General features: G+C 37.1%; 1 protein-coding gene across 3 annotated transcripts; it reads left to right on the top strand.

Moving 5' to 3' along the window:
* The first annotated feature begins 22222 nt into the window (after positions 1 to 22222).
* LOC121314717 (TGF-beta receptor type-2-like) lies at positions 22223 to 60554 on the top strand. Of its 3 annotated transcripts, none has more exons than XM_041248287.1 (7): positions 22223 to 22498; positions 32332 to 32485; positions 33051 to 33244; positions 44928 to 45715; positions 51377 to 51518; positions 56838 to 56965; positions 59540 to 60554. In XM_041248287.1, the coding sequence occupies exons 1-7, from the start codon at positions 22423 to 22425 to the stop codon at positions 59717 to 59719; spliced, it is 1662 nt and encodes a 553-aa protein (XP_041104221.1). In that variant the 5' UTR covers positions 22223 to 22422; the 3' UTR covers positions 59720 to 60554. The 3 variants fall into 3 exon arrangements, with proteins under 3 accessions (XP_041104221.1, XP_041104220.1, XP_041104222.1); XM_041248286.1 differs by having other exon boundaries at positions 22225 to 22498; positions 44925 to 45715; XM_041248288.1 differs by lacking the exon at positions 22223 to 22498 and adding an exon at positions 26824 to 26911 and having other exon boundaries at positions 44925 to 45715.
* Positions 60555 to 72089: the final 11535 nt, after the last annotated feature.

Here is a 72089-nt window from a genome sequence, read left to right as displayed (position 1 = left end):
AGACCAAAAGATTTTTTTTTTTTTTTTTTTTTGGAGAATTTCACATAGATCATTGGGATATTTAAAATATGTGTTTTTTTTTTTTTTTTTTTTAAAGGCTGTTCACTACACAATAATTTGGTACAGAGTGTTCTTTTCGTTTTCCTATTTGAGAGTTATTACATAACACTGTACACAGACCTGGGCCTATTAAGTCTTAGGAATGTGAGATCAAAGTTAACTTAAAACTCAGATGTTGTGCTTTTTCTTCCTGTATCTTTCCCTGTACCTCATGGTCTGTATGTATGAGTGTTTCACTTGCTGGAGAGCATTCTTGGGGCCTCTTGCACTAACAGTGGTAACCAGTTTACCAAGCAGTAAGCCCTTTACTGCATGCTTTATATACCTGCTATATTCACTAGCCAGCGGCAAATGACTTTGTACGCGAAATGAATCGCGTGTAAAAAGATACCACGTGTGAGTCATTTACATACAATTAATAATGGTAATCCATGGAAATGTATTCAAATTCTCTTCCCTAATACCGCGAGGGAGGGACTTGATATAAAAACCATATTTACTTAAAGGTGCTAACTTTCCTAAGTGTCTCAGCGTGTGTTAAGTTTATCGCTTATTGAAACCAGGCAGTGTCTGTCTAAATTACAATATAAATAGAGCAGACCACAAGTAGTGCTGTGTGGGAAACATGATAAACTGCTTTCAGGTACTGTATCGTTTTTTTTTCCATGATAAACGGTTGCCCGTGTCCCACAAAACACTACAAATAAAATGTGAAATATAGGCTACACAGGACATATGCTCTTGGTTTTGTTGATTAAGGGCAATATTTTAACATAGTGTTATAATACTGTACATAATGATACGATTCTGAAAATGCAACTTACCTAAAGATGACTGTATGTGAACTGTATTACATAATAATTTCCTTTATTCTGATTCCAAACGTCTTGCTTTCTCGATGCACGATGCATTGTAGGAATAGACAGTGCTGTATAAAATCCCATGATACACTGTATTTTTTCCATTATGACGTTGTACTGCCAAAACGACCAAGAGACAGTTGTGCTCTTTTAACACATGAATTACTGAATTGCAAAAGAAACACATTTATATTTAGCCAACATTTAGGTACCTTCAAAATAAACCAGAGGGGGATAAAGGTGAACAAATAAATATTTGTTTTCAGTTAATTATTTTCTGTCTCTCCGCTTTGACCGTCTCAAAGCAAGACTTTCCTGGGCCGCCTCCCCTCATCCTACGGAGACCCACTGAAGATGTAGCTGGTGCCAGCTGGTGCCTCCTTGGCCACAATATTTTGTGTGCTATGATAACTGGCAAATGACTTATTTAGCTCACCTTACTCATGCATATTTGTATATTAGTGAATAGAGCGATCATGCTTTCCTTTTTGCGCGCGTTATTGGTTTCTCTTACCTCGCAGTATTTCAGGTAATTTACCACCGTTTAGTCCATGAGGCCCTTGGTCAGGTTAGCCTTATAAACTTGTTGTCAATGGTCAATTTTTTTGTTTCCTGTTTTTCCTTTGTTTCCAACCAGGTTACGAATTAGATTGATGACATATTACATGTTTAAATGACGAAAATGCACAAAAGCAACCACATTTACTGTAAGAGGTGTTGGTTTTTAATAAACTTTGATAAAGAAAGAGTTTACGTTATTTAATGTTATCTCTAGATGCTCCACCCAGATTTCTCTGGTACACATCTGTTATTCTTATCTAACTATAACCAAACATTTAAACTGAATTAAATCACACATGACCAGTAGAAAATGACTGAACATATGCAAAGTTGTTACATTTGTTGTAGAAGGTATAGGTATGAGTAAAAGTAAATCCATGTTATAATCTACACTTTTTCTGAATCGTTTCTAAGTTGCTCCGAAGATCAGCGGTTGCAGCTCCTCTTCGCTACTGGTCCAAGTAAATCCCATTTAGCATGTATCGCTGTACGACTGCATGTTGCAGGTGTCACTTGATACTCTACCAGTGGCTGCTTCTGACTTTTTTGACAGGCAAGGCACAAATCACTAAATAGCACCACCATTCAATGGCTAACACACTAAAAGTAAATCTACTTTGTTCAGCTGATTTCATTATGCCTCCGCTGAGAGCATTTTAATGCATTCAAATAATAGACAGCAGTCGCTGTGTAAAATATACCCCCATCAATTAAAAAAAAGCAACATTAGTACCGTAAACAACACACAGCTTACAGAATTGCAGATACAAGATCACAAATCAAAAACTTAAAACCATGTAGGGGCCTATTATTTAGTTCTACAAGTCATTATGTGACACCAGTGTGGAACATTCGCTATAAAGACACAAATACTCTATCACAAAATCATTCATTTAAAACAAACAAAGCAGCTTGTCATCTCATGGCAAGAAATTGACAGTTTTACTCCATTAAAAGAGATTAAACTTTGCCTTATTTAGTTGAAAGAAGGAAACATGGTCAACAATTGTTTGTTGACAGAGCTGCCTGCCACTTTATTAACTCCTTGCCATGTTCGATGGTAGCCTGTCACTCGCTTTCCTGTTCAAAGACCCTGTTTTTAGCCAGTGATCCATTGCTGATACTTCCCACAGGGCAGGTGAACCATGTGGGGTTGCTTCTAACGTGTGACGAGTTGCAGCGTGTGATGTGATTTAGCCTTGTGAAACTGGGCTTGCCGGTGTGAGGAGCACACCACAGGTTGTAAACCACTGTTCTAGACAGATCATTTGGTTAGAAGCGTACACAGTACTAGCGTACTAACAGTGATCAAGCAATTTTATGGGGACTTTGAAATCAAGAATGGGGTGTACCAAGCAAGTACGTGGAGATTTGGGACTAACAAAATACTGGTTTTGTTTCTGTTTTCACAAGATAATTATTACACTATAATTTAACAATTATGTTGTGAAAATAAAAATAATTATTATGCTTTAACATAATAATTATCGTGTGAAAATTTAAATAATTATTACGTTTCAATGTTATATGTGCTGATTTTTTGTGCTCTACATGGCAGCTATACACTTCTGTAAGTGTTAGCTTTAAAGAAAAGACATTCTGTTTTTGTTATGTGGTGTGATGAAATTAAATAAAAAATTGAATTGGAGAATGGGACATCGCTATAGCTGAGGTCCCAATTCCTGGAAAAGCAAAAACTGTGCCAAGTGAAAGGGATGTAACGAACACGGGTCTCTCAACTAAAAACAACTTAATAATAATTTGATGAAGACTGCCCAACCACCAAGAAAATGGCTGTTTGTTTTGTGTTAGCTCTTAGGTGAACATCACATCACTTTCTAAATCACTGTCTGTCTTAGCAAGGTGTGGAAGCAGGATGCAACCCCTTTAAGAGTGTTGATCCATTTCAGGCCTACTCTTTTGAATGCAGCCCGTGAGCAGGCTCAGAAAGAGAGAATGCTTCAATCATTAGGGGTGTAATATAAGAATGAGCTCCTCCTGCTGTTGCTGCAGTGGCTGTTGTAGCTTTCTTCTCCCACTCCTTCTCCTTACCTTCCTCTCCTGGGCCAGTTCCTCCTCCTCCTCATCATAGTGGTGAAAGGGACAGTTGGCGAATAGATGATCCTGGTCGCAGAGGGGACACCCCGGCGATGGCTTGTTATTCTACTTTCATCCCATTTTATTTATTTATTTTGAAATCCAAAAACAACTATTTTTTTCTCTTTCCCACACACAAAAAAAACCAGCAGTCTTTTTTTTCCCCCAAAAAAAACTGCAGTTCCTGCTCTGGTCTGCGTCTAGGAGGCGCTGGTAATTCCATGATGACGCCATATGTCACAAAGATGGCTGCAGTGGGTGACATCAGACCAGAAACCAGGAACCAAGAAATAATCAACAGAGGTGGAGTTTGGTGAAGCTGAGGTCTCGCTCAGCATTTAATAATAAACAGACAGACAGAAAACAAAAGGTTGTAAGACAAACAAGACACATGACACGGCCAACGTAGCCAAAACAAAAAGATAAAGAAAACGGACTATACAGACAAAACACGGTGAGCTTCTATTATTATTACAATTACCTCCGTTTCCAATCCTGTTCTCCACTCACCGAACACACAACCCCGAGTGAGTGAAAACATGCAGCTTTTATGCAGCTGTACCAAGACTCGATTGCGAATCAGTCATTCAATTGGAGTCGCGGTACAACTGCACCTGAATTAATAAAGTGCAATTCCCCGTGCTCACATATTATTACATTTTACTTGCACGTGAAGTGCTGTGTAATCCTCATGCCTAAATACAAATATACATTTTAAACATTCGTGTTACACAGACCCGTTTATATCCCGTGTACCCATGACTATACTCCAACAGTAACACACAACACGTAACATGCAACACAAAATACACACAGGGGCGGGCAACATTGCCACAGGGCGTTATTAATATAAAGACGTATCAAAAAATACCAGCATAAACTGCCGGTGGGCTTGGGGGTTTAACTAGGGAGACTTGTTAGTGGAACTTCACCAAAGTTCTAAGTAATGTATTTAAGCGATAGAACATATCGGTGCAGGCTGTACCGTGTACTAGATGACCGCGACTGGAGTTATGCGTCCTGAGTCGCAGGCTAGGGCGCTAACGAAAGTCAAGGTCATCTATCACACAGTAGAGCCTGCATCGAGAGGACTCTATTGCTATTAAAAAACGATTTATAAAAAAAATTGAAAACCTACAGTGGCTCTCAAAAGTATTCACCCCCCTTAAACTTTTCCACATTTTATTGTGTTGCAACATGGAATCAAAATGGATTTAATTAGGAGTTTTTGCCACTGATCAACACAAAAAAGTCCAGAATGTCAAGTGAAAAATAAAATCTACAAATTGTTTCCAGATGAATTACAAATATAAAATGGAAAATAATTGATTGCATAAGTGTTCACCACCTTTGCTATGACACACATACATAAGCTCTGGTGCAATCAATTGTCTTAGAAGTCACATAATTAGTTGAATGGAGTCCACCTGTGTGCAAATAAGGTGTTTCACATGATTTCAGGTTAAATACGTCTGTCTCTGGGAGGCCCCACAGTTGGTTAGTACATTTCCTAACAAAAACTACATCATGAAGACGAAGTAACATTCAAAGCAAATCCGGAATAAGGTTCTTCAAAAGCACCAATCAGGGGTAGGATAGAAGAACATTTCCAAGGCACTGAATATCCCCCGGAGCACAGTAAAGTAATTTATTAAGAAATGGAGAGAATATGGAACAACTGTGAATCTGTCTAGAACAGTCTGTCCTCAAAAACGGAGTATCTGGGCGAGAAGGGAACTAGTCAGGGAGGCCACCAAGAGGCCTATGACAACTCTAAAGGAGTTACAGTCTTCCACGGCTGAGCTGGGAGACACTGTGCATACGGCAAGCTTCAAGCTTCGGGAGCGTCACAAAACTGGCCTTTATGGGAGAGTGGCAAAAAGAAAGTCATTGTTTGAAAAAAACTCACATCAAATCTCAGCTAGAGTTTGCCAGAAGTCATGTGGGAGACTCGTAGACCAAGTGGAAGAAAATTCTATGCAAAATAGAGCTTTTTGGCCTCAATGCTAAGTGCTATGTTTGACACAAGCCCAACACCGCACATCATCCTGAGAACACCATCCCTACCATGAAGCATGGTGGTGGCAGCATCATGCTATGGGAATGCTTTTCTGCATCAAGGCCTGGAAAACTTGTGAAGATAGAGGGCAAAACGGATGCAGGAAAGTACAGAGAAATCCTGGAGGAAAACCTACTGAAGTCTGCAAGAGACCTGAGACTTGGGAGAAGATTTATCTTTCAGCAGGACAATGACCCCAAACATACAGTCAAAGCCACACTGATGGCTTAAAAACAAAAAGGTCAATGTCCTGGAGTGGCCCAGTCAAAGCCCGGACCTCAATCCAATTGAGAATATGTGGAAAGAGTTGAAAATTGCTGCTCACCAAAGGTCCCCATCCAACTTGACGGAGCTTGAGTAATTTTGCAAAGAAGAATGGGCAAAAATTGTAGTGCTGGTAGAGACTTCTCCAAATAGACTCATGACTGTAATTGCTGCCAAAGGTGCCGCTGCCAAATATTGACTCAAGGGGGTGAATACTTATGCAATCAATTATTTTCTGTTTTCTATTTATAATTAATTTGGAAAACAATTTGTAGATTTTATTTTTCACTTTGACATTATGGGCTTTTTTGTGTTGATCAGGGGCAAAAACTCCTAATTAAATCCATTCTGATTCCATGGTATAACACAATAAAATGTGGAAAAGTCAAAGGGGGTGAATACTTTTGAGAGCCACTGTATATTTACCTTGAACTTCTGTTATTTTGCTGGGTAACCTTCCACTGAGGAAAATATTCCCTAACAAAATTAGAATAGAAAAACGACATACACGTAGAGAAAACAGTTTTTATTATTATTACATTGCCAGATAAATTAACTGTAGGATTGTTGAATAGTCCGTGTAGTATAGAGTCGGACTCGAAACTTGTTGTTGGAGGCGGGGCGTCATTCAAGCTGGAGGGGAGTGGATTGGCTGGTTACGGAAAGAACTGAAACAGGGTTGACAGTTTGACTGGCTTTTTTTGAGGCAGGGTGTTCTTTGGACTGTACTTACAAATGTACCACCAAATGTTCCTGTCAGGACACTGCACTCTGATTGGTTATCATATTAAATAAAACAATGAATAATCCTATCCCAACACCAAAACCCTAAACCTAAGGTCAGTATCCTATACTGCAGCCATTACACATCTAAAGTAGTTCATGTTTGGCAGTGAATAAGCATTTTTGTTACTTTAAAAAAAAAAAGTGACTGGAGGCGCTGACTTCCTCGTTTGTCCTGACAGGAACATTTAGTGACACCTTTTACGGCACAGCTAATTACTTACTTTAGTGGAGATAATTTCACTTCTTATGAGAGGATTATAGTAGGTAAGTCTTTTGTTTAAGAGTGCTTGAAGATGAAAAAAGCAGCAAGGTCACTGTGTTAGAGGGGCCGGGGGTCTAAGGTAGTCAGGAGGCAGAAAGGAGACTCAGAACTTTAGAACTGCAGGTTTATTTTAATAAATCAGAAGAAGAAACATAAAGACAAGTCAACGAGCCAAAATAAAAAGGTGAAACAAAAAAACAAAAATGAAACAGAAAATCCCTCACCCAAGTCTGTCACTATCACAATGATGTTTGAAATAAAAATGCAGGATTGAGTTTGTTATATACATGATCTGATCTCAAAAATATCCTTTTTATGTGTGTTCTGTATGATTCCCACCCGTTTCAACTATTTGGTCAACTATTCCAGCATAAAATGCTTCTTAAAATACTTCTCAAGTCTGATGGTGGGAAGTGAGACAGGGAAGTGTTGCACAGGCTTACATAATTGTGGTCGTAAATAGGATAGCAGAATCCAAGCATGATATTTATTTAACTTATTCGTTATCATTCATTAATTATTTCGTATTTTGGTTATCTGCATTTAAATTGAAGAGCATGAGAAGATAAATGCCTGAGGGATGGGTCATTCCACCATTTCTTAGTCTGCAGGACCATTCAAGAATAAAAAAAGAGTAATTCCGGATTAAAAAAAAAAAAAAAAAATGCCATGAACTGATTAGAATTCCCACAGAGCTGGAGTGTAACTGTCAGTTTGCGTATTCTGCGGCACTGTTTCCAATGGAGTGTTGGGTTCAATCTTTATCTGATGTCTTTGCCTATTGTTGTAATACATTTAAAGGTTCTGGGATATTAATAAAACATCACAGGTCAGCTGAGAAGAGCTGGAAAGGTGTTTCCCACAGTGAATATTTTTAAACCTTACGGATGCCTCGGTTCCTGGCTTTTTCAGTAATACGTACTGTATGAAAATAGATTCTATTTGAGTGGTTGCAGTATACAGATCAGGTATTTTAAAATGATCTGTTACTAGAAAAAACAACTGCACAGTCTATGATTAAGAGAATATGATATTCTAGTAAAAAAAAGTAATATTTTAAGCTATATATACATTAACAGTAAAACAATTTAGCATAAAGTGCCCAGCCATATAAAGGCTCAGCCCTGTAAAGATGTAATTATGTAAAAGTAGCCACGTTAAACAAGACACCATTTAGGAAAACGTGGCCACACATTTTTGTAGAACCATGAATGAGAAAATGAACTGCTTTTTAAAAAAACACTGAGATTCAAACCCATACATCCAGATGTGTCACACTCTTCACCTCAGAGCTTTAGACCACTGTCTTTTATACATCTAAACTTAGCTTTAGGAAGTGGTTTCTCTAGATTTACTATTGGCCATTTGAGGCTGTTATGTATTTCAATTAAATGATTTATTTATTTATTTTTTTAATGCAAACTTACTTAGTTCCTATCATTTAAGTATGCCGACTTCATGAAGATCTATCTTCATTTACTTTTTGACTGCATCTCTGTTCTAGTATTCCACAAAATGTGTTTTGTATGTGATGTTGTAACGTTTAAAGCTGTCCAGAACAAATATTTAAATGGCGCTGAAACAACTGGAATAACTCTGGCAATACTCCAGTACGTACAACCATATGTTTTAAGCAGGTTTCCATGAGGCTCTATTTAAATGCTTTCTGTGCAAATGTACTGCTTGTACCACAACGTCAATTTTATGGCAGTCTTTTACACTCTGTAGTCCTACAAACATGGGTCTATATATTAAAATCTTCTGCAGATTAAAATAAAGATCATTGTTCTAAAAGCTTACATCCTTTTCTGCTGGCAACCTGCTGCAATAGCTTCAGCGAACCTGGTCTTTCAGGCCTCCAGGTCCAATAGAAAACTTACCAACTGAGAATATTCCACTGCAAACTTCACTGGAATAATATCTGGTGTGAGTTGGAATGTCATTTACATTCACTGTTTTCCAGCACTTCACTGTCCCTGCTCTGTTCAGGCAGCTCCAACACTCACTAATGAGTGGGTGTTGATAAGCTATTGCTAAATTTCCAAAAGAGGATGTCTGTAAAGTCCCTACTTCCTTCAGGATAAAAATGAAAACATTGTGCAACTGTTACTTACAGTAAGTTGATATAAATCAAAGTTAACATTAATGGTAAATAATACTTTAAAAGTTTCTAAAAAAATAAATAATCATGGAATGCAAGCATATTACATTTGAATAAAGTACAATTATAAAATTACTTGGACAGTACAAGCACACTATACACAAAACAACATACTTTATATTACAAAACATCCAAATAATATATACTGTAGTACAAAGTGCATGCACCCTTTCATGACCACAGGTCTGCTCCAACAAATTCCTCTCCAGAGTTTATTAATTGTAAAGTTTCACAGTACATTACCATGTTTTTATGAAGTCTCTTAGACTTACGAAGCTTTTCTGAGTTTCTCCATGCATTCAGTAAGCAATAACACAAGGAAATATGGGCACGCTTTCAAATGCTTTCTTTAATGTTTTACAAAGTGGTATGTTTCAGATCGCCATGATACTTCCAATGCAACACTAGTGCTATGTAGAACAACGGAGATCTGGGCCTATGTAATTATACTGTGACAAGTCAACAGCATGGTGTAATTGAGCAGTAATATAGAGATGTGTTTCACTGCTCTGCTAATGATGACTCTTGTAGTACTGCTGTCAATTTGTTTGTTTTTGAACCTGAAAACCAGAGTCTGGTCCTCAGTCATATGTAACACTAAAAACACTGGCATACTTTCCCTTGCAATGGGTTTTCCAAGCCATTTTGTCTAACTGTATTTTACTAAACTTCACTATACTTTCTCCATATTTCTTCATGATAATATTAGGTAATTCCAGGTTAGTATTTACTAGTGGTGTTCATTTTTTTATATATATTTTATTTTACTGGCATGTGTAAAATGTACCCTGTATTCTTTCTTGTTTCTATTGACCGATGTCCTACAATGATCTTTCAAATGGTACATCAACTGTGCTATTAAAGAAACATACTAGATCATTCCTTCAAAATATTTTTTCAAAATAAAATATTAACATTCAGAAAAAAGGCTAATAATAAAAAGATGTCTAAAGTTAACAAAATATAAAAATGCCCGTGATGAAATGTAATAATTCAATTGCGTACGTGCTCGACTGAAAGAGCCTAGCTCTTTTGTGTAGTTGTTACAGTGCTGGGCTGTTGATCCCCATGTCTGCACGTCAGCATGGTCTGCCAGACCATTTCAAGTGGGCATGTGAATTCTACTATTTGGCCAAAGTTGAATAAAATTGCATTTCTACAGGGGCTAACTGAAGAAAGAGAAGCTGGTACAGAAAAAAGAACAAAGCCACACAAACCAAAATGTTTCCCTGGTTACCAGTTTGACTGAGTAAGCCCAGTCAGACCTCCACCTAGATAATTATGCAATTTCTGAGTCTGTAAATACATTCATATCTATAGCACACCAACAAGAGGAGACATGTTGCTCTTTCCTGTTACTGAATAATGTGAAAAATGGAATGTCTTGTAGGCATACAATTAGCTGTCTATATGAAATGTTGTTATGGACTAGCTTTTTACAACTTTTTGTTTGTCCTTTTGCAATAAGTATGCTAAAGTATGCAAACAGGAAAAAGGGGATTAAAATGACGTTCATAAAATTGGTATAGATAAAGTCAATCACAGAAGGTTCTAAGGTTTTTTTTTTTTTTTACACAGAGTTATAAATAAATGGAATACCGAATCAAGTGAAGTAGCAACATCTAAAACACAAAGAACACTAGTTCCCAAACATTTCTTGTGGTCTTATTGTATGTTTAATTTGAAAGAATGAGTGTAAATAAGACATTTCTTTGGGCCACAGCTGGCATTGGATCTAAGGAAAAAAGGCATATAGTATATGTGTGTTATATCATGCTTCTGTCTTATAGTGCCCTGGAGCTTCCTGTTCTCACTATGCTGAAAAACCTCTATACCACTGTCACAAAGACGGCCGGAGTGGGGGACGTCCGACCAGAAACAGGAAAATAAACAGAGAGAGAGGTGGAGTTTCGTGGAGCTGATCGAATGGCTTCGCTCAGCATTTAATAAATAAACAGAACAGAAAATAAAAAGGTTGTAACAAAGAAAAATATAAAGGACACGGCACAGTCGCCAAAACAAAAGAGATAAACAAAACAGACTAACACTACACAAAATACGGTGAGCAGATATTTTAAATACGATTATTCCTATCACAATTATTACCTCCATCTCCAGTCCCGTTCTCCACTCACCAAACACACAACCCCGAGTATGTGAAAACATGATGCTTTTATGCAGCTGTACCAAGACTTGATTGCTAATCAATCATTCAATTGGAGTCGCGGTACAACTGCACGTGAATTAATAAAGTGCAATTCCCTGTGCTCACATATTATTACATTTTACTTGAAGTGCAATGCAATCCTCATGCCTAAATATAAATATACATTTTAAACACTCATGTTACACAGACCTGTTTATATCCCGTGTACCAATGACTATGCACCAACATTAACACACAACAGATAACACAAAATACACACAGGGGCGGGCACTTTGCCACAACCACCTAGTACCAGCTCTTTCTGTATTATTCTGCTTGGCTCAAACATTTTGTCCAATGCATTAAAGTCCTGTTTTTTTCCCCACAGATTTATATTATTATTTTTCTAAGAAGTCTGTTTGAGGCCATTTGTGTACAAATATGACCATATCTACAATGAACCACAATGATCAGCAAGTATCTTCATTTAATACTTAGTCAGTGGCATTAATTACATTTTAATTAAACTAATATATTATAGGTAGGGATTCTGTTTTTCTGTTTTTTATTTATTTCATTTTTTGGTGCTTATTTTTAGCTATTTTCGAGTTTTATGTTTTTTTTTTGTTTGTTTTTTTTCGGGGCTTTCAATTTTTATATACTGTATAAAATTGTTGTTTTCTGTTATTTTCCAATATTCTTGGGCTTTTTTTTTTTTTTGTCACAATATGTCTAGTAATTCGACAGTACTTGTTCACTTCAATTGTACTTTCTTGCCTTTGCTGTATTCCACAATGAAATCCTTATAGTCACCGGCATTTTCTTCTGGGGTTTGTGTGTTTAGGGCATTTTTTTTACATTTCACCACAATTACATTTGCAATTCTGTTTAAATTCCATGAGTGTATAAATACTCGAACTGTAATACAGCTTTAAATCTTGCAAGCAAGAACAATGCTCTGTTTCTAATTGTAAACTCATTTTAAATCGCGCAAGTGTGCTACAATCATCCAATAGAAATGTAGGAATTTGCTGCCACTCAGTAGTTGGGGTGGGTTTAAACTATTTAGAATGAGCCAATCACAGACTGGACATGAGTAAGTAAGGTTAGAAACAATTACAGCAGGACTAGCCTTCCAGACCATGATGTCATAGGGGAAGTCAATAAAGTATGTTCAAAGCCAAGGCCGTTGAGTTGTTGTGGTCTATATCGCACATCATGAGTATTTGTAGCTTGCAGGGGACCCCGTGATGACGTTTCCCTTTGAGCAAATGGCCAAAAAGAGATCTGCTTGGGAATTCTGTCATCTGGCATGCAGACAACATGGCCAGACTAGAGCAACTAGTAATGCCTAGTGATATAAAAAATTAATTTAAAAGTGAAGTCCGCCATCTTGGAGAGACAGATGTAAGCCTTGTGGAGACCCAAGAGGGGTTTCTGAGTTCAGTGTGTTTGTGACATTTTTAGTTTTTAGTTGATCTCAACTACAGATTACTATTTTTTTTCTTATTTTTGTTTTTTTTTAAAGCTAAAAGGATTTGCATTTTGTTTATGTATGCTAAAGCTAATTTTCTACTTGGCTACAGTTTAACTTTTTAAAAGAAAACCTAATGACTGTGTAATAAATATATACATAGATATATTTTTACAATGTTTCATCTGAAATAAATATAGATATTATATATATATATATATATATATATATATATATATATATATATATATATATATATATATATATATAGAATAATATATATATATCAATTTGATTTTTCGTGTGACTGGGGTGACACAGGGCCCTGGCTGTCTGTGGGATAACCGAGACCGAAACTGACACCCTATGACAAATCTGGCAGTAACCGTCACACTGACGAAGAGGAGTAGCACGTTTGACTGCTGGGACGACGATCCGCAGGTCACTCGGGCCTGGATGTAAAAGAGAAAGCTGGCTTGGTCGTGGGATCGGAGGATGCTCACTGAACCCTCAGATCTCCCGAGCTGCGTGGGGAATGCTATGGTGAAGAGAAAAAAAATTGTAGATTCCAAATCAAGGGTAACATAATTGGGCACACTAAAATTTATGGCAAGGGGGAACTTAAATTCCTTATTCATATCTGGTCCCTGCATTGCAAAAACAGCAAAAAGAAACTAGAAAAATCCAATATCTAACAAGGTATGAGTTCTGGTATGAGGTTGGTACTGAATCTATTTTACCTAGAACCAAAGAAAGACAGTTAATTTGACAAAAAGTCTTAGTCTTCATTACAATGTAATATCTAAAATTGCAGTACCATAATTTAAATTTGGGGGGCACCCTGTCATTATATTAAAGACTTGCTGCATTGGTCCATTGCTTTAAATATCTCCTTTACTATGTTGAGTCCCAGCTAAAACTAATATTTATCCAACCCTGTCAAGTAAGTATTTTTAGTGTGAACACTGTTTATAGTTACTGCAGCAAATGTTTTGCTTGGGAACCAAACATTCTTCTGTAAATTCCAGAAAAAAGTCCAGAAAAAACATTTAGGTGCCTCATTGTAACCTATTAAATAAAGCTGACTGGGTATTTTTCAAAAGCTATGGCAAATATATATTTGAAAGGACTATATGCTGAACGGAGCAATATTCTGTCTGTTTGACAATTTCTGTTGCAGCTAGACATTTATTCTAAGCGGAACGTTACATATTAGAAAAAATGCAGTACCATCAGCCAATCAGCTTACAGCCACAGCTGGCTTCTATCAGTGGATGCCAGCTGGAGCATCACTGCATCAACGGTGAATTAAACTTATAATCAGTCTGTGCAAGGGCGGGCTTCTTCATTTTGACTTGACGCAATGAATGCTCTGTTCTACGGTGGCTGGTGGAGGCCACCAAAAAAAAAAAAAAAAAAAAATTATTAATTATGCCGAGATCACAAGAATTTGATATTACCATTGCGTTATCTCGTGATCACAAGATAATTTATCCCAGGATTGTAAGAAAACAGAAGTTATTCCTTACGTTTTCCTGAGAGAATTACATTTATCTTGTGATCTCGACTAAACGAGTTGTACTGTTGAAAAAGGAAGTAATGACATCTGTTTTCTCAAGATCCTGGGATAAATTATCTTGAGGCAACTGGCAAGGCAGTACAAAAACCATCCAGTTGGCAACTGTAGTAGGAGGTAGAGTAATGTGATGCGCTACCGTTATGGACTCTGTCCCCTGTCAGTGAGATCTTTAACTGCTAATGCAGACAGACTTTTTTGCATCGTGGTTATGGCGCTCGCTGACACCTGTGCAAGTTTGCTTCTAGCCTCCCCCGTTACACTAGGAGGATTCATTAACCAAATGCATGAACCAACCAAATGTATGAACCAATTAGAGCCCCAGTTTCCTCCCTTCCAGTCACATTACCACTGTAATATGCAATAGAATATAGTTCATCTTGTCATAGACATTAGAGGGACATCAAATGCATATGCATATACTTACACATTCATTGGCAAAAAGGATGGTGCAAGTAATCACTAAAATAAGGTCAGAGAAACCAAAGCTTATTTGAATGAAGCAATCATTACTTCAGTTAAAGAGAATTTGCATGAAAAACAAATTAAACAAGCATTGAGGAGATATATTGGGTTCCATTTAATTACTGTATGTGCATTTACTCATTATCATACAACTTTTATTGCGATCTCTTTATTGTTGTTCACACTTGTTTGTAAATGAAAAACACTTGCATGATTTATAGAGTTACGTCACCAGCTGATAGTATTTAAACAATCACATACTGTTTAAGCTAGTGTAGCAGAGCAAAGCTCTGCCCTTTAAATTGGCAGGGATGGGGTTAATTTCCCCTACCTGCCTGGGTTTATTATGTTCAGGTGGCTGGGGTTGATTAGTTGATTAGGTTGATTAACGATCAATCAGCGCCCAGCCACCTGACATAAAAGGAGGCCTCTGCTTCTCATTTGGAAAGAGGGAGCTCAGGAAGCAGGTTGGTGTTTGTGGTTTTTTTGTATTTGTGAATCCAGTGAAGGCATTGCCTAGCCTGGAAACCTTAATTTTGCAAGTTTTGTTTTTGTATTGATTTATTTGTGTTTAAATGCCTTTATTTTGCCCTTGTGCACGTTTATTTTTTATTTATAATAAAAGTATATTTGTTTGAACTGCAGTCTGTCTCTGGGCCTCTATCCACTCGCCAGCCTGCCACAGCTAGCTATAAAGCTACACAGCAATGTTCTTTTTAATAATGACATAGTAAGTGCCAGTGTCTACATAACACTCTACTGAAGGCAGCTTTATTACTGGTTGTGTAGAATTCAGCACATGAAAAATGTTCACAGGGCTTGGCATATCATCAAGGGTATACGACTGATCATGTATGTGTCTGCTGCAGGAGTCACACTGCAGTGAAATACGAACAAAAGAACACTGTTCTATAGTAAAACAACTACTGTCTGAAGTAGAAACTGACAATTCATCTGAATGGTCTAAACTCTAATCTTTTTTTAGTGAGCCAGATTTTAACCCAGGTGAAATGCAGGGCCGAGCCCTCTACCGAATCAAACTGGCTAATCTGTGTTTAAATGTTAGACAGCTACAGGGGTTTAAATCCTGGTAAGGCATAGTTGTTCCCCCCCCAAAAAGTATTTAAATCAATATTTATTAACTCCTATATTGTGATAAACACGTATTTGTTTATAAAATATGATGCAATATACAGTAATTCAAGGTCTCATATTCTGTTCACACTATACACTTTTAAGCCGACTCTGAGACGGCTCAGGTCTTTTATTTGTAGTGTAAACGAAGCTGGCCCAGGTACAGACCAGGTCCAGACATCTTAAAAGTGGTCTGCTCCAAAATGGGCTCTGATAAGGCTTTGGTCTTTGGTTTGTTGTTCTACTCTATACACAGAGGTCCCTGAGACAGGTCATGTTTGCTACATACACTCATGGGAAATGCCCCCATTATCAGCATCAAACAGGCAGAGACAATAGTATCAGGAAGCACAGAACGCTGAAAGACAGAGGCAGATGACGTTAAAATACAAACAGACTTTTATATTTATGCTGTAACGTGAAAAGACATTTAATCATTCATGTAAGATAGCCTAGTTTCTGCCAATAAAATACTGTGGCAAACAAAAGGTTCACACATATCTGCAAACGTAACCTGTGATCGTATGTTGAAACAAACCAGGAAATGTTTGGTTTTGTGGGTACCACTCTATCTAGAATTAAACAACAATTACAGTAAAGCTGCTAAGTAAATGAAATGTTTTCTTCACGGGACGAATACAGTCTTTTGTTTAAAAGTAACATGCTTTTAGACCTGCACAGAGCGCTTGTTTAATTGTATGCATCGTGAAACTAACAGTTATACAATTCGAAAAATAAAGCCGCAAGCTTGTGAATGTTTAGTCACTTTAAATTGTATGGGCTTTATTTTTCAAAGTGTATCAACATAAATGCCGTGATGTGAATAGGGTTACCAGACATCCCAGGAAAACTGTGATTGTCCCAGTTCAGCATTATAAGTCGTTTTCAAAGGTAAGAAAATAAAGAACAGTTGTTTTACTGATATACAAATGTATACAATAACTCTTGCTTCTTTAAATATGCAAATTTTCAATGCTCCGGTCCATTTCTGACCGCAAAATTAAATCTTAATTAGTACGGGATGACCATCTTGAAATAGAAACACAAGTGACAAAAATGACAGACTACTTGTTTATTTAAACACTTCCGCCTCTGTGTTTTGGAGAGTGGAATGTTTTCACACAAGTGGCGGTTGATATGATGAGATCGGGCATGCACTACAATTCAGGGGCTATGCGCAAGCATACGGGCCAGAGACAGCCTAGGTCATGCTTATGTGTATACACATGGTTCAAGTGAGAAGAATTTTTAATCTGATTGAATAAGGGTTAATTAAAGACTGGTGTAAATGCTTTGCAGATATGGCCCAAAGGGTTTAGGCATAGCAGTGACTCAGATTTCACATAGTTTGACCTATGATGTCATAGTAGAGATATGCTTTACTTTGAAGAGTGAATCCCAATGTGATCTGTTCTCAAAGCAGGTACAAACAGTTGTTATAAAAGCCATCCCTTTTTTTAAACCCCTGTAGTCTAAGGGCCCTTTCATACCTAGTTCGTTTATGAAGAACCAATTTAGAATTAACTTACAAACTATCAAATGTTACAATCTCTATCCTCTAAATGAGTGGTTTAAGGAAATGTCAAGGTATTTTGTCAGTCCTGAAGGCATAGTCTTCCCATCAAGAAGTATCATTAGTGATTACCGGTATCACAATGGTAGTTAGATTGTGACTTTTCTTCCGGGTAATTAGAATAATCCTTTAGTTCCTCCTTGGGTTTGAGCCCTAGAGACACCAAGGTGAAAGTTTCAATAATTCACCTAAACAGATTTTATACTGTTAAAAACAAACATGCACTTTACCCAAATTTCACCCACTCACAGGGGATCCCTCTACTTTTACAGTGATTCTTACAGTTCAATGAAACTAAAATATATAATACTCCATTTCTTAATAATAAACTTTACTGTGCTCCAGGGGATATTCAATGCCTTGGAAAGGTTTTTATATCCTACCCCTGATTGGTGCTTTTGAAGAACCTTATTCCGGATTTGCTTTGAATGTTCCTTCGTCTTTATGATGTAGTTTTTGTTAGGAAATGTACTAACCAACTGTGGGACCTCCCAGAGATGGGTGAATTTAACCTGAAATCATGTGAAACACCTTAATTGCACACAGGTGGACTCAACTAATTCTGTGACTTCTAAAGACATTATGGACTTTTTTGTGTTGATCAGTGGCAAAAATTAATTAATTTAATCCATTTTGATTCTATGTTGCAATACAATAAAATGTGGAAAAGTCCAAGGGGGTGAATACTTTTGAGAGCCACTGTAAAAACTTTTTTTTCTTCCCGTTCAGTACCACTACACTCAGTGCTTGGAACAAGAGTAAGGTGCTCCAGCACATAGCCTACATATTTGATGTTCTTTATATAGTAACTTCGATTTATAAACCAAATTTATATCAAGTCTAAGAAAGTCCATTGGTGGTTCTATGGTACAGCAAAATAAAAAGTGCATCGCTTCGTATATGTTATTGAAGTGTCAGAGTCTATCGCATCGACAGCAGGGAATACAAAGCCTGGATCTACAGCTGTACCATGAGCTGCATACAGATTGGACAGATATGTAAATACTAGTTTATTAAATATTGTGTTTAAAATAGATACCTTTTCGAAACTGACTGTTAAATATGCAAGGTATACCGATATTGAAGTATGTGTTACTTATATAAAGAGCATAAAATATGTAGGGAATGTTAAACCTCCTTATTTTTGTAAAATACTGCATGTTTGCAGTTAAAATGCAAACTAAGTTTAAAAATGAGTTTACATGAGGCAGACCTTCGTTAACTCACATCTACTGTATACTTTTATTTTTTCTAACATCTAAACATCTGCAATTTTGAGGTGGGATAATGTAAATTAAAGCTCAGGATAATAGATGATGATATTATTATTATTATTATTATTAATAATCATCTTTATATAGCCTTTCTTAGTGGACCACCATCACAAAGCGCTTTAAAAGATAAGAAGGTGTGTGAACTATGCATCAGCTCCAGAGTCACTTACAAGAAAGTCTCACCTGAAAGGCACACAAGGAGGTTGAGGTGGGATTTGAAGTGGGTACCTCGTGGATATAGGCCTGTTTCTTTAACCACTGGACCACACAGCCTCCTAAGAATAAATAAATAAGATTCTTCTGCTGCTGGTAGCTTAAGGAGACCCTAAGACCACCATTTTTTCTGCCTATTTTTAAACAGAATCAGAATGCCATATAACTAAGTGTGTAGCAGGTGAAAAAAACTCTTGAAAGGGCTGTAGCCAGTCAACTGATGAAACAACAACATCTCACGGGCAACAATCTGCTTGAATCTCTACAGTCTGGTTTCCGACCACATCACAGTACTGAAACTGCTCTGCTCCAGATTGTGAATGATCCTCCTTGACCTAACAGCTGCTTTTGACACCATAGATCATGGCATTCTTGACCGTCTTCAGAAGTATGCAGGAATCTCTGGAACCTGTTTCTTCTGGATGTCGTCTTGCCTCTCCGGACGCATGCAGCCTGTTTCCTACACTGGGCGCAGTGGTGTTGCAAACCGAGTCACTTGTGGTGTCCCCCAAGGATCTGTTCTTGGGCCCCTTCTCTTCAATATCTGCATGCTTCCCTTGGGTCACCTTATCCGCCAACACAGCCTATGTTTTACTCTTATGCTGAAGACAACCAGCTCTACTTAAAACTGCCATGGTCCGGCTCTCGCTTGCATTCAAAAAATCAAGGCCTGGATGTCTGCCAATTTTCTTCAGCTGAACACTAGCAAATCTGAACTCCTTCTAGGATCTAAAACTCAATATAGCTGCCCTGAACCTCAGACGCTGTCTGCTGCTGCCTTCCCCTCATTAAGAAGCCTTGGTGTATTTTTTGACAGCAACCTCTCCTTTGAAGCCCACATTTCATCCGTGGTCAAATCTTCCTTCTACCATTTTTGAAACATCTCCAAAGTCCGTCCCTACCTTCACTCCCAGGTACAGAAATACTTTGTCATGCATTTTTCTCCTCTCGACTCCTGCAAGTCTCTATATGGTGGTCTCCCGGCACACACTATAAACCAACTACAGCTAGTTCAGAATGTCTCTGCCAGTATCCTTACCAATCGTGATCACATCACGCCCCGTCTTGCCCAGCTGTACTGGCTACCTGTAAAGTTCAGGATTATTTTCGAAACTCTCCTGCTCACCTACAATGCTCTTCATCACACAGGTTCCGAGTACCTCCTCAACCTGCTGACTCGCTATGTCCCTGCCCGCAAGCCGAGGTCCTCCGACTCTGGACTGCTTGTTATCCCCAAGCAAAAGTGCACTGCATTTGGATAACGCTCGTTTAGCTTCATGGCTCCAACTCTTTGGAACTCTCTTCCAGTTTGGTGTGTGATGCTCCCACCATCGCTCATTTTAAATCAGCTCTCAAGAGCCACCTGTTCTCTATTGCGTTCCATGCTCTTTAAGCCTGATATTTGCTATTAGCCGCTGTGTTGCTGCTATTATTTCATGTATTAGGCTACTACCATGTATTATGCACTTTCTACTGTATTATGTTTTTTTTTGTTTTTTTTACTGTACATCATGTATTCTACATTTCTCTATTTAAAGTATTATGGATTTTCTTGTTACTGCATCTTGTAAAGCACATGCGATGGTGGTCCACTATGAAAGGCGCTATATAAAATAAATTGTTGATTGAATAAATCGTTAGTAATCAAATAAATGAATAAATAAACCAAGCAACAAATAGTAATAACAATAACAAAACAAACAATATATTTTTTAAACAACTGCAACGAGAACAATAATGGCATAACTGGTTACATTTCCAAAAAATAAAAAATACATAAACAAAAAAATTAACCCAAAAAGTCCAAAGTTCAAGGTTTGTTAAATATCCAGGTTAAGAGAGAACACTGAAGTAGCATACTATACACAGCCAAATCATTTGGAATCAGATAGTACCTCAATTTCAAATAATCATTTGTACGACTTCCATAAAGGTAAAAATAACAAAAATAGAAATATAATGCTGGTTGATCTCACCCGTTTTGATATAGTCCAGAATTAAAACGGAACTGGTTAGAGTGTTTAAACAAACAGCACCAACAAAACAATCCCATCCAGAAAAGGGAAATCCAATAATCCAGAATAAAGAATACTAATGCACAAAAAACATGAACAGCCAAAAAGGAAAAAGTATCAAAGAAAAAAAGTAACTACAAATGTAAGTTAGCTAAAGACTTAAAAAAAAAAAATAGTTTACACAAAATGATTCACTAGATTAGTTCTAGTGTAAAATATACAAAAATAAACTTAATGTTCTATTTTCTTCTGTTATTATTTATTTATTTTAACCTGCCTATACCTGGACACAAAAGGTTTATTCTACGAGAGACCCCAAACATTCCCTCTCCATACCTCACAGTGTGTCTCCATCTTTCTAAATGGAGTTTTCTAAAAACAAACCCAGGGCCTCAACTCAGGCCATTAATTACTGAGACAGTGTATAATTAGTTCTGTTATTTGCATTATAAATTCAAGTTACAGAATTTCATGAAATGAAAACAAGCATAAATTGCTAGCTCTTACAACCCTTTTAGGCTGTTCACAAGCATGTGCAGATAATTGGGAATATAACAATGTATTATGGCGTACATTATTCTTAAGAGTACAATTATAATTTTAGAAAATGACTGGACATAAACCTAACTACACCAAAGTCTTGCATATGAGAAGAAAGGTTTGGAAGTTTGAGGGCTGAAATGCAAAGGAGCAAAAGTTCTGCTGAGAGTGCTGTATTAAGCAGTTTCATTTTTGCTCAATTGTGAATTCTTTACCTTAACAAAGAAATTCTGCAAAAGAAAAAAAGAAAGTCAGAATGCAGAATTACAGTAACTTAAATACAATCTTACATTTTGAGACTGTAATGACTATTTATAAATGACTGTACTTTGTGTAATGTTTATATTTTGTAAATTGTAAATATGTTGCTTTATTATTTTTCTTCTAACAAAAAAGATGAGTCAAGATTGTTCCAAATGTTCCAGATTGTGGGACAAGATATGCCAGTCCCACAAGCAGCCTGAAAAAAAAAAAAAAAAAAAAAAAAAAAAAAACAAACTCTTGGCACTGTACTTACTTTGAAGTGAGCGCGTATTCTTGGAAAATTGTAAAATAGTATTTGAACTTTCAAGAAAGGTTATCATTACGAGCTTGTCTTGGCTTCACGAGCAGAACACGGGTTTGCGAGGGAGGGAGTGTTAAAAAAAAAAAAAAAAAGTAGCCCAGCCCTTTTTTGAAAGATTTCCTGTTTCGCTGAAGAACACTGACTCATATTAAGCCAGGATTTGGCGTATTTTGAAAGCTGCACTGAGGCAGCAAGGAATTGAGTGTTTATGCTGAAGGCTATATTTACTGCGAGAAAGTCAAACTGCCTAACTTAAGACATCATTTGGGGAACTTTTTTTTCTCTATTTCCATCAAATTTTTTATGAAGATCGAGTAAAGAAATTACCGGATTTTCAATGAATCCATTTTGGTTTCACGTTTTCTTGTGCAGTTTGACAGTCTTTGCTTGCCCGTCTTTACTACATGGCATGGGTGAGCTTTTACTTCTGTTTATTTATTTATTTATTTATTTATGTATGTATTTATTTATTTTTAAGACAAACGTGACGGTGGGTAGACTGTTTTATGGTTAACATTAACAAAACAATACTATAACTAACAGCAGAATAGAATTATCACGTCTAAAGATTTACTTATTTCTCAAATGTCATAATCATTCATAGGAATTTATCACAATGCCATATAACTAAGTGTGTAGCAGGTGAAAAAATAGTTTCGGTGCTCGTCTAACTTCTGATTTAAGTGTTTGCAAATGGCTATTTAAAGTATATTGCTTAGGTCATGTTTTGTTTCAAAATACTGTTATCAATATGTACTGTTTAGCGATGACTGAAATCAAAGTTGTCATACCAGGTTGTTACAAATGGACGTCAGCAAAAAACGTTTTATTTGTTCACTGTACTTACAGTAGTTCTTACCCTTAGGTAGTTGCAGTATACGTGATTTTGAAAGAATACTAAGATACCAGGACTGTACACTAAATTATCCCTCTCAGACTATAAACATCTAGGTTCGGGGATAAAAGCCAGAACTCAAGGAGGCAACACGCATTCCTTTGCTAACCTACATGAGAAAGTGTCAGCTGTACTGTGGGACTGGAAACTAAAGTGTACGTGTATTACAGTAGCAATTTGTTGAGGGTTTTATTAAAGATAATAGTCAAATAAGTGATACCTTTTGGACTAATCACAAGCTTTCAATTTAGGTGAAAGTAGAAAATAGAAATTGATGTTTACATTCAAAGATGGCATCTGAACAAAAATAACCCATTTTGAATCACTACGGGTTATTTATTTTTTTGTTATTGGCATTGTTTATTGTGTAGCCACACTCCTGAATTTCTTTTTTCTACACGATTTTTCCTTACAGTATTACAATTGTAGTGATTCAAAATGGGCCCTTCTTAAAGTTCTGAGGTCACGTTTAAATGTAAACACCAATCTCTCTTCTCTACTTTCACCTGAAGCATAGACCCCTGAATATGGAAAGCTTGTGATTAATTACTGTTTAGTTAGTCCAACAAAATGTATCACTTTTCCTTCTCTTTGTATATGGACAACGATTAGAGACAAAAAGATGTAGAGTTACAATGCCTCATTGTAAAAAGTGCTGTTAAGAAGTTGATGGGTATTGATTGGTCTGATTATGTTAATTGTAATTTTTATAGTATATTTTATACTATATTTTTCTTGTGCAACAGTATCTGAATGTAAGTGATGTGAACATTTAATTTGCCACTTGCTGTCTAATGTGCATGTCTTTCAGAGTCATGGCTTTGTGTACTGCACGCCATGGCCTTGTTGTTTTTATATTTATGCTATCTGAGTACATTAGGGTTATCCGCAAAGGACCTAAACTGATTTATAAATTGCACCCTAGTGTGAGGAATTGGTGCAGAATGCATCAGTTACAAAATATGAATCTTCATTTAAAAATGAGCAGAGATCCCAGTCCCATTACTACTGTACTAATGTTGATTGCTGTCCACTCACTCAGAACTAAATTAAACCACCAAAGGAAGGGGTCAGTAGAATTGAGTGACCTGTAATATCCAAATGGTTTTTAAAAAAAAAAAAAAAAAAAAAAAAACTGCGTTTCATCGTCTTGACTTTGTAAAAACTTCCCTGACAACAAAAACTTCCGTCAAATTAACCAGGTCACTGGTACGTGAGGGGTTTACAATTTTGGGGTTATGTTTTGACATATCTCGAAAACTTATTGGTTTTCACAGCTGTTACTGTATAGAGCTTTTGTTTTACCTGCAGTTGGCCCTCCTAAGGTATGTTATGGCAAGGAAATAAGTAACCTTTGGCTCTTTCCTGTTACAGTGCACAGTTTAAAAAGGGGTCAGGCACACTTCATAAAACATTCAAGCAGATAGCAGGTAGACACTGCAGACAGGATAGCCTTTCTAAAGGGAGGTTGGAACAAGCATGAGCAGATCATATCTTGAGCCCACATGCCATGAGCAGGGCGCACTCCAGCCTTCCAAACTAGAAATGCTACAGTTCAAGTCCAGACAGGCAGTCTCATGAGAACCAGGGGGATCACTGTCTTCCTTTTCATTGTCTGATCATTAACCAAGCTGCAATTATAGGTTAGCCAACCCCACGTTATCCCTGACTCTATTATTTATTTTAGGCTGTAGCAGATATGCTAAACTACAGTCACTTACATTAGTAGTCCTGATCAGCTAAGTAGGTGAGCTTTTGCAAAAGTGGCTTAGGGTGCAAAGTTACACAGGCAGCTACTTATAAGGTCAACTACTGAACATTTTACTCTTTAGCCTCTAGCCTCTTTTCTGAGGGACTGTTGTGAAGTCCCTGAGATTCTCTGCTTTCCAGTGATTGCTGCTGAATCTCAGCTCTCACACAGCTTATGTTGGTCAAGTGGACTACATACTTTTACATACAGAGGGGATAATTTTACTGACATTTCTTTATTATTTTTTAATTTTCAGAATTTTTCTCAGTAGTGTACTATGCTTTCTCAGAATGTATGGTGCCATTAATTGAAATGTAAAGTATATGGACATTTTCACATTGAATTCAGTTTAATGATGTAAACATCAAGTCATGATACATTGCACACTCAATAACCCTTAACTTAAAATAGCACAGCTGCACTGATGCATAGGAATAAGTTGCAAATGCATCATTGATAATGTTTATGTATATGAATTCAATAGGAAACCACATTTTAGTTACATACACTTAAAACAAACCATTACTGTACTCAGTAGTGAAAGCACACTTGGTTTCTAATAAATATACAGATCTTAAAATGTTTTTTTTTTTTTTTTTTTTTTTTTTGCTGTTGTTAAAAGACTTAGTGAGTAAAAAACAATGACATTCTACCTGATTTGAGTTGAACCTTGAAAAATATAAAGAAAGGTGAGGCCTTGGAAAGTCTTCTGCTAAGTAAGCTTCACAGGAGGGCCTTGTCAATACAATATTCATAGATGTTCTGTATGTAATGGGGTAAAAAAGAAAATGTTCATAAAATAAATATTTAGAAACTTACTGCTGGGGAGAAGTACTGTAGTTACGTAAAAAAAACCTAAACCAGGTGGAAAGTAACATAATGAGACCTATTTACAAAACTTTAAACTTGTATGTCTGTATTCATTTCTATTATTGTTTCTACATAGATCATTGTTTGCCATGCTTCCCTACAAAATGTGCTTCTGAAAAGAGAATTATATAATAGGATAGTAAACAAGCAGGCACTGTAACAAGTATTACATATCAGGAAAATGTAGTTGTACAACATAATCTGTTTAAGCAACACATTTTAGAAGTCAATTTTTTTTTTAATAGATTAAACATTCTGCTGTGTCGTTTATCGTTTAAACTGTCGCACACATTTCAATTAAAAAGTATCATTTTATATTTTACTTTTGTATTTATTTCAATCATTTAGTTTTATCATACACTAGGTAAATACAGTGGTTTACAATACGTCAAGAAATTATAAATGATTCAAAGTATTTTAATCAATGGAAGAGCCTCATAAATAGTACGTTTGTGGTTAAATCTTTAGTAAAATACTATTTGGAATGTGGGACCTTTAGAGGGTTTCCTGTTTAATTGTTTAAGCCTCTCCAGATTTTTTTTTTAATGAAATTAAGTGTATTTTTCTTTTCTTTTTTCTTTTTTTTTTATATAATAAAAACTTTGCTGGCTGTATCTAAAGAGACGCTCAAGCTCATTCAAAACTTTCTCTTTTAATAATCTTTATAGTGGTGAATGTTTAAGATTATTAAAATAACCTCCTCTAACTTTAAATAAAGTTTGAGCACACTCCATTGTCATACCATATATTAGCTTCAGTAACTTTATAACTGTATCCCTTACAGGTATACTGTGCAGTAGAATTTTTCAGTTTCACTAAAACATTTCCTTCACTTTGAAAAGCCTTTAAAGATACAACACAACAGAGCAGTCCTCTTCAGTTGGTTGTCTATTATGTTGGTTGACCGATATAAGCTGCCCATGCTTAATTTGCTGAGCAGAGAAAGTCCCTTTCCTGCTGGACATATGAGGTGTCAACCAACCTTACTGAAACTGTGGCACGATTAAGTACAGTTAGGAGCATCAAATGTCATTTTAAATGTCAGTTTGCAAGCATTCTAAATGCTCCAGTATTGGGTTATTATGATTTCTCTAAATCTGCCTTTGCCTGGCTTTAACCATTTTTGGAGAACCTTAAGTGCCGGGACTGACCAGCCTTTCAAATTCCAATCAAGTCTATGACATTTATTTTTTTTTTTTTTAGCTCTGCCATCCCCACCTCCTCTCTACGGCAACAATTGAATGGTAACCGTATGGGAGTATGTCATTAAAGTTGCACAGTACTGCTATTTATTGAAGGTCTTAACTGGTAGTAAGTGATTAGTTCATTATTCAAGGTTTATCTGCAACCACATGCAGTAGCTGTATACCTGTGTGGTCTATTCAAAGTCTCTTATCATGTGTGAATGGAGCAGGAGCATGTGTCCTTGGGAAACGCAAACTGAACTGATACGACCAGAACGAACAGCAGCTGTTTTAGTTTGTCAACTTCCAGGCTTTTCAGAGAGTGAATGTGACTGTGGGAATTGTTTCCATGTAAAACTACCCGCTGAAACAATAAATAGGAATGCCCATGTCTAATGGAAGCGCATCTTCCTGAGTTCTCTAGGGTAAAACTGGTTTAAAAGAAGCAGTTGAAGGCTGCAGAAATGTCCCATTTGGCAGGGGACAGCCAGTCAGTCCACTGGTATTATTCTGAGCTGCGGTTAGTTCATTATTCATGTCTTCAAGAGGCAGGGGCTCAGTAAACTTGTCTGAGGCTAAGCCTGCAGCACCTTTCCAAGATTTTAACCTTTTAAAGGTTTTGTTTTTATTCAGTGCATTTTATAGGATCAATTTATAAAAATGTATGACCAGGATTTTTCTAAGTGGGTTAATAAATCACCTCTGTGGGAAAACACTGACTGTATTAATAGATCCACTACTGTGTAGATAACTAAAATCACTGCTTTGTCTTATAAGCTTTAAACACTACATTCCAGATTGAAGAGGTATAGCAATGCATCCTGATGTATAAATACTTTAATAAATAACAATCTGTTAACTTTTAAATTTAACAAAGCATAGGACACAAGCATACTGCTGTAGCCAGAATTGTTTTGACTTTTTTTTTAATAGCCTTCATAGTGTCATGTTTCTGTGTTAATTACTTGTTTATCTGAATTCAAGAAATAACACAATACATACTCTTTGAAAGTTAATTGCGATAAAAGTTTGTGGTTATCTCATAGTTTATAGTAAAAACAGCTGACCAAAGGAAAGTACTTCTGGTGAGTCACATGTGGCTGTAGATTAAGCAATCCCGGGGCTGGTTTTTCAAAATTTGCAAAAACTTGTAATCTGGATCAAACTGATCTGCATTTTGAATCCTATATTTTGTGATCGAGATTACTTTTATCTGGATCATTTTTATATTTTTTTCTTAGAAAATGTCACTGCTGGATTACTTTTATCCAGATTACAAATAATTCTAATTCCGAAATTAGTTTTTTTTTTTTTTTTTTAAAGGAATCTCGATCACAAAATACAGGGTTGCAAAATCTGGATCACTGTTGTCCAGATTACATTTTGAAAAAAGTCTTGTGATATAAACCCTGGAGTCAGTACAACTGGGAAAGAAGGATTAGTGTGGAGTAAACCAGGGGTTTGACTCCCTTGATTAGAGAGTCAACCCCAAAGAAAAAACAATAGCTACTGCTTGTTTACACATGTTGCTAGGTCAGTTATCTTTTTTTTTTAAAATTAATTTATCCAGTTTGAGCAAACCTATGTTTTAAAAGTACATTGAAAATATGTCATGCTAAAATAATACTTCCTCAGACAAAGCATCTCATGAAAAGTCAGTAATTAAGTAATTATAAAAATAAATCCTGTTCCCTTTTGTGCATTCTACAGAGTACTCTTCTAACTCTATAACAGTTATATTTGAAAAAAAACTTTTTTGTCGACTCCATACAGACCCTCCACAGATGCAGATACACAAGAGGGCCTTCTCTTGAGCAGGAAAAAGTTTTTACAGTGTGTCCGAGTAGTCTTACCTCCTACTAAGCAAATGTGCAGGAGAATGTACTTCCTGTCATAGTCTTTCCCCCAGAATGATATGGTCGTCACTTTTGGGTATCTGCCTTCTTAGCATCTGCTAGCTAGTCTTTTTTTTTTTTTTTATCAGCCCCTCCTGTCCTGTCACATCTGTGTGATTGAAACTCTGAAACAGAAACCAGCAGCCGGGATTTGTAGCTTTTATATACAGTATTACAGAAAATGTGTAAGTTGTGCTGGTAGCTTAGCAAATTAATCAGTCAATTATTCAGCCCATGTCTACATATCACAGGTTTTTGAAAGTCTGTCTTGCATGAGAGGTAGAAATACCACAGTTAACTAGCGAAGACAGTGTTTCCATCTGATTGGTGCAGGCTCTACCAAGAGAAGATCTGCAGAAAAAAGTGATCAAACTTGAAGATCTGCTGCTAGTTGATGTAGGGAATGCATGAATATGAAATACCAGATTGCCACACAAATTTGGTATTTGGTATCAGGTGTACCAAATACATAATTTTGAGAAGCCAAAGAAGTGCTTTAAACTTTTTTTTTATTTTTATAGTCACCAGGATGTGATGATTGAAACAGAAAATTATACAAAATGAATGTAAACAAGTGCTATTTCAAATACCAAATTACTCTTTAAGGTTATTGCATTGGAGTTGATCATATTTACAAATAATATTATTTTTTCATTATTAACTTTATGCTTTTTGTAATTTGACCGTATTACATTTTTCCTGCTTTTTTAAATGTAGTTTTGAGAGCACTGTCTTGGTAATTGTTTATCACTAGCCAGGTTTTTAATGAGTCAATGCTTTTAAAAAAAACTTCTTTCACCAAATCAAATTTAAAAGTAACATTTCCGTTCATATTTGGTAGTTATTCACATAAAGCATGTAGAACAATGCTACTTGTATGCCACACTATCTCCCTGTTTGTTGACCAAAAGTAACATGAGGATGTAAGTTAATGTTTTCTGTGTCAGGCAAAACCTACATTATTTCAGAATTCTCATTATAAGTAACATAAGTGCTTGTATTATTAGAGTATTTCCCTTCTAAAATATATAGTTGTGAAGTGTGTCAGGAAAAAGAGGTACCTTAAAATCCTTTTCTTGCCTGAACTACAGCTTCTAACCGGCAGACAAATGGATCTAGAACTAAAAGGATATGATTATCTTATCAAATTGCAAAAAAATAAACAACTTCCCTAAGTCAAATCTTGCATTTTGCTGTGCTTATGTAAACAAACCAAAAAAAAAGTAAACATAGACACATATATAAAAAAGGTAATGATTCAATTCTGGATAGATATTTGTGGTGAAATGTAATATTGTACTCCCTCCTCAGTTCTCTCACCATTTCATATACTGTACATGCACTGCAGTCTCTCTCACTCTACCTCCAGCAAGAAACACCTAAACAATTAAAATGCAGAAAATATTATCCTCCATGATGAACACAATAATGTTTTTTGTTATTTATGTTTGCTAATGTGCAGTTTTGGATTTTGAATAACCCCTCATTACACAGAAATAAAATGAACAGGTTTCTATATTATTGACGTTGAATTGGGGGATCAAAGTGACCTCTATTGACTGTCTACGGCCTCAAATTGTGTCTAGGGCTATGGTTTGGTCATTGTGATGTCTTATGTTGCACTAAACCCACTACAGGGCCTCCGTTGGTGGCTTGTCTTATGGAAACAAGAGGATTAAATGTGGTCTGAACCAGCTAAGCCCCTCCAGGTCTGCGGCTTCAGACAATGTATACTGTTTGAGTTTGGTTGTCTAGAGTTCCCAGTAAACAATATGGTGTGTGTTTGGGTTTAGTACATCCAAATGCAGTCATGGCATGTTAGTGGTTGACCAAAATTTAAAAAATGGAATGCGAGGTCACTGTGATAAGTTTCCATGCAGAAAATACCTCTTGTGTATACTTTGCAAATATTTTCAGTAGAAAGTGTATGTTGAATTGTGATGAAACTCGGTTAGGACATTATTCAGTACTAGTTATATCAGAATCTGGGGATATATGATGGAAACTGTTTGTTGGTGTCTTTTTTAAATTATGTACATGCATGAGGTTGTAGGTCAGGATGATAATTTCTCCTAAAATAATTACTATACGCTTCTTGAATGTGGCAGAATGTCACAAACTAGCAGGTTACAAGTTCAGTTGTCCTTATATTATACATAGCTTAGGTTAAAGACGAACAAAGCAGTAGGCATTATTTAACAAAGTAGACTGTCTCTGACCCAGGCAATAGTTTGTAAAGTGTTTCTGCAGTGTTTTGAAAAAAAAAAACATATCCAGGGTGAGATTTGGCACATTTCCAGATGGGGTGGCGGGGGATTAGGGTTAGGGTTAGGGTTAGGGTTAGCCTTGATACATCTGTAGTACACAATTTATACAGTTAAGAGAATCACAAAGTTACTTATTTATATCGAATCAACTGTTAAAAAAATCTTTAGCAATCACACATTTTCCAAATCTGTCATCATGCAGGATAAATGGAGTTGTTATTATTATTTTTATGGATATGGTATCAAAAGACAAAAAAGACAAAAAATACCTGTGCTTACAGCAACTAAAATAATGTTAAAACTCACTCATGACAATTACTTGCATTGTTGCACATAACCTCGTTGATAGCTGCACACAGTGTAACACAAATAAATGGAACATAATACAACATACATGTTTTAACAGCTTATAGCTGTTACAGCTAATTAACAGAAGTTAATTATTGTTAATCTTGGCCTTTTTTTCCACTCTGCTCAGCGGATGACACATGGGTAACTTGGTGGGTAAAAGTTTCAGTGTTTGGCTCTTGGACTGTTTAAAAAAAGCTACTATGGATTTTTAGTGTCCTGTCTTCATATCGTTTTTACTTTAGTATATTATGCACTTCCAATGATAATAAAAAAGAACAGTTTGAAAAACAGTAACTGACATAGTTGATTTTCATTGGTCAGTTTGCCTTGCTACGGTGCATACAGCACTACTGTTGGATGGCAATGACGGGCTAGTGGAATCTGAGCCTGATTATACTGATTATACAGCCGAACTTCATGATCCGACTCTAGTGAAACCAACCCTCATTCATTTTTAAAAAAATAAATCATGTTAATTCAATGTGCTACTGATCTTACGGTCTGAAGTGCTAGATCAAGCATTTTTTAAGTCAGTTTGCACACAAATGATGCAGCGTACATTTATAAATTTACAATGAAGAAAGTCATTTTTAAATTGAAAATCTTTAAATTTATCCCCCCACCCCCGGGATGACAACTGAAAACGTCAGGGGACCTATTGTTGGTACCAACCCCCCCCCCCCCCCCCACCCACCCACAAATCGTAATCGCACCCTGCCCATAACTTGACCTTTGCTGTACTTCCTGATGTCTGTACTGCAGCAATATATTCCAATACATAATTCCGCTAGTTTTTATACAATTAAATACATTTGGTTTATTCTCTTTTACTCAGAAGCGTTTGCCAGTAAAGGTTGCTGTGTATCCAGGTCATGCTCCCTCCTGCAACAATGACTGTTTTCTCTTCCTATAGTACACCACTCATTTAAATCCGAGAACCAGCATAGCGGTGAGCGTATTTCAATAGGGTGATTTGGATACCATTACAAGTGTTGCTTATTTTTATTGTTTGTTTTTTTTGTTTGTTTCATTAGATTGGAAGAATTCTGGTCAAAGATACGAAATAAACAACCTGTGCAAGTTTTGTGATGTGTTGTCAACAACATGCGACAACTCGGGAGAATGCCAAAGCAACTGCAGCAGAACCTCTATCTGTGAGAAGCCAGAAGAAGTCTGTGTGTCCATCTGGTAATCTCTCAACTCTTTTTAAAACAAGTATTAGTACTGTTAGTTTGTATAGTTCTTTATTGCTTTCAATTGTTTTTATTCCCTTGTATTTAAAAACAAGTAAAAAATAAAGGTTATAGAAAAGTGTCCTGTGGACTGGTCATATACCCTTTTCTTGTTGTTATCTATCATGGAAACCTGAATTCCTGTGGGGTGTGTTGCACCCTTTTTTTTAGAGCAATATGCCTCCATATGTATTCTATATAGTTTTTCTTGCTCCAATATTGAGTTATTAGTGTCAGCACTGAAAAATCACTTGAAATCATGCAACAATGTGAGCTTTTAACTGCAAACCCCACCTACTCTAAGTCTGTTTAAAATGGAGTTGAAAGGTCACACTGTCACATCGTTTCAGTGGAAATAGGAAGGCTGTTCTCCAGATTTCTCCTACAAGCAAGCACAAATACAGCTAAAGGCAGATTTAGAAAAAAAGGGTTACTCAATATTGGAGCAACACAACCTGGAGGATAACGGCAAACAGCAGAACAGAGGCAGGGAATCGGGTAACTCTCAACCTGTGTTTCAGGAGGAGGGATGATGAAAACACGACTGAGGAAACGCTTTGTCACGACCCGGCAAAGAAATTATACAACTTTATCCTGGATGACTACAACGCCACAAAATGTGTGATGAAAGAGAAGAAGGTGCCGGGCATGTTGTTTTACATGTGCTCCTGCAGACAGGAAGAAGAGTGCAATGACAAGTTTATATTCTCTTCTGGTAAGTTTGGCTGCAAACCATATAAATTGTTCTCTGGACCCAGGGGACACACAGACATTCTTTGCAAAAATACTTTGTTAATGCATCAGTTAGAGTTAATATTACAATGACAAAAGTAGGGAAATACGATGTTAGGGTTTTTAACCCTAACTCTGCATTCCCTCCCACCATCTTACAAGCAGTGGAATGGGCAAGACAAAACATGCAACCACAGACAGCCATTGTCAGTTAAGAGGAACAACATACAGCTCTCTGCAGATAACACAAGAGACATCCATGTACACTGCATATGGATGGATATTTACAGAATGCATGTGTGTGCTATCAGCCAACATAGACCTAAAACACTGGAGAATACAGAACATAATGGTATTACAGAACAACGTGTACAAGCCAACTGTGACGGTGAGGCCATCCCTCGCATTAAACTGTATTCTGTTGCTCATCCAGTATGACACTGAAAAACTCTTGGTTGATCTGTGTTGTTGGTGCTGCCCTCAAACTGACATGACACAGCACATTCCACTCGCCCATGTAAGCACAGTTTCATAACAGTGTACCTCATATATTTTTGCAGGTGGCAGTATCATTGTTTCATACATCTGTCACATGGGTGTCCTGTTTTTAAAGTGCTCCCATTCCCCCTATCCATGTTACTATGAATGCTAATGTCGGCCCATCACCCCTTCCTCCCTTGCAAAAGACTGTATTATACCATGAACATCTGCAATTCCATACAACAGAAAGTTATGCTAGGACATAGATTCACATTACAGCACTATTGTTAGTCCTTCAGTCATGCACCTGTGTCTCATGACCTATTGTTTTTCAACAACACATATTCTAACATTATTTTAAGATGACTGTGAACAAGACAGTAATCAGTCAAGTAACAATATATCCAGACATTTGAATAAATCAATTGTGTAACAAGATGAATCAATTTGATTAATAGCTCGATTTAGTTACTATTGAAACATATTAATAGGTTCAAATTAGTCACAAAGCATATTAAAATATATTAATAATAGGCATCAATTTGGTTTTTAAATTAATGTTATCAAGTACAAAAGTTAGTACGAAAACGTTTCTTTAAAAAAGTGCATCTCAAAAGCTAGCCCACAATACAAATGCATTCGTTACAACGCAAAGCGAAAACATCATTCTGTGAACAAACTAAACAAATTAATATCCTAAAAGCATTAAATACCGAATTTTGACCAGCCGTTAGTAATATTAAAAGTTGATGGAATTTTATTAGGCAGAAGACTGTTGGCTGACAGCAATTTGCTGTTTGTGTATTTTGGAGATTTTGTTTAGACAAAAAGTTCCAAGCAGTAATTTACGTCATATGTAATAAACTATAACACTAATATTATTTAATCAAATATATAAACACGTCTCGCTGTACAGTACAGACCATCGTAAATCGAGGCTGTGTTTATTGTATTTTGCCAGTATTGCATGTACAAATGTAATTGATCTATTAGAATACAGTGAATTAGCAGTATAGCTATGACCAAAAGTTTTGCATCTCCCTATATAATTCAATCATTTTGCTTCACAAAATCAAATGAAACCTGTGGAATAATGCTATGTTAGCATACTGAATTACATACTGCTTTGTAGTTTTCCATACTTAATGAAAAAATGTGACATTTTGAAATCCAGCATGACTTTAATACTACTGTACAACTATTATGGATTCCGGTAGACTTTTGCAAGATCATTCTGTAGTTTCTTTGATAACATAATGTTAAATAAAATATCGAAAGTATTTTAATCTAGGCTTATTTTTTAATTTTTTTGTCTGAATCCAAAAAAAAAACACATGCAAAAGTTGTGGCCATAGCTGTACCGTCTCTCTCAGCAAAACGTAATAGTTGATAGTTTTCAAGCAAGGGCGTTTAATTTTACTATAACCATTAACATTTTTTTTGTGAGAATGAAAGTAGATCCGCATCACGACAAAATAAATGACATTTTAAATTCCTTTTTCACCAGACTACTTCTATTTTTGCCAGAACAGCTGCTTTTTTTGTGAGAGCAATTCCTATTTCGTCAGATAAATGTCGAAAAAAGATTTAAAAAGATAAAATAAACACATTTCCCACTCACAAAATGAAAAGACAATGTTACAGTCAATGTTATGGAATTCCAATTACATACAGACATGTCATGGTTTACTAAAGATATATGATTTTCAGGCAGTTTCAGGTTTTTTACAAACTTTTTTTTTTTTTTCTGACGAAAGTAGATTAGACCCTGATGAAAAAGAATATTTTGTTGTGATGCCAGTCACATCAATATCAAGATCTACTATTATGGATTTTTGCTTTATCTACTTTCAGATCATTAAATGAAAATGTACTGTATGACTGAAGGTTTTTCCCATTGGATTCCAGACTAAACATGTCTTAGTATGTGTCACTGATCAGTTATAGACAACATATCACTAAGCTTTATTCTTCTGACCCCTTTCATGTATGGGTTGCAGCAAAATGTCTTTGTCTTTATGATGAGCAAAGCTTTTGTTGCAAAACACAGTTTTACTATAGCTGTGTTATAGCTGATATAACAAACCCCTGCGTTTATTTAGATGAGACACAGTAAACTATATCAACGTAAACATTAATATGTTCTGTAACTTACTCTGCATGCTTTTGATATTTCTTTTGGCACCTTGAATTCCTGAGAAACCCCTCTAGCAACATCCCTGCCACAAGTTTATGTAGATTTCATACCTGTACCAAGCTTTTTTGTAGACCTTTTGGTCATGGTAACTGAGGACTCCATTCAAACATATATCAGGCATTGATTAGCTGTGTCCAGCAAATCTCCTGTGTGGCATGAATTACATTTTTATAAAATGGCCTACGCTGTTTTTTTATACTGCAGTCGACAGTACAGCAATTATACTTAAAAAAAAAAAAAAAAAACAGAAACAAATGCCCTAAGAAATAATTCTTAACTATCCATACTTTACAATTTACATCACTTTACAGCTTTACAATGTTATCACCTGTTGTTCTTTTGTACTTCAAACAAGAGCTAGTTAGTGGGACTTTTTATCTTTAAAAGAACACATTTTACAAGAGGAGAGATAGTACAGTAATTTGTTGCGACACGTTATCTTTTCTTAAAAAAAAACAGCTTGGAAAGGCGTGCTGGAAGACGGCTGTGTTTGCGATCTCAGACATGTGGTTTCCTGTCTGTGTTTAACTTAAAGTGGAACATCATGGCCATGTGCTGCGTGTAGCTCATCCAGACAGTGAGCTAATTGCTACTTATATTAAATCTAAATAATTCCAACTTGTACTATATTTATACATAACTTTCACGTCATTTTAACTGGATTTCCTCAGGAAGTCAGTCCTGATTGTGTTGTTATGACAGCCACGCGACTATTATACAGGGGTTAGCATGTCAACATTGTACAAGGGGCTTTATTACAGAGGTTTATATGTGACAGGTTTGTAAAAAAGACTTGCAAATCCAAACCAGTAGGACCAAGACCCTGTTCAGATTACTGATTTACTGATTCAGACCACCAGAATTCAGATAAAGGAGACTCTGATGACTGAATTGTGTAAATAAAATTAACATGGGGTGGGGGGGGTGTTAAGGTACAGCATGGCCATAACCCAAACCTTGTGAATTAGGTTCCACGTAGCTTTTTGTCAGTGGTGCAATGACGTCTCATCTCTAGATGTGTTGGCATTCCTTGAGGTTTGAGGTTTTTTGATTACAAAAACAGGTAATATAATATTGTTTGAGATCCATGACTGTCGCCGATTTTGCATCCTATCTACCTGTTGCGTTGTTTACAAGTGATGTAATAGCACTAGTATGATTGACTGCTGGTTTGTGCACATCACAGATACAGCCTTATTGTACATATGCGTCTGGAAACATGTATATGTTGATTAGTTGTCCCCGTATGGTGCAAACCACTGTTTGTGTAGAAGTATGGCTCACAGAAAATGGGGAAGATAGGATGTGTTCAGGAACTGTTGTGTCGGTTGCCTGTGATGTGTTGTGCTGGGACACAGCCTTTTCCTGTAGTAATGCAAAGCTGGCAGGAGCTGTATGGGGTGCAGAGAGATGTAAAAATAGATAAATGTTGGGGTATTTCATACTTCCAAATGTGGTTTGCATTTCCTTATGGGTTATGGTCTTCGTGAGACAAATATTTGTATACTCGTGTTCAACTTAAGTGAAATCTTAGATGAAATAAGCAGAACACGGTTTGCACAACATGGTATTGTGTTTAATGTTATCCTTATGCTTTCTTACAGCTTAAGAGATATAGAGTAAAGCAGTTCTGTCACTGAACAATTTTAGTTGCATTCCCAATTTCTATACTGTTTAAATAAACCCACAAGTGAACGTAAAGCACTGTGAAGTCATCTTTTATGAGTGCCAACAACCTGTGCATGAATAGCAAGTGAGAACAGGATTTTCTCACCCATGGACAACACGGCTGATCTGACCCACAGTAGAGGGTCGTATGTCTAGGAAGGAAGGCAAGGTGCCACCTGTCTTTACAGCTTGCTGGGCTCAACTTCCAGCAGTCTACTATGCACTCATTACCTATCAGTTCCAGTAAGTTGTTCTGAAGGTTTTTTACGTGGTCCTTCACTCCTTGAGCATGTGTGCATCGGATGTATTCCCCCTGCTATTCCACAAATGGCAAACTCACAACCACTGCTTGCCTTAACAGTTGGACTCTCAATCAGACCACATCATGTGGTAGCAGCTAAACCTGCGCCCCCCCCCCCCCCCCCCCCCCCCCCCCCCCCGTTTCGAATATCATTCACACTGTCTGGCAGGTTGATGAGTTTCAGGAACCTTTTAGTGCTACAGTTTTTACAAACGCTGCCTGACCTTTTTAACATTTAAATGCTCATTAATTAGATCCAGTAATTAGATACCATGTGGCATGTCTGTTCTACCATTGGGGTTCATAAGTGCAAATCCAAGCTCTTGCAATTTACACAGGCATAAAGTTTGAACTCCTTTCAGGTAAATGGGTTAGGCTCCACGTCTTCATCGTCATTTTCACAAAATAAACTCTTCTTTCAAAGTTATTGTTTTCAGAACACCTTGATCACCCATCACAGTCTTCTTCATTCTGGTGCCTGAATCAATATTGGTGCATTTCATTTGCAATAATAGCAAGCAGTTATACCAATGTAAAGTAAAATATAAGTAAACAAGTAATACTGCTAATAAACTGAACCAAAATGAAACAAAGTACTTTCTTTACACATTTAGATGGCCGGCGGTTTGCTGCTGTACCTTCCATTCTTCTCAATGCTCTCACAAACGCAACTGGATAAAAATTTCACTGGACAAACCCCCCACCACCCCCCTGACTGCAAAACAAGCATTCCACAGTATCAACACAGCCTATACAACAAACACACTGACAGACCGGGCTGAAAGAAACACCCATAGAATAGAAGCTGAACCTTGACATACGCAGGTATGAAGTAGTACTGCAAGCGTTTTGTCTTGTGACATACCTGCGTACGTCCTGGACCTCAAGGGGTTAACTCTTTTATTTAATATATTAAAAAAAAAACGGGCTGTTAAAGAGGGTTCTTTCACATGTTTCTCAACTGCAGCTTGAGTTTAAACTACAGATTGCATCTCTGAACCCTTACATAAGCAAGTTCTGGTTCCCATTGCAATCTTGGTTCCTTTATCAAGTCAAATTTGCATAGTCTTGAGACAAGAAAGGACTTGTTTTAGTTGTGTGGCTTGCCTGAGTCATTCTCAGTCTGAGGGTAGGACATAGTAAAAAGGGGTCTCCTCCTGTGACGAATCACTGCAGTTGGCCAATAGGTAATAGCAGTATCAATAAACCAAGGGTCAAAAATGAATACACACAAATAGGGAGACATATTCAGTTGGTCAAAAATATAAAAAAAAAACTTTTTGCTAGAGTGGCCATAGACAATGAAACATTATACAACACCCCACCCCCCTCCTCATTTGGATGAGATTGACTTGACTTCAGACGCTTAAATAATAGGCATTAGTTAATGATAAATGAACAAGTTAATTAGTTGATAACAATGATGTCATGCATGGCAACCCGTGTGCTCCATTTTGGGCAGTGGTTGACTGATTGGTCCAGGACCAGTTTGCCTTTTGATACTATTTAATGTGTTCTTAATTCCTTACAGTAGAAATTTGAGTTTTCACACCCCAATTATACATAGTTATGCATTAAGTGTGCTCCTTGCTTTTTCATAAATCATTGTTTAAACTGAGCTATATTTTCATATGTGGCTTCATTAAGTAGTCAGCAATACGTGCATCCAACATAGAAAAAATTAAATAAAATAAAAATTCAGAGCCACCCGTCTTCTCCAGCTGCATCTGTACTTTCCTGCAAGATCAGTACCATCTTAAGATTAAATTAACTGTAGTGATTTGCTTTATCATTTCAGTGCATTATTCAATTCAGCACTGACTAACATAAACAACTGTATCCATTTTGTACATGTATGAACCAATACAGAGTATGGCCTTGAGTATTGTTTCTAATTTGAGAATGTCAGTGAAGGGAGAATTTAGTTAGAAAATGAAAAGTTTGAAAATGAAAATAGGTAGTTGTTTGCCATTTTTTAATTGAACGGCTCCTCATATCTATATGCATAAATGAGCATAGCCCATATATGGACAGCATGACCTACACTACGACCTTGTAACACAAATCTGCAGCAATTTCTAATGAAAGAGAATTGCAGCCCTAATGGTTTGGACTTGCATGTGTTTGTTTATTCTGGACTGTGTGCAGTTCTTGGCATTCTGAAGTATCAAATATTTTTGCTGTAATCAGATACCGAGAATGTCCAGTACTATAATGCAAGGTGTAAAGGTGCATGATAGAAAGAAAGAAAGAAAGAAAGAAAGAAAGAAAGAAAGAAAGAAATATGTGCTATTTAAGTTAGGACTAGGTTTGCTGATTTAGGGTTATTTTTATTTAGGGTTTTATTTTTCAAATGGGGTGTTTTTGCCAGTATTTAGTGTAATTGGTGGATTAGTAACAGCTATTCACTCAGTTAATCATATAGGCACGGTTTGTTTTACAGTAAAGCAAAGACAGGTTTTAAGTGGATTTAAGCCTTCTGTCAAGGTAGGCCGACTTTAGAAGTCTGAAGGTTGTGTTTCCGCTATCTAAAAAATTCCAAAGTCCTAAGCTGGCTTAGTACCTCATAAAGGTATCAAGTGTAAACAGAGGGGTAATGGTCATGGAGTTCCACAGCTACGCTGTTAATTAAAAGCATGTCTTTATTAATGAGGAGGGTCTGTCAGTCTTAGGTTTCCGACAGTACCTGCAGAAATAATTTTGGAATAATCTTGGAATTCTATTTAGAATGGAAGCACTGCAGTATGTATATAGCAACTAACACAGGGAGTATGAGCTGTTTAGTAACTGAGGTTACAGGGATCAAAACAATAGGAGGAAGTTCAGGATTTCTTTAATGAGTAGTAATTGGGAGATGAGCTTTGTATGTGTTTGACTCATGTCTCTTGTTTAGACTCGTACCAAAATTTGAAGCAAACAAACAATTTTACAGTAATAAGTGGCATTACTTATTTCTGAAAGTATAATGCATTTTGAAGAAGAAAAAAAACTAATTTCTATGATGTCTGATATTTTTCTGTAAAATGAGATTTAATAAGGTTTTCCCTCTGTGGTAATTGTCTTTTTTAAGCTTTCTGTCAAAATGCACTGCTGGCTATAAAGGGACTGGCCGGTATTTTATTAATCCTTCCACAATGTCATATGTTTTTCTGACAATACAATATCTAGGCTTACCATAAATGAATAGCCTCAGTTTCTGCAGAGGAAATTAGTATAACTACTATTGGCAGTCACCATTGCAGAAACATGGTGTTAGTGGGACGCTGTGCTTATTAAAATATGTTTTGCCTGTTTTTGAAGAGGGATGATTAACTGTTCAGGGGTAATTAGTATGCAAAGGATGTAAAACAGGAAACAAATGCCCTAACCCCAAGCACCACAATCCAGAATTGATATCAGGTGGTGGTATTGAGCATATGGAGCTTAAAGACCACACAAAACAGCTTTTAATGCCAAACATATGTTCATAGAAAGCCCTTAATCAACACAAAGGCTTTGTCTTGAACTGTACTCCCTGTAATGTACCTACTTCATACACAAGCCAATTAAGCTGATAGTGTGCTTAATGTTTACCCCAAATTTTGATTATTGAAACGGTGCTCCAATATCAGTTGAACTCAGAGGCTGGTTCACTGAGAGAGTTGAGAAGCAATAGCAAGTGTGGCCAAGCCTGAGTGTAACCTCTGTTGTTGACCCAATTAAGGTTATATATATATGATTGTCATCTTCGAAGCAAAAATAAACCAGTATTTTTAAGACAAAACAAGATACCCCAGGTAACTTCACCCTGAATTTACTATGGCATGGGTGAAAGTGGCCAACGATCATTTTGACTGATACTCCTGGGGCATCTTTTGTGCTTTTTAAACACACATATACAGTATATTTTCAAGTTACATTATAAACCCTATATGATATGTTCTACAAAAAACGTGCTTGATTGTAAGTAATATGAATAACGTACATCAATGTTTTTTCAGGATATGATGCGTGGCATTTTATTTCTTTATTTTAGCTAACGCTAATTATTTTTCTAATTATGTTTCTTTATATATTAACAATACAGATTGGTAGTTATTTATTTTATCCTTTTGGAGCACATAAAAAGATAAACACTTTTTTAGCTTTATATCGTTGTTTTTATTTACTGTACTTCATTTTTACAATGGGGTTTATAATGCAATTTGGAATTATGTATGTGTGTTTAAAAACATTGTTGGAGAGAGGCTTCAGAGCTCAAAACGCGTTGAAGCCAGTCCTCAGGAATAGACTAGTAAGTGACAGGCTGAATACACTCCTTGTCAAAAGAGCAGAGGGATCTCACTGGAAGGAGTTTGCCTATGGGAAGCTCCTGGCAAATTTCAGAAATGAAAAAAAAAGACCTTCTGTACAACAGTTGCAAAAAAAGTGACTTGTATAATGTAGGGATACCTTGTTTCTACCAGTTTTGTTTTATTAAGATAATTTCAAAGTACAATTCTTGCTGACTGAATACTGAATGAAAACTTTGTTTTTACATTTTTATTTGTTGTTCTTCAGAAACACAAGGTCAGTAAACTCTGTTGGCATGTATACAAATACTGTGGTTATGTTGAATTACACCGTGTAACAATTTTTTTTTTTTTTTTTTGTTCCTGGATAGTAAGTGTTATTTCCTAATTCCTTGTGCCTCAAAAGTATAGAAAATGGCTATTATTCCCCACAAACTTTGCTTTTGTGACCAGGACAGTGATATTTTGAAATTTACCTATTTTCCAGAACATTCCAGATAGATTCAGTGCTGAGTAAACTTGGAGTAAATTCTAGAACTTTCTAGAACTTTCCAGTAATATAAATAGTAGTATAAATACAGGGGCCTTAAGCCCACCAGTTCAGTTTAGTTTCAGCTGCCTAAGTGGATACATATCTGCATTTTTATGAGATGGCATCAAGAGGCTGCAAGCATCCAGCAGACGCATTTTGCTATGTCTGTGGCCAATTTATCAAGACAAGAGCAAAATAGTACTCCATGGAAGCATCTGCTAAGATGTGTGAGGCCTACAAGGCATATTTCGGCATGCCTGTCGGGGATCAAGACAAACCCTGGGCACCTCATTTCACCTGCGAGCACTGCAAAAAAACTCTGGAAGGTATTTTAGGAATTTTATGAGTACGGCTGGGAGGTCATAGGAGACTTCAAAATGGTGGCATTCCTGATGGGTCTCCAAGGCGGTTTTACCAAGTTTCCCTACTATCTTTGCCTTTGGGACAGCAGGGACACCAAGGCGCACTACCACAGGCGGGACTGGCCACAGCAGACAGAATTCTCTGTGTGGAGGAACAACATCAAGTGGGAGCCACTGGTGGACCCCCGGAAGGTGCTGATGCCACCACTGCACATCAAACTGGGCCTTATGAAACAATTTGTCAGAGCTCTAGATAAGGAGTCGGCAGCCTTCAAGTACCTTCAACACTTCTTCCCTAAGCTGTCTGAGGCAAAGGTCAAAGCCGGTGTCTTCGACGGACCACAGATAAAGAAGATCCTGGAGTGCAATGAATTCCCCAAGAAGCTCGCTAGTAAGGAGAAAGCGGCTTGGAACGGCATTGTTGCCCAGGAAGCCCCGAACCACTGCAATCACAAGGCCGAAAACTTTATGTGGAGCTGGTTGAGACTCTGGTGAAGCACTACGGCACAATGGGCTGTAAGATGTCCTTCAAAGTCCATATCCTTGATGCTCATCTTGATAAATTCAAGGAGAACATGGGAGCGTACTCGGAGGAGGAAGGCGAGCGCTTCCACCAGGATATACTGGACTTTGAACGCCGCTACCAAGGACAGTATAACGAGAACATGATGGGAGACTACATTTGGGGGCTGATTCGTGAAAGTGATTTACAGTATAATCGTAAATCTCGAAAAACTACTCACTTCTAAATCTTTTGTAGTCATTTTTGTATTACTTTAGTATAAGTACATGTTAATTTGGATTCATATGTTGTTTTTTTTCCTACTTTATGTAAACGAAAAGACACAAATTCACCCGTTTTCTCATTGGAAGTAGGTACATTTCAAAATATCACTGTCCTGGTGACAAAAGCAAAGTTTGTGGGGAATAATAGCCATTTTCTATACTTTTGAGGCATAAGCAATTAGGAAATAACACTTACTACCCAGAAACAAAAATTGTGTTACATAGTGTTATAAATCATAGAACATATTGACTCCCTCACTAAAGAAAATGTCCCCCTTAAATTGTGATAGCCTTTGTTGACAAGCCTCATGTGTGATTTATCAGGTTGATCCATCTGATAAAATGATCCATCTGATAAGTGAAGTAATGTCTGAATTTCTTTTTCTACAAAGTCAAGTTCAAATTTGCTTCGAAAGTGTACACGGAAAGAGCTTTGATTACACTTTTTATTCAAACAGAGACAGGAGTTTGTTTAATTAAAAGTAGGTTAGTCAGACCTGAAGTCTCTAAGAAGAATTCCAGACGTTCAGTGTGCTTTTTCGGTTTGTTTTTAATAGGAAAGTCGGATAGCATGAGAAACCCCTGTCAGAAATCACATTCATGAGGGTAACAGTTTCAACCCAGCTGGTATTTTCTGAAATAATATTATAAAACCTAAGAAGGAGAAACGTAGATCTAGTTAGGAGCAGTTCAATTATGGCCCTGTGTTGTTCGTTGCTAGTTTTAAAGTGCTGAATGTGGTTACTCCCCCTTTTATAAAAAAGGGACTTTTTATACAGTATAAAATACATTTTGTAACTATCCTTCATGACAATTCATATTGTCCTGAAAAAAGAGAAAAGCCTGGAAGTGTGCCTAAGACATTTGTCCAGTCTGGACAGAAGATGATAAAACCACACTGTGTGTTGAAGGATACTGTGTATTGAAGCATTATTAAGTAAAACATAGGCATTAACATTCTTAACAGTATATAGCCTCCCTAGAAAGATCATTACTGTAAATACTATGAATGACCTAATTATACCGCACAATGGTAAAATTAATGTTTTTCACCTTTTTAACTCAGTAGAGACCACGCCAAAGGTGCCGGTGATTTCTCAGGTCATGCTGATATGCCTCATGCCACCCCTATTCATTGCCCTCTCTGTGGTCATCACCTTCTACTTCTACCGGGTCCAGCGTCAGAAGAGGCTGACCAAGGAATGGGAGAAGAAGAAGAAGAGGACACACGGGCAGCTAGACTGCAGCGACGCTTGCGCCATCATGATCGACGATGACCGCTCTGACATCAGCTCTACCTGCGCCAACAACATCAACCACAACATGGAACTGCTGCCCATCGAGCTGGACATGCAGGTGGGCAAGGGCCGCTTCGCAGAGGTCTACAAGGCCAAGCTGAAGCAGAGCACCTCGGAGCAGTTTGAGACGGTGGCCGTCAAGATCTTTCCGATCGAGGAGTATGCCTCCTGGAAGAACGAGAAGGACATCTTCTCAGACATTAACCTTAAGCACGAGAATGTGCTGCACTTCCTCACTGCAGAGGAGCGCAAAGCAGAAAAGCAGTACTGGCTCATCACTGCCTACCACTCTCAGGGCAACCTCCAGGAGTACCTCACCAAGCACATCATCAGCTGGGAGGACCTCTGGCAGCTGGGAGGGTCCCTTGCTAGAGGGTTGGCTCACCTGCACAGCGATCATACACCCTGCGGACGCCCCAAGGTCGCCATCGTCCATCGGGACCTGAAGAGCTCCAACATCCTGGTGAAGAATGACTTGACCTGCTGCCTGTGTGACTTCGGCCTGGGACTCAGACTCGACCCTCTGCTCTCGGTGGATGATCTAGCCAACAGTGGACAGGTGAGTTCTCATTATGTCGACTTTTTTTTTTCATACCATGTGCCATCGAGTAGCATCTCAATGCCATTGGTTGCCCCAAATATGCGCAGAGATGTGTTATTCTGGGATAACTACATCTGCTGAACTCATTAGACAAGCCGGAATAAGGACAGTAGATCACCTGGAAGATTTTGATTTTATCTAGGTTAATTACTCTACAGATATAAGCATATTAGTGAACCACAAGGGGATTCAAATGGTATGAGTTTCAATGATGTTCACATTAGAAATACCTGCCATTTACAGTTCACACTCTGGGCTGATCCCCGCATGACTGCTTTATTTGTCATACAATCCCTGCATCCCTTGCATGCAATATTTTACAGTTGCATCTCTAAATTGGGCACAGCCTGAGATCTTACAGACTTTAATAGAGAGATGATAGTAGGTGTTCAGTGGACAGGTGCTTCCATATCCAAGCCTCCATATACTCCAGTAGTCCTGCATGGCTCTGTCTTGTGTGAGGCAAGGGTAGAACTCGATGGAGAGAAGAGAGGAGTGTGGACAATGTCCAAGCTTGCACATGACTCAGTACATGATATTAAAATGAAGCAGTTAGAATTACACAACAGGATGGAGTTAGAACAACATGTACAGAATTGGTTCTAAGCGTGTGACCACTTTTCCAGTTATATGGAAATTAGTAAGGACTTATTTAGCCATCAAATTACATGAATCCTTAATAAAATAGATATGAATCTCAGTGGCATTCTAGCTTGTATTTTAAATAAAAAATAAGAAGAACTGGTTACAAAATCCTGCCAATCATCACTTAGTATGACATGGTAATATTGCAAATTCTGCCTAAAGAATTTTTTAATTTTTTTTTAAAGTAAAATCTCTATTTGCTCATTTTATGATTCTACAACTAATATAGGTTTCTAAGCTGTTTGTAAATATTAGTAATATACTAATGACAGTGAACAGAATCAAGATGACATCATGTGAGGATGTTAAGATAACAAACGTTTAAAGCTAATCATCTCACTCAGAGCCCCCCTCCCTCCCAAGGCCAATTGTCCATGAGTGCTGAAACATGAATGCGGTTGTCAACACAAATCATGAGTAAACAAGCAGATAAAGAATACAATGTAATGCAGATTCCTGAGGGTACAAACACAGGGCAGTATCACACTGAAACATGTTTATTACAACACACAGCAGGAGAAGCATGCTGCTGCATCTTGGGTTTTGTATTGTTTAGCTTTAGCTAGTTGCACTTGCTTTATGTTACTTTACGACTGTTTTTCAAAGGAGTCAGTGAGTTTTCTGGTACAGAGACGATTGTGTTTGAGACAGCACGTTTGCTGTAGTGTTGGGTGTGATATGATATCACATATATATGTGTGTGTATGTGTATATGTGTGTGTGTGTGTGTGTGTGTGTGTGTGTGTGTGTGTGTGTGTGTGATATGATAACCTCTTGAATTTCATAAATAAATACAACAGAATGTGTAGGATATGCTACACATACATGCATACATACATAGATACATACATATTTGTGAAGATATTTACCCCCCCATACACACACACACACACACACACACACACACACACACACACACATATACAGTGCCGTGAAAAAGTATTTGCCCCCTGTATGATTTTCTGCATTTTTGCACATTTTTCACATTTGGAATTTGGTCAGATCCTTTCATGGTTTGTAGTAGTATATAGAGAGTCTGAGAGAAAATAAAATTACACCAAAGTCTGGTCCTTCTTTAATTTGTTTGGTAGGCTATTTTTGAGTTTTGTATTGATGTGTCATTTACCCACATATAATGCATTAAGGATTTGACATCTGGAATGTTTTTTCTGACCATGTATTTTACTGGGTGTTACTGCTGTGTCTCACAATCTTGTCCAGTTATACACAAAACTGTGTGATAATATATATATATATATATATAATATATATATATATACACACACACACACACACACACACACACACACACACACACACACACACACACACACACACATATATATATTACACACAGTGGCTCACAAAAGTATTCACCCCCCTTTGTTCTAAATTAATTACAAATACAAAACAGAAAATAATTGATTGCATATGTATTCACCCCCTTGAGCCAATACTTGGTAGAAGCACCTTTGGCAGCAATTACAGCCATGAGTCTGTTTGGATAAGTCTCTACCAGCTTTGCACATCTGGACACTGCAATTTTTGTCCATTGTTCTTTGAAAAATTGCTCAAGCTCCGTCAAGTTGGATGGGGACTTTTGGTGAACAGCAATTTTCAACTCTTTCCACATATTCTCAATTGGATTGAGGTCTGGGCTTTGACTGGGCCACTCCAGGACATTGACCTTTTTCTTTTTAAGCCATTCCAGTGTGGTTTTGGCTGTATGTTTGGGGTCATTGTCCTGCTGGAAGATGAATCTTGTCCCGTACCAGGTCTCTTGCAGACTTCAGCAGGTTTTCCTCCAGGATTTCTCTGTACTTTGCTGCATCCATTTTGCCCTCTATCTTCACAAGCTTTCCAGGCCCTGACACAGAGAAGTATCCCCATAGCATGATGCTGCCACCACCATGCTTCACGGTAGGGATGGTGTTCTCAGGATGATGTGTGGTGTTAGGCGCGCCAAACATAGCGCTTAGTGTTGAGGCCCAAAAGCTCTATTTTGGTCTCATCAGACCATAGAATCTTCTTCCACTTGGTCTCAGAGTCTCCCACATGCCTTCTGGCAAACTCTAGCTGAGATCTGATGTGAGTTTTTTTCAACAATGGCTTTCTTTTTCCCACTCTCCCATAAAGGCCAGTTTTGTGAAGCACTCGGGCTATTCTTGCCGTATCCTCAGTGTCTCCCAGCTCAGCTGTGAAAGACTGTAACTCCTTTAGAGTTGGCATAGGCCTCTTGGTGGCATCCCTGACTAGTGCCCTTCTTGCCCGGATACTCAATTTTTGAGGACTCCCTGTTCTAGACAGATTCATAATTATGCCATATTCTCTCCATTTCTTAATAATGGACTTTACTGTGCTCCGGGAGATATTCAATGCTTTGGAAATGTTCTTATATCCTTCCCCTGATTGGTGCTTTTGAAGAACCTTATTCCAGATTTGCTTTTAAGGTTCCTTCGTCTTCATGATGTAGTTTTTGTTAGGAAATGTACTAACCAACTGTGGGACCTACCAGAGACAGGTGTATTTAATCAGAAATCATGTGAAACACCATAATTACACACAGGTGGACTCCATTCAAGTAATTATCTGACTTCTAAAGACAATTGGTTGCACCAGAGCTTATTTAGGTGTGTCATAGCAAAGGGGGTCAATACTTATGCAATCAATTATTTTCTGTTTTATATTTGTAATTAATTTAGAACAATTTGTAGACTTTATTTTTCACTTTGACATTATGGACTTTTTGAGTGTTGATCATGGGCAAAAACTCCTAATTAAATCCATTTTGATTCCATGTTGTAACACAATAAAATGTGGAACAGTCCAAGGGGGGTGAATACTTCTGGGAGCCACTGAATGTGTGTGTGTGTGTGTGTGTGTGTGTGTGTGTGTGTGTGTGTGTGTGTGTGTATTATTATTTATTTATTTATTTATTTATTTACATATCCCCTTATCCAATTATTTTAAAATATCACATTACAGATAAGACCAGTTATAAACTACAATAAGTAGCTAATAAGATCAAATTCAAATAAGTGCGAAATAAAGAATATTGTAAATATTTACATTTAGAGCGAGTTCGTCTAAGAGCAGTCAACTTATAGTAAAAATATTTGCTTAAAGAGTAAAGTAGAAATAAATAAAAGCACGTAGAAAGTACGATACGTGGGTGAGAATGATTTAAAATATAGATAGATAGATAGGTAGGGTTAAAGATCTGTAATGTATCCTTCCTGTTTTTAGATTGATTTTCATTTTCTGTTTCAGCCATCACATCCTGGTGACTGAAGTTTAAAGCACCCATGTGGCCTCTCACTCTTAGCTCTAATTACAGAGAATATTGTAAATATACACAACCCGTATATAACACGGAACAGTTTCTTACAATGGTGCGTGATACAGTATGAAAACATAGTGTGAGAACAGTCCAACAGTACAACAGTCTCATGGAGGATTTTTTACTCCCGCTCACATCCACACAAAAATACTGCTACCACTTAAAAGTGCTCTGACATGACATCACTGCATCATCAGACACTACTTATTTGTTATTTGCTATAGTATAGTAACGCCAGCCCACGGTTTTGTAATGAAGCTGCTAACCATACATAGAAAGTTGTACCACTTGAAAAAAGTGTTAAAACACAGCCCACGTTTTTTTTTTTTTTTTTACTTTATATTTAGCTTTCTGTAAAACGTGCATTTAAAGATAAGTTTTACAATTTGGTAGGTGTTATTCCGACACCATTTCAGAAAGGAGATATCTACAAGATGTTAACTGAACTTTATTGCATTTTGACAATTGATGATGTCCATAATGAAATGTAATATAATTTGGCCAATGGCCTTGTCCATTGGAGCTTGATAGCCACCCCTATACGCTGGCCAAACTATGATGTAATGTGTGTTGATTGAATGATAACTAATGTCAGTGAGCAGGACAAGTGGCACTTGAAGCAACCTTCCCCCTAGACAAGGCACGCTGCAAGGTGGAGGCAGGGGAGGAGGAGGACCAAACAAACAATGACAAGGGTTGTAGATGAGAGGGCTATTTATAGGAACAGTTTGATTACTTATGTGATTAGAGGGTGGATTCCCCTTTCAGAAATGCAACATAGTTTCCAAGGTAACTAATAGCATGTTTTACACTTACTTAACATTACCAGCATACTCTTTTAAACTAAGACAATAAAGACAAGTATTTACCTGGGCAATACTTGTAAAGTGACATTAAACATGGTTTATTTATGTATTTGCTTTGTCTTTTTGGTCCACAGATCATTTAGCAAGGTTTGATACAAAGTAATTTCATTGTTAGATTGATGTGCATTGGCACTGAAGTACATAGTCACTAAAGGGATGGGTTGTGAAATTGCTTTGGGTGCACTTCCCTACTTTATTAATAAGCCAGGATTGTTGGATACATAAACACATATGGGAATGTAAATAAGACTACTATTGTATAGCAGTGTACTCCATTCCAGGTAATGCCGTGAGCTCAAAACTACACTGTAAAGATCGCATTATGCTTTTTGTAAAACTTGTAATGTCATACTAATATGCAATGGTGTTCCATATGATAGTCTTTAAAAAGAAAGTGGAAACACTGACACTTTGTAAATGGTTATTTAATGGACTGCTGGACTGATGTGGACACTTGTCTGCCACTATAACAGGGCAACTTTGGCTCTTACAGTTTGTTCCATTGCAGGACTTTGCTCCAGCCAGGTCACTAAATTATTGATCGTCAATGGTCAGTTAAAAAAAATTAAGAATCTGGTTGGAACAAAATCCTGCAACGGAATGACTAGAAGAGCCATATTAACACATTTCTATATTGAGCTGAGGATCAAGCCCACTACCCTCTCACTTCCCAAAGCTACTGTTCCATTTCCACGTCTTGTCCCAGCTGCTGTTTGTCAGGACCCTAAAATGTATTTAATATGAGTTATTTTTCTGTTTGTGTGGCAGGTTGGTACAGCCAGATACATGGCCCCTGAAATTCTGGAATCCAGAATGAATTTAGAAAACACTGAGTCATTTAAGCAGACTGATGTCTACTCCATGGCCCTAGTTCTGTGGGAAATGACCTCGCGCTGCAGTGCCCATGGAGGTAAGTTCAAAGACAGTTTTTTTGCTTGGTGTTCTTGATTTGGACCTTTACTTTGTGAATTAGGTGTGAACCCTCTGAGATGAGAATGGGTATGTAACTGGATTGGTACACCAAATTGTGAGATTGTGGTAGTTAGGCTGAAGTTAAATAACAACTGTTTGTCATACTACATGTTCAGTGAAACCAAGAATCCTGCCCATTCGTGTTCTATAATGACTCGTCACAACTCAAAGTCCTACGTTCTCAACAAAGTTTAGTGTGCCGTATATTCTTAACCTATGACCCACATTATTATCTGCCTTTTGTCAATGCTGTTATTTCCTTCCACGTAAAGCAAACAAACCAACAGCCAGGAAGCAATCATTTCTTCCATAGCTGTCAAAAGGGCTTGTGGTCCTGTGGTTCTGGATGATAAGGCCACCAAATTAAACCTTGTTGTATGATTTTCTAGGTCATATTTGATTGTGTGTATCGTTAAACTTTCTGTTAGCAAAGCTGCTGACGGAGAACTGTCAAAGCCTCAAATTTGACATAGAGACTGTTTGAGATAAACAATGATAGTGTACCCTGAAAATGAGTAAACACCCCTACATCTTTCAGTGTGTGAGGTCACTGGTTACATAGGATAAATGTGTCAGCGACTTTGACATTAGCATCTGACCCAATTTAGCAGTCATATCAAGGTCATGTGACTTTTCAGGTGTCTGTCTGATAGAGACACGGCTCTTTTAATATGACCCTGTGTCTTTAGATTAGTATTATATTATTCTCTTGATTTCAAGTTGCATAAAGGCTATTATCTTATTAGAAAGCACTTGCCATATTCCAGAAGTCATTCATGATAAATTCTGTACTTCAATATAAATATAACACTGCTTTTTTTGCCGAATATCAATTTTACTTACAAACTGTTATATCAGAGGGGGCATTCCCCATACACCTTGTCTTCGGAAATGTTTTGCTTTTTTTCACAAAAACACCCCTGTTTAGTTTACAATTCTTCTAGCTGTTAACTTAGAGCCATCTCTCAGCAAGCTGCTGTTTTGAGTGTGCTGTACTGTATCAACCTTGCAAGTTTTGGCAGCTTAGTTTCCTGGTTTTTTGCAGGATTCGTAAAATAGCTGCACAGCAATAAAACATGTGAACCACCATTAATAAATAAATTAAAAGCTGCCCATCAGTAAGAGAGAATATTTAGCCATGTTTTCAGACTGTGCCTACTCAAGACAACCACAAGCTGGGACAGATGGATTTCTGTTAACTTCCTCAGTCTGTGTGCTCACACAGCGCTCGGTGTTAGAAGCACTTCTCCTGTCTGGTCATCGAGGTACTATACATAAAGGTTTGATGTGACCAGGCACTTGGACTGGTTTTAAACAAGACACCCACTGATATTTACAGGGAGTACATGAACAGGTATTAAGTGTTTGGGAACATGAGTTGTCATTTGATCCATTGTGGAGCATATAAGGCCAGTATCATAGGCCTACAGCAGCCTTCTGTTAGTTACAGTCTTGCCAATAAAATACGTAGAAGCAAAGATGTAGCTTTGCAGAGGTAGGCTGTGACTATACGCAGAGTCACTTACAGTAGGACATTGATTTAACATCTCATCTGCAGGATGGAGCACAAAGAGGTTAAGTGTCAGTCACTGCAAAAGGTGGGATTTGAACTGGTGACTTTCTGGTTACAAGCCCTGGACTTTAACCACTGGACCACACTGCCTCCTTAAGTGTTGTTTGTTGATCGAGAACTACAGTCTGAAATCACTTTAAAAAAAATAAAAAAACATGTTTTGATAGCAGTGCATCTTGCAGGCATGTGGCAACCCTCATGTTGTCTGAGGGAGTGCACAGAACATTAATCCTTTTCAATAAAAGTGCCTTGAAGTGTGCTGTGCTGTGGAACATAACATGTTGAAAATAATAGTACCACTGTACAATATCATAAAATAGGATTGGAATAATATTATTGATAATATTATTGCCTTGAGTATTGTATTTGTACTGAAAATGTATTCTGTTACAGTGTTATAATTGCTCCTCACACTTCCTGTACTTCCTGTTTAGGAAGAGACTTTGTAATTAAATTTAAAGGAGAATGGAAAATTACTTTAATTCAGTTTTCTAACTTTAGGACACTGAAGGTAGAGATAAGATGGTAATTATTCTGGATGAGGACATCAACACTGCACAGAGAGAGAGAAAAAGATACAGATCTTCAAAACAGCTGCAGAAAAATCACTGTACAAAGTATCAACAAAAATGAATAAGAACAATGAGAAGAGATGGTTTGACAGAGAATGTGCAAAATTAAGACAAAAAGTAAGAAAACAGGCCAATCTGAAATAGACCTGCAAGACTCATACTGCCACACACTGAGAGAGTACAAAGCCACTCTCAGGCACAAATACACCCCGTACACGCAACACAGACTGGCCCAGATCGAAGAGGCCATAGACGACAACTCCTTCAGGCAAACCTGGAACAAACTGAAACCCAACAAAAAGACATGCCCTATAGCAATCCAAAACAGACTCATCTGGACAGAACATTTCCAACAAAGATACAAAGGAATTTTACTGCTCACTGGTAAATCCATCTCAGTTACCCATTAAAAACAATACACACACCTTACGTAAACAGTTGTAGCAACATATGGGAACATGTAACACAATAAAATAAAAAGGTCATTATGTACCATTTAACAAAATATAGGATTAGTGACCACAAGCTAGCAACTGAAACAGACAGATAAAGAGCACAGTGGAAACCTAGGGAAGCCAGAATCTGTACCCAGTGCAACAGTGAAGAGATTGAAACTGAGACCCACTTCATCCTTCACTGTGAAAGACACAGAGAGCTGAGAGAAAGATACTGCCTTAGACTGGCAGATAATATAGAAGGTTTACTAATGAAGAGCCAGGAAGAGAAGCTGCAGGTTCTTCTGGGAAAAAAAAGAAGGAGCATTAATAGGTGTGCAATTTGTGGCATCCTGCTATAGATGGCAATATTTGTACTTGTTTATACTTGTCAAGCCAATAAAGCATTTTTTAACTTCAAAATTAATTTGAATTTGAGAGAGAGTTGAATTGTTGTATTTGTGTAAGATACAGAAAATATATCTTATATATTGGATGACAGACTTGTTTTTATTATTATTGCTGTGTACAGTATGTATGTAATTCTAATTTCATTTTTTTTTAGTTTGTTAGTATCATTTCCTTAAAATTTGCACCTTTTATACCCTGATCCTGCCTGCCTGTCTTTTTGTTTGTCCGTCTGTCTCGCTCTGTATGGTGAACACAAGAAGTGCCTTGAAAATCTTTTCCAAACTGTTATCATAGACTGCAATAGCTGCAATACTCATTTGGATAAATACATTTTGTAGAAATCCTTAAAGGGTGTTATTTTAAGGATTTCTACAAAATGTTAAGCAAATTTTAAGCAAATTGGTCTGTGTCACCTCCTTAGTACTAGCAATGCAGAACTGATGTCTTCCAGAGTTAGCTCAGAGCTGAACATAAAAGGAGGTGCTGTAATCCAAAAAAAGATTAGCGTAGGCAGGACCTTTCAGCTTTGTAAATCATAATCACATACAATTTAGAGCATCCCGAATTAGAAACGGGCTTGGCAGCTTTGAGTAATTCTTCTCACTGCCCTAACCACCAGTCTGCTTCAGAATTCACTGACTGGAGTACTCTTGACAGCTGTGCTCCACATGTGAGCCTTGGGACTCCAAGCTCTTAACAATCTGTGTGACGCCAAATACGTAGCGCAAAACAAGTGTCATTTTTTTGACAGCTTTCGCTCAGAAAATCAAAAGCATGTGGGACCAAAGGCGAAAACAGATTCCTTTCAGTGGGCACAGGCCGAGGTGTAGCGAAGAGTCTTGGGTCTCGGAAGCGGTTGGCTTTGTTTTTCGTGGCTCTCTGTGGGCAGAGGGGGTGGAGACAGTGGGGGGGGGGGTTGAATAGACAGACATACTGTTTTTGTATAGCATGGTTCTGCTATTCTGCCAACATCTCTGTGTGTATACTGTTGATAAGAACATAAAAAAAATTACAAACAAGTGGAGGACATTGGACCCATCGGTACTTGTTCAGTTACTACTAGCTGGTTGATCTCAAAACTTAAAGAATGCCAGTGATTCAATATCAACAACAGGGCAAGTTAAACCATTCCATAGCCTCACCCCTCTCTTTATAAACACGTATCCCAAGTCCTCTGTCTTAAGTCTGCCTCTAATTTCAAGGAAGAACATTATTGTAGGTTCAGACTGTATAGCTTATGAAACTTCCCCTTTAAATGAAACTTGCAGCAAGCCACCTACCTAACAGTTAATCTACCCTTTGGTTATGAGAACCCATACTATCAATCTCAAACTAAAATGAATTGTGCATCTGTTCCCAGAGAAACCGCAACATTCTTTAAATGAGGACAGGGCCTAGTCTAACACTTCCAACGCAGAAATAACTAGAGGTTTGTCCATTGGGTCACAGTTTTCCTCTTATGCTTCTTATCTTCTTATGTAGCTCTTTATATACTAAGTGCATTTAGATTGTTAAATAATTCAACAGGAAAACTGACAATATGTAGTATTTCTGTCAACTGCTTAAAATTCACAGTTAGAGGAAATGTGGTTGTAAAAATAAAAAAAGGAAATTATATATTGTTGATGGGTCTCACAGCTGCTGGCATGAGCGCTTCACTCTACTTTTAGTAACAGGCCCGTTCTTCTGAAACCACAGCTTGCCCAGTTTGTCAGTTGCCATAAATTATTGAAATTCATTAATTCTGTTGCGGTTGCTCACAACTGTTTAAGAAATGTTTGTTTACTTTGTAATACGAAATGACTGTTATTGTAAATATGGATACTGAAGGGATTTACCTGAATCTGGAAAGCAAAGAGAGGGTTTTTTTTTTTTTTTTTTTTCCCAGTAATTAAATGTGCTTGAATTAAGTACTGTATACACTACTATAATATAATTAATACAGTATTTGTACTTTTGCTTATCTTCAAATTCAAAGTGTATTACAACAAAAGCAAAATGTCTTACTGGGGAAACATCAAATGTAATAGGGTGGCAAAGCTATTATGTAGTATAACTGTAATTCAATATAGGGCTGGCTTATTATTATTATTATATAGTATAACTGTGATTCAATATAGGGCTGTTTTTTTTTTTTTTTTTTTAATGTATTCAAAAAACACCTTAATTGTTCAGAATTAGAAATTCCCATTTTTATTCTGTCTTTCTTTGTCCAGTTTTTGTAATGGTCTGCAATTAAAAATGTTAAATGCTATTTCTTATTACAGATGTGAAAGACTATGACCCTCCTTTCGGCAGCAAAGTACGAGAGCAACCCTGCATTGAAAGTATGAAGGACAATGTCCTGAGAGACAGAGGACGTCCCGAGATCCCCAACAGCTGGCTTAATCACCAGGTAAGCAGACTCAATCCATCAACACCAAGTGTCCAGGATTTCATGGAGACAATCATTCAGGGTCCATGTTGCAGAGGCGTGGTGGTAAGCACTTGGTTTGCAGGTGCTTACATATCTAAGACTGATTTAAAACTGATGAGTCAGTGGATCCACCCTCACTGCATATTTGCACCCCCAATTTCCACAAAGGAATAAAAGACAGTAACAATTTATCAGCAGAGCAATTAAAAAAAATTACCACATAACAAAAAATGTAATAACTGTGTGAAATTACTGATTGGTAGCACTGCATAATAAGCAATCTGTTATGTTAAGCACAGTTTGTGTGTGTTACTGTGTTATTGTGTATTATTTGGTACCTTTTTGCAAAGACGATATTAGGGAGGTGGCACTAAATAAAATTCATTTTTGAGATCGTTCATTTTTTGTACACTTCACTGACAAACAGTATGCAGTGTCATCCATGTAAATGACTTGCAACTAATATACGTTGTGTCAGGATGTGTCTTACAGTGTAAGAGATGTCACCTTGTGCAGTTTGGGTTCTGGCTGCTCAAACTCTACGGATTGTCTCTTACAATAAGATTAATAATTTTTTTTTTTTTTTTTTCAATTATAATTGTGTCCTATGTTCTATGCATGAGGTAACATCTGTACTCAGGAGTTTTGACAAATGCTCAAAGGTAATTGGTTGGATTGAAGCAAAACTTAAATAGATATGATTTCTCTGATATGATCCCCCATGGGGGATGAATGAATAATAATAACAAACAGTTTTGAAAGAAACATATGCTATAGAAAACATGTATGTAACAAACAGAAGTGCACAACAGGTTATATATACAGTGCCTTGCAAAAGTATTCAGACCCCTGACCAATTCTCTCATATTACTGAATTACAAATGGTACATTGAAATTTCGTTCTGTTCGATATTTTTTTTTTTTTTAAAAAACACTTAAGCTCAAAATCAATTATTGTAAGGTGACATTGGTTTTATGTTGGGAAATATTTTTAAGAAAAATAAAAAACTGAAATATCTTGCTTGCATAAGTATTCAACCCCCACACATTAATATTTCATAGAGCCACCTTGTGCTGCAATAACAGCTTTAAGTCTTTTGGGGTAAGTATGTACCAGCTTTGCACACAGTGTCAGAGTGATTTTGGCCCATTCTTCTTGGCAGATTTGCTCCAGGTTGTTCAGGTTGGTTGGACGACGCTTGTGGACCGCAATTTTCAAATAGTGCCACAGATTCTCAGTGGGATTGAGATCAGGACTTTGACTGGGCCACTGTAGGACATTCACCTTTTTGTTCTTGAGCCACTTGCTTTGGCCTTGTGCTTGGGATCATTGTCCTGCTGAAAGGTGAATTTCCTCCCAAGCTTCAGTTTTTTAGCGGACTGAAGCAGATTCTCTTGCAGTATTTTCCTGTATTTTGCTCCATCCATTCTTCCTTCAATTGTAACAACAGTCCCTGCTGATGAGAAGCATCCCCACAGCATGATGCTGCCACCACCATACTTCACTGTAGGGGTGGTGTGTCTTGAGGCATGGGCAGTGTTAGGTTTGCGCCACACATAGCGCTTTGAGTTTTGGCCAAAAAGCTCTATCTTGGTCTCATCTGACCACAAAACCTTTTCCCACATCGCAGCTGGGTCACTCTCATGCTTTCTTGCAAACTCCAGACGTGCTTTCAGATGGTACTTTATGAGTAAATGCTTCATTCTTGCCACCCTCCCATACAGGCCAGTGTTATGCAGAGCTCTTGATATGGTTGACTGGTGCACCATTACTCCACTCCCAGCCACTGAACTCTGTAGCTCCTTCAAAGTGATTGTTGGCCTCTCTGTGGCTTCTCTCACAAGTCTCCTTCTTGTTTGAGCGCTGAGTTTTGAGGGATGGCCTTTTCTTGGCAGTGCCTGGGTGGTGTGATGCAGCTTCCACTTCCTGATTATTGATCCAACTGTGCTCACTGGGATATCCAAACACTTGGATATTATTTTGTACCCTTTCCCTAATCTATGCATTTGTATTACTTTATCTCTAACTTCTGTAGAATGCTCTTTGGTCTTCATTTTCCTTCAGATTCACAGCCTTACCAATGATCCTTCAACAGTGGGGTGTTTATCCAGAAAATGTGACAGCAACTTTAATGGTTCACAGGTGGAGGCCAATGGTAAGGTAATTGTGTCCTCGTAGGGCAATTTCTTTCATCGGTACAAACTGGGAGCTTCCACAGCACAGGGGTTGAATACTTATGCAAGCAAGATATTTCAGTTTTTTATTTTTCTTAAAAATATTTCCCAACATAAAACCAATGTCACCTTACAATAATTGATTCTGAGTTTCAGTGTTTAAAAATAAAATATCAAACAGAACGAAATTTCAATGTACCATTTGTAATTCAGTAATATGAGAGAATTGGTCAGGGGTCTGAATACTTTTGCAAGGCACTGTATATATATATATACTATATATATATATATTATATTGCAAGGCATATATATATATATATTATATGGGATTATTTTGTTAGCTTTAACCACTTAAACAAGCCATATTCTGTACTGCAGGGCTTGCAGCTGGTGTGTGCTATCATCGATGAGTGCTGGGATCACGACCCAGAGGCCCGTCTGACTGCCCAGTGTGTAGCCGAGCGCTTCAACGACATGGAGCAGATGGACAAGCTGTCTGGGAGAAGCAGCTCAGAGGAGAAGATCCCAGAGGACTGTTTTGTGAGCGATGGCAAGTAGGAAACAAAGTGGACAACCGCCAGAGGGCAAAAAAAAACCCCAGAGGAAACGGAAAAAACAACAAAACAATGAAGTGATACTTTAGCAGTTCTGCTTGGACTTTGTGCATCTCTTCCTGGGACAATCCACCCTCTTCCTCTCCGGTTACTCTGTGGGGAAGGAAAGGAGAAGCACAGGATGGGGGATTGTGTTTCTATTTGCATAACCTCGCCATAAAGGAAGAGGTGGAATCGGCAGGGCTAAAAGAAATAAGCTTTTGTTGTAACCATTGACATTTGCACTTTATAAGTATATGCATCAGATTATTTTGTATTTATGCTAAAAAGTAATACTCTGCCTTCACAGCAAATAACAAGGACATATAGACTGTGATGACAGACAAAATCCATCCATTTTTAAGACATTATTGACATTTTTTAGGGTGTAAAAAAATGATGGTGGTGGTGGTGGGAGGGGGGGTCATTTTAAATGATATCCTTCAAGGTTAATCTACATTTAAACATAAGCCTAACATGTTTTAAAATTCAGAAAAATGCTGCACACATGTCTGAGGAAGGTAAGAAGCCAACCATGTTCTGTAAAGGGAATAATGTGGGTTGGTGTCCCTCCTCTGTGTTGCCGCGCTGCGTTATTTCACCTGGGGGAGTCATAAGAAAGGTTACAAGCGAGAGGAGGCCATTTAGCCCATCTTGCTTGTTTTGGTTGTTAGCAGCTTATTGATCCCAAAATCACATCAAGCAGCTTCTTGAAGGTTCCCAGGGTGTCAGCTTCAACAACATTACTATGGAGTTGGTTCTTGCATCTATTATTATCTTTACAATAAAGATAAACATTATTTTTTGTTGTGTTTTTTTTTTTTTTTTTTTTTTACTAATGAACTGGTAATAAACGATTTCAGTATGTACTCCAAAAATTTAACAGTGGTCTATTTTGTTTATTTTCTAAATCTTAAAAAAAATAGTGTATTTTGGTGCAGATTATACTAAGCCGTGCACCGTATGGTTTTCCCACGACTTCCTGTGGATGAAATATTATAACACCTACCTGGGTCTATTCAATCAGCGGTGTATCTAAAAACCACCACTGCTTGAATAATTAATAAAGGGTCCAAGGTTATAATAATCAAACATCTACCAGTTCAAGTTAATCTATTTAGTTTCTGTCTGTATGACGTTGGTATTTAGATGAGCCTCTGTTTAGATCCATTGAATAGATTCCCTTGTAGAATTAATTGGAGACAAATGTGGCTAAATTGCCCCCAGGCTTTAACAGTTTTTAATAGGTGCTGAGATGCAGTTTATGGAGGCACTGTCTTCCCCTATAGCCCTGATAACATCATGCAGACATTAACAAAAAGAAAGAAAATGTTATGTGGAGAGCACAAGATAATTAGATCAGGATTCCGACAGAACAAAATGCAGATAATTGATCTGTCTTTAGATAATGTGTCCCATTATGATCTCAACATACATTAAAATGTGGAGATCCTGAGAAGATGTTTCTCTTTATAATCTCCACATAAACTGAAATATCAAGGTCCTGAGATCATTTATCTTGTGAAATGGTGAGATCCTGAGTTTTTATTCTCAAATGAACATTTTATTTTATTGATTTTTTCCCTTTACTCAACTAGTCACCATAAGGAAATAATGTACCCCAATGGGAGTTCAATTGTAATGCCAGCCCTGGTAAATAGATACATAACAGAATAACAGCAGAAGCTGATAACTCAGCAATACATTTACAATACTTCTTCTTCTTGAAAGCACAGCAACATTCTAATTCACCTCAAATTATTTGTTTCACAGCCAGGAGTTCGATGTATCCATGTGTTCACTACTCATTTTTTCAAATCCCTTAACCTTCAAAATCATTTTCTGTAATTATTATCTTCCACGAGGTGTTTTGTTTAAGGTTAATGAAGACAAATTGGGAAAGCTGGGGGCATCTCTGTGAAACCATTTACTTTCTCTCAGTGTATTATTTTTTCCTTGTCTGTCTGCTTTTCAGAACAAACCGGTACTATAATGTCAGTGTGTTCCGCCGGCAGAAATATGAGAGTCAGTCATTTGGAGGTACAATACTTATAATTGCAGAGTTTTACTTGTGTATAATAAAATGTGGCTACATGCTTTGGTGTATTAATAAAAATCTGGGCATCCCAGAAGGGTGCTAGCTCATTGGTTGATTTTGTAAGAAAGGAAATAGATTTTTGCCAGCTTTATTATTATCTTGTTTTCAACATTGGAGCTAAAATAACACAATTGGACAACAAAGCAAAAAAAGCTAAGCATAGTTCAGCTGACGATCATGTCAAGAAATTTCCCAAATAAACTTTACATGCAGAAGGAGGTAAATTGTTTTGCACAGCTTGTGACTTTGGAGAAAACATGATCAATCGCTGTTTAGCTTCAGAATTACACATTAAATGAAAGGCTACTACAGAGGCTGCTGAACAAAACTTAAAACAAACAACAGCTTTCAGAAAACAAACTTGAAAGTCAGCGCAGGCAAAAGGTATTCCTGACGGTTGTAGCCAAGTTAAATCAGTACTACAGGTCCGATCTAGTACAGCCACCTCACTTCAAACAACCTGCTGATTACTTTGTAAATGCAGTTAGAAATTTAGACCCGAATAGGCACATTTTCTTTCTTTTGACTCTGTACTAAAAATAAATTCCTGGATGAGACAAACAACATGACAATAAACATGCTGCATATATGGCCTTTATTAAAAAAAGGGCCAGATGCCCTTGGGTTTTGGGACTGTTTCTTATTGATTGGCACATCTGTATAACTTTGCAAAGTTTTGCCTTACACTTTCAACCAGTTCCGTGGATGCAGAACCTACAGTCTCAATGGGAAAGTCTTCACACCACAGAGAAAGAGACAGAGAATGTCAGCAGCAACTGCTGGGGGATGTTGCATGCTTGCCTTTAACAAATGACAGCACTCTCAGAACAGTTTTAGTAAAGAAGTACCACAATTTTTAGGCTTTTATAGTGCTCTGAAATATTTTCTACTTAAACTGGTCCGCGAAATGTCAGCAAAATCCTACTTTTATTTCATAACCTACCCTGGAAAAATATGTACATTTTGTGATTTAAGTAGACCCCTAATTATAACATACAAAGGTATGCCAAGCTGCACAAAGCAACGTATTCCGAGTTTACTGGAAAGGCTCGTGCTGACAGTCACAAAGACGAAAGAAGCTATGAAGTCTCAATGAAAGGTTTTTCTGAAAATGGGAACAAAAAATGAAAGTGCTGTGGAGGCCAGTTTTACTGCTACCAAAGAGATTGCATGTGCTGCCAAACCTTTTTCAGATGGTGAATTTGTTAAAAGTTGCATGCTTAAAACAGTTGATGTAGTATGCCCTGAAAAAAAGAGAAAATTCTTCTAACATCAGTCTGTCTCTTAACACGGTTGCTGTGTGTATTACCGAAATGGCAGGTAATATAAACTTTAATGTTATTGAAGACCTTTTAAGTTTAAGCATGAACAACACAACCACAGGAAAGGACTTTTTTTAAAAACTTCAAGAAGCCATGAAAAGTGAAGAGTTACCTTGGAAGAAACTAACTGGGATTACAAGAGATGGTAGACCAACATATCACTGGGCAAAAGAGTTGACTGGCTGGAAGAGTACCGGACAAAAATAAAGAAACAAAAGTAGAAGTACCAATGTTCTTAATCTGCATTCTGCATCAACAGGCATTATGTGGAAAAGTTGCAGAATATGAACACCTAATGAGCACTGTTATCATGTGTGTGAATTTCATCTGCAGGGTTTGCAACATCAACAGTTTCGTGTCTTCTTAAATGAGTTGGAATCGCAGTATGATGACTGTGGCAGAGTAGGGGGAGGAAATGTAGTCCAGGGGTTTGGTGAAGGACTGCATCTCCCAGAATGCCATGTGAGAGAGCCAGGATGACTTACACCTGGCTCTAATTTAATGAGAAACACTTGCCTGTAATTAAGCAGGCAGGTATATAAACAGACTAGAGTAGTTGGTCTGGGTCTGTGTGGAGACCTGTGTGGTTGAATGAAAAAGGTACTGTGTGTTTTGGTACTGGTAAATGGCTTGGCTGTCCAGTTTATTAGGTTAGATCCTGAAAAGTTTAGTTAGTGCTCCAATTTGGAGTTAGGCTTTTGTGTATTTTATGTTTGGTGTATAAATAAATATACAGGCGTCATCCTATTTACACCGTATTTGTTGTGGAGGTACTTCTTCCCAAAGTAGCAAGCTGTGATGGGGAGCCCCAACCTTATTATATTTGTGAGCTGTTTATTATGATTTAGTGTATTATTATGATTTGTTGTATTATATGACTGTAGAAAGCCTGTATTGTTATTTGCGGCGCGGACGAAAAGTCGTCGCCATTTGTAGTGTTTATTTTGTCATACCTCTCGTGAGAATGTTTGACTGTCAGCTATGTAATTATTGAATTGGCTGACAGTCACACAGACTAATTTAAATCCATGTAGAATGTGAATTGATTGATTGTTGTTAATCTGGAGATGGTCGCATATAAATGGAGACCCACGGCTTTTGCTGGGGAGTTCAGGAGTGGAGCGCGAGAGTCAGAGAGAAGAGACAAAAGAATAACTAAAGAAAACAATCGCTGCACGTGCTGGTTCAACACCAGCATGATACTTGTTTTATTGAGGGTTTGGCTAGTGTTTGTTTAGTGTCTGTTTTTTCGTTTTGTGAAAGTCGTTTGTTTTATTAAAAAGCACAAGCAGTGCATTTCATACCCCAGTGCTATCTATGTCTGTCTTCACCACACATGCGAGCCTGCCACACAAGCTTACCCTGGTTTGCCACATGATTCACTGTATTTTACCCATGTATGATGGCTCGGTCATGGGGCAGTGCTGAAGCAGTTATTTCACTTACGTCAAAGGTCTTCATGCCGGAATAAGAAAAACATCTTGTGTAGCTCAGTAATCCCCAATGGCTACTGGATATTGCGTTTCTTGTTGACCTCACAGAGCAAATGAACATTTTAAACAAGAAACTCCAAGGGCCAAAGCAGATCATAACACTAATGGATGAAGAGGTGAGAGCTTTCAAAGCAAAGCTGAATTTGTGGAAGCCACATGTGTCAAACTGACTGTTTGTTCACTTCGTGCCAAGGGATTTAAGAGTTACACAAAGGTGAATTTGATGATGAAGACTAAAAGCGCTGCCATGAAAACCTGGCAAACCTGATAAAATAATTTGAACGTCGATTTCAAGACTTCCAGTCTCATCGAAGCACCTTTCAGTTATTTGCAAACCCATTTAATGTCACAACAGCCCTGCCAGATCTTCAAATGGAGCTGATTGATTTTCAGTGCAAACAGCATCTCAAGAATTAATTCAACTAAGTGCCCGTGGTGATAAAAGTTAAAGTAAATATGTACACCATCCACTCGATATATCTCAGGTGTCGGGGGCCCACGATTTCTCATTTTTCGTATAAAAAGCAGCACACCATTTTAATTCATACTGCAGAGGGTAACTGCTTCTCACTAACTTAACTCTCCAATTAATTTCATGAATCTTCCTCTCCTTTCTCAAATGCCCCAAACGCTGCATTGAAAGAATCCATTCACAACATAGGAGGCTTGTTGCTAGGGAGCCGATGCCACTGCCCTGTGACTTTTGCTTGTGCATTGCTTAAAAAACCGCTTCAGCAAGTAGATATTTAACTTGCTTTGTGTTATTGTGCAATGCATGTGTATATGATAACAGTACTATATAAATGCTTTGTTTTTAATTGTTTTGTATATTTTTATTTGTGATGTGCAGTACAAAATAAAACAAACAGTAATTCTAAGTGAAATTGTCCATATATATTGCAACTAAGGCATATGCAGTTAGACAGTAAAAATGGAGAGCCAACTCCAGGACCACGATATATCCAATATAGCCGATATAAGCCGATATAACGAGAGGTGGGTGTATTTGGATACCTTCAAGACCCGCCTTTAGCTATGTATAAACAATACTTTACTATAATGATCTGGGGTTTTACTTAAACATATGAATATATATTCTACAGTTATCATAGAATTGTGGCTATAAATATGATAGATTCATTCAGCATATGATTTAAGGTTTAAACAATATTCAACTTTTATTCAATTAAATGTTGTCATATATCAGTGCTTGTTTCAACATACAAAAATAAAACGACACATTTTATTGAAAGTAAATGCCTTATTTTATTAGTTACAACAATAAGAGTAGATTGATTGTAGTAATTAATTTTCAATGTATAATAAAGAATTATACTAAGTATGTTCAAGACAAATTAACCACCAGTTGTAATTAAGATTCTACATATATTCAACAATGCATTCATATTCGATCATGTAATTCAACATAGCTTAATATTACTTCATACTCAATTTAAACAGAATTAGTCATACAATTGATTTATGCACCATGGAAATTAATAAGTTGTTTAACCAGTGCTTCTGTATGAAGTTGAAACAGTCTTGCAAGAAAGAATTATATGGTTTTCTCAGCTTGAGGTCTGAAGTGTAGTTCTCTCTATTCAAGGTTGTTAAAGAAAAAAAACAAGATGGCTTTTTCTTCAGGACTCCATGTCCCACAATGCAACAGAACCACAAACCAAGGAGTTTCCTCTTCTGGTTACAGGCTACAGCAGCGTCAACTTGAATTGGTTTAAAAAGCACTTTGGTATTAAATAACTAATAACTTAAGTATTCTTCTGTTTAGTTATTTGTGTATTTTAGCAATCTATGCGGCTGCAAGGCGTTTTAACACCCAGTGCTCTGTCTGACTCATTGTTATTCAGTGACAACCCATGCACGTAACGCAACAATATTCAAAATCTGATTTCCTGAGGTTTAATAAGGTTGTTTACATTCCACATTTTAAGATGTGCACAGCTAAGTATGCTAACTGAAGGTATTCACATATGTTCATCTGTAAACAGTCTCTATAGGGTTGACACAAAAGACAGATGGAATGCTAGTGTTTGGAGGAAGGACATGTTGAATTGTATTACTCTGAAGCACAATTCCTCTGTATCTTCAGGATAATATGTTTCAGCAGCAGAAGGGAAGGTTGTTGTTCAGTAGACTAGCATCCTGATGGGACATTTTTCATCTGTGCATTTAGTCCAAGTTTAAGCATAATTGGCATTCTCTACTTGAGAGAGGCCCAGGGTTGATTGACAGGGGATGTGCAGCTCTTATGTGTACAAGCACCCAAAAGGTATATAACATGGGAGTGGACATGAGAGACCTTACCAAAGCTACAGCACTAACAGACCACATCGTTACTTGCAAAACAACTGCGCATATATGGTAGCTCATGGGTACTTCTATAGAAGTATTGGTTTATACTATTAGCCAATATGTCAAAATATGGAAATACTACCACTGATCATTCTATACCTTTTGTAGCAGCGTGATTGTTTGATGGCTTACAGTAGTGTTATGAATTTTTGTTGAATGCAAATTGAAACATAAATGTCTGTCAAAAATACAGCGACTTGGAAACCTCAACATGAACTAATTTAGTACTGATAAAAAGCCAACAATCATTTGCCAGCAATGAGAGAGAGAGAGAGAGAGAAAGAGAGAGAGAGAGAGAGAGAAAGAGAAAGAGAAAGAAACACAATTAGCTGTGTAAAGTACCACTGACATCCAGCGACCAAACCTTTGAGCATTCAACCAGTCCCTTTTACAAGTTTACCATAGTAAAAACATAGCGAAGTGTAGCACAGTGAAAACATGGCAAAGTAAGCATTGTTAAAAAAAAAAAAAAAAAAAAAAAAAAAAGATGTATGGTAAAGCATATTAATAAAATTTGCAAACCAGGGTAAACTATTGTGCATGTATAATAAAACCATTGGAAAAGCATAGGAAAACTGCAAAGTTAGCATGGTAAACTTTTATAGGGGTTGACCTCAAATTGATCTGTTTGTTTATGAAATGTCATTTAAAATCGTTTCTACAGTATTACATCTGCTTACATAAAATAATCAATATTAAATGAAAAACTTAAATGAAAAATTACCAATATTAAACTATTTCATTGATGTGTAAGAAAACAAGGCCTACTGTTTCCTAATATATATTGAGACATTGAGAGTAGAAGACAGGCATGACAACCAATTTCAAATCACAGTAATAATGTTGTATAATAAACATACAAGTAATAGGCTACACAGAGAAATGCATTACTATAAGTGTATATGAACTAGCCCTAATACAGATTCATAGATAATAGGTTAATACTTGTATAGGTTTGCTCAAGCCTAAATTTAAAACCCGATCCGAACCCGAACCGACCAAACAAAATCTGAAACCGAGTTTGAGACCTTTTGAAATACTTGCATACCCGAACCGACTTGACCATCTCTACAAATGCATTCCTAACATACACTATTGCAACTAAGTACCTTCTCCCCTAAATATCGGGTCAATGAGTTTGGCAATATCCATCCAGGTGACAAAGACTAACTCGAGACAAACTAATATAAACACTATTTTTTTGTTTTTATTATTAGTACAAAGATGCATTTGTAATGTGTAAAGTAAAATGGTAGGCCTGCGTTTGTTTATTATTGATTGATGGCACTCTGGTGAGTTTGTGGAACTTCCTTTGAATTTGAAAGTGTACCAATTAATGCTTCCTGTAAAAACTGTTACTCAGTAGTACTGTTTAAATATCTCATAATGTGACGCGGGGGCACTCAATTTTACCCTTTTATTTTAATAGCTGATAATGCTGTTACAAATCATACGATTCAATCAATCATTCCTTTTCTTTAATCAAGTAAAACCCAGTAGCACATGTTAACAGACTGTGCCTTTTAGAAAGTGCTACGTTTGTACAGAGGCGCTGGAACTAGGGGTTCTGGGGGGGGGTGACAGAACCTCTTGGCTTTGCATGGCTTCCATCATATACAGGGGTTACAGTTTTGTTCTGTGGCTTTCAGCACCCCCACAATAAAAATTCTTCCAGAGCCTCTGTGTTTATAGCCCAAAGTAATATGACAGATCTTCATATGACAGATATTGATGAGAGTTATTGTTACAATGTTAGCAACAGTGATGTAAACACTAAGGGTTGTGTATCATTTACCATATTTTAGTTAAAAATATAGTATATTTTAAAACTATTCAAAATATATCCAAATGTAATACCTGCACAAGTGCCCAAAACTAGCCCAAAAAATAGGCACCTGTCCACAGCCATTTTTTCACGCACAATAATACAAAAAATACAAGCACAATTGGTCATGAACCCGTTCAGTCTAGCAGCACTGCGCCCATGCAGCATTTGTTGACATGCTGCACAAACTGTCATTTTATCAGCCGAGATGATTATTGGTTGTTAGTTGCGTTGGAAATTAATTATATGCTATGGTTACTTGGTAAAGCCAGATTACTCCACATTTGACAGGCTGCACAAAACGAATAAGTGGGTTTGTGAGACCATATTAGAGAGATAATTTCTCAAAGAACCTATGGTGCCTGCAAGTGGTTTTTCAAAATTAGTGAAGCAAGAAGTGAGCTTTAGGAAAACGGCATAATCCACTCACTGATAACACTAACCCGACCCAACCCGAACCATAATATACAAACTACACCTGACCTGACCCAAACCCGATACTTAGGTCACTAAAGTCAAATCGTTTCTGACGGTTGGAGAAGGCTTTTTTGGCGGAACCTCAATTCTGACAGTTCAGGGAATTTTATGCAAATGAAGCGGGTACCTACCCTCGTGCAAAAATCAAAGGGGTTGATGAGTCTTTTCCATCTAAAAGAGTTCCGCCTGTTTCAATTTGTCATTAACAGATTCAATGCGGTGTAAGCTTACACTTTCGGGAAGGTGGAGAGATGTCAGTATCCATTGCATTAACGTCAATTTTGATATAGCCTGTGTGAAATTGCCAATAACACCGTATCGACTTGTTAACTAGCTAAGTAATACAATTGAAAATGTACGTTTAATGATTGATTGTATGGTTTGTTTGTTTTTTTGTTATTAAATTAATAAGAAATATAACATGGCATTTCATAACACCAAGTCTTACTGAGTAAGAGAAACATGACGTCACTTAGGCCTATGATAAAGAACAAACAACTGGAACATTTTGAAGTCAGCAAACAAAATGAGTAGTTGTATAGCTTACTGTATTTCATCTTACTAATAAACCATATTTGTTCGCAACAGGTATAGTAGCGCATTTAGTACAAAAGATATGTTTTGGAGCAAGATTAATTCATTCATTCATTCATTTTCTATTGTCTATATATATAGACAATCTAAGGTTAGCATGGTTAATATTAGTACTGCTTTTTATGTCCTCATTTATAACATGTAATGATTATCAGTCCTAAATGGTCAAATAAAGCAAGTTTACTTAGTTGTAGATTAACTAACACAACTAGCACTGATCACAGCTACTGAAGCAATTTGCTGAGGAGTATTGTGACAAAAATAAATTAAAAATGATATTTAATTATTAATTATTTTTGGTGAGATTATTTTTTATTATTTCAAGTTTACCAAAACATAAACAATAGACCTTAGCCAGTTTGAGTTATTTTAAGTAATTAATTCCACATCAATCGGAAATATTCAGATTCACTTTTATTTTAATGAAATGATTGAAAAAGTGTTGTTGCATGCATGTAAAATAGCTAGTGTTTAGATCTTAAACTATTTATTATTTATTATTATTATTATTATTATTATTATTATTATTATTATTATATTATTTATATTATTATTATTATAAACAACATTTTGGAATTGCATTTATCCATCTGATCACATCTTATTCATTCTTCTGACTGAGTAAATGTTTATTTTTATTACAGGATGTCTTATTCTGGCACATCTTGCTGACAGATTGCCTTGTTCCTCAGGATCTGCTATTTTCAGAACTGCTGATGACGGAAAGCCTCTCATTTGCGTCATTTACATACAGGTTTCTCATTTAAATACAGAACAGTGTTTCCTCCACCTTTTATTGATATTTCTAATTAAAGTTCGGGAGGAGGGTCACACACCAAGCCTGCGTCACCAAATTGAATCATTAAATTTCCACATTAGCTAATTAAGATTGTTAGCTCTATAAATACCCTCTTCACTTAGTTCTCAGTTGCTTTTCGATTTAATCGTAACACACCACCTCCCCATCACCTTTTCTTAAAAACAATTTCTATATTTTATCAATGGGGGTCTCCGCCTCGTCCATTCAGGCAGCGAGCCCTCAAACCATATTAGGTTTGATGCCAAATGAAAGCGTATATACAACATAATTCTCCGTAAAATTGCATACTCCACATTCTCCACAATAAATAGTTGTACTAAAACATTTGCGTGATTGGTGTTTGTCCCGAACTAATGAATGTTAATTACACCCATTCCGACAGTCAGAAACCCTCAGAAAAGTGTTGATTTTGTGACCGAAAAAACGTCGGGATAAGTTTCGAACTGTCGGGAGACGCTTTTGATTTTCAGAGCCACATTGTCGTTCTTGTCGGGCTTTGGTTGGGTAGCTAGATCTGGACATTTGCCCATGTCAGCTCTCTTCTCCCTTTTCCAATTGTACTGAGTTTCCAGTATACCACAATAGATATACTACACCCTCAACCCCAGCACATACATTGCTTGATAAGCCCCGACTCCTAGAAACCCCCCATAGTAACCTTATTTAGATAAGGAAACGGCCCCTCTGCTTGGCAACCCATATTCCTAACTAATTGCCCTTGTATGAGCCCATTCAAGATGTATTGTACAGCCTTCGAATTACTTCAGATGTAAGTTAGTTATTTAATTTTAATTATTTATATTTGTTGTATTTATTTATTGCATTTATATAGCGCTTTTTATACAAAAGTATGGCAAAGAACTGTACAGTACATAGCAGAAAAAAGAACAAACCACAATACATTTGTATAGCATGTCACACATACAACTGTTATAATCAAGCCATTTAAATAACATTTAAATAATAGTATACACAATACGAAAGCAGCAATTTTAAACTTACATTAAAACCCACTAAGATAAGAAAGCCATTATATAAAAGTGTGTTTTTAGTCTTGACTTGAATACTGTAACAGTCCCAGCTTCTCTGACAAAGGAAGGCAGAGTATTCCATAATGTAGGGGCTTAAGAAAAAGCACTACCTCCCGTGTTGCTTTTTTTGGCCCTAGGAATAACCAGCAGTGATCCTGTGATCTCAGAGTGCGGTTTGGAAGATACAGGGTCAGTAACTGTTGCAAATAACTAGGTGCTAATCCATTCAGGGCCTTGTAATTGAACAGTAAAATCTTAAAATCAGTTCTATACTGCACAGTAGCCTGTTTAAAGAGGCCAAAACA

This window comes from Polyodon spathula, chromosome 4 (assembly GCF_017654505.1).
Source record: "Polyodon spathula isolate WHYD16114869_AA chromosome 4, ASM1765450v1, whole genome shotgun sequence".
NCBI lineage: Eukaryota > Metazoa > Chordata > Actinopteri > Acipenseriformes > Polyodontidae > Polyodon > Polyodon spathula.
This window is presented reverse-complemented; position numbering and strand designations above follow the sequence as displayed.

Excerpts from the sequence above, each read along its gene's own strand:
- LOC121314717 (XM_041248286.1), top strand. The coding sequence starts at position 22,423 with ATGAATCCATTTTGGTTTCACGTTTTCTTGTGCAGTTTGACAGTCTTT. Across the intron at positions 22,499-32,331 it reads GTCTTTACTACATGGCATGG|ATTGGAAGAATTCTGGTCAA; the intron begins GTGAGCTTTTAC and ends TTGTTTCATTAG. Across the intron at positions 33,245-44,924 it reads CAAGTTTATATTCTCTTCTG|TAGAGACCACGCCAAAGGTG; the intron begins GTAAGTTTGGCT and ends TTTTTAACTCAG.